The sequence below is a fragment of the Ahaetulla prasina genome, chromosome 1, assembly GCF_028640845.1.
Source record: "Ahaetulla prasina isolate Xishuangbanna chromosome 1, ASM2864084v1, whole genome shotgun sequence".
NCBI lineage: Eukaryota > Metazoa > Chordata > Lepidosauria > Squamata > Colubridae > Ahaetulla > Ahaetulla prasina.
Window position 1 is genome coordinate 284,750,327 of NC_080539.1, and position 72,089 is coordinate 284,822,415.

General features: G+C 39.9%; 3 protein-coding genes across 4 annotated transcripts in view; 1 reads left to right on the forward strand and 2 right to left on the reverse strand.

Moving 5' to 3' along the window:
- Positions 1-16,336: 16,336 nt before the first annotated feature.
- CCND1 (cyclin D1) lies at positions 16,337-39,444 on the forward strand. The gene is made up of 5 exons (XM_058161428.1): positions 16,337-16,858; positions 18,465-18,680; positions 19,532-19,691; positions 25,927-26,075; positions 36,068-39,444. The coding sequence occupies exons 1-5, from the start codon at positions 16,661-16,663 to the stop codon at positions 36,221-36,223; spliced, it is 879 nt and encodes a 292-aa protein (XP_058017411.1). The 5' UTR covers positions 16,337-16,660; the 3' UTR covers positions 36,224-39,444.
- LTO1 (LTO1 maturation factor of ABCE1) lies at positions 28,087-55,815 on the reverse strand. Of its 2 annotated transcripts, none has more exons than XM_058161447.1 (5): positions 55,658-55,815; positions 53,753-53,858; positions 53,488-53,558; positions 50,197-50,314; positions 28,087-33,152 (listed from the first exon to the last, which is right to left on the reverse strand). In XM_058161447.1, exons 1-5 carry the CDS (start codon positions 55,714-55,716, stop codon positions 33,126-33,128), a joined length of 381 nt encoding a protein of 126 aa, XP_058017430.1. In that variant the 5' UTR covers positions 55,717-55,815; the 3' UTR covers positions 28,087-33,125. The 2 variants fall into 2 exon arrangements, with proteins under 2 accessions (XP_058017430.1, XP_058017422.1); XM_058161439.1 differs by lacking the exon at positions 28,087-33,152 and adding an exon at positions 46,156-50,047.
- Positions 55,816-68,147: 12,332 nt separating this feature from the next.
- Positions 68,148-72,089, reverse strand: part of FGF19 (fibroblast growth factor 19) — an 8,283-nt gene continuing 4,341 nt past the window's right edge. Inside the window, exon 3 of the mRNA XM_058161850.1 lies at positions 68,148-69,323. Within this exon, the coding sequence (XP_058017833.1) occupies positions 68,994-69,323 (330 nt within the window). The 3' untranslated portion in view covers positions 68,148-68,993. The remainder of the gene's footprint in view (positions 69,324-72,089) is intronic.

The window sequence follows — 72,089 nt, forward strand, 5'->3', positions numbered from 1 at the left end:
GGACCAGGAGTGGAAGCCGACTCCCCTCAGCCTGGGTCATCTGGAGAAGGGGCAAGCCGGGCGGCGAGCACCTTGCCTTACACCTCTCACGCAGAAGCGCCTGCTTCGCAAGAGCATTGCCTTTTCCGGCATTTTCCTCCCCGATTCTCCAATGCAATTTGCAGACCTGCGCGCCCTCCTCCTCCTTGGTGGCTAAAGGGGAAGAAGAAAACTCTGGGCATGTTGAGAAGACACACACTCCTGTTGCCAGAAGAATGACAAAGTTGTTTTCCCCCCCTCCCCCTTAAACTGAACTGCACTGCTTTTCTGGCTTGTTGATAAATGATCCTGGGAGAAAGCAGCAGCCGGACACTGTGGAGGTGATGCTGATCTGTTTCGGGTGGTCAAAACGCCAAGCGGCTGTGGGGAGCTGAGACATTTCTCCTTCACGCCCCCCTCCCAGCTGCTCAGTGCAGTTCCATTTAAGAGAGCAATGGGGGGAACCAACTTCAACTGTGGATGGAGCCCCTATGGGCACGAAGACTGTTTGGGAGAAGGTGGCTGAGGAGGGAGGAGTGTAGGTGCAAGGAAGGCGCAAGGATGGGGGGAGGGACTGCAGGAGAAGCAGCCCTTCTCCCTTTCTTCCAGCAACAGGAGTGTGTGTCTTCTCAATATGCTCAGAATTTTTTTCTTCCCCTTTAGCCACCAAGAGCTCTGAGTTCTCTCAAGGTCTGCCTGGAAGCAACTCCAGCAGTTCTGATAGCTGCCTTTACAACTTGTGCAAGGACTGAAGATCCCCACTCCCTACAGCAGTAGACTTCTCCTTACCCTCCAAAGATTTCTGCCCCCATGGCTGCTGTGCAGCATAGGGCGAGGGTGGTCGGTGCAGACCACCTGCAGGCTGCAGGTGTGCTGAGTGGGCTTGCATCTTCAGGGAACTGGTGGCTTGCTGGGTGCTGTGGAGGTGATGCTGATCTGTTTCGGGTGGTCAAAACGCCAAGCGGCTGTGGGGAGCTGAGACATTTCTCCTTCACGCCCCCCTCCCAGCTGCTCAGTGCAGTTCCATTTAAGAGAGCAATGGGGGGAACCAACTTCAACTGTGGATGGAGCCCCTATGGGCACGAAGACTGTTTGGGAGAAGGTGGCTCAGGAGGGAGGAGTGTAGGTGCAAGGAAGGCGCAAGGATGGGGGGAGGGACTGCAGGAGAAGCAGCCCTTCTCCCTTTCTTCCAGCAACAGGAGTGTGTGTCTTCTCAATATGCTCAGAATTTTTTTCTTCCCCTTTAGCCACCAAGAGCTCTGAGTTCTCTCAAGGTCTGCCTGGAAGCAACTCCAGCAGTTCTGATGGCTGCCTTTACAACTTGTGCAAGGACTGAAGATCCCCATTCCCTACAGCAGTAGACTTCTCCTTAACCTCCAAAGATTTCTGCCCCCATGGCTGCTGTGCAGCATAGGGCGAGGGTGGTCGGTGCAGACCACCTGCAGGCTGCGGGTGTGCTGAGTGGGCTTGCATCTTCAGGGAACTGGTGGCTTGCTGGGTGCTGTGTAGGAGGTGTAAGGCAAGGCACTGCCACCTGAAAACTGTTACCGCGATCTCCGCTACCTGGAACTGCCCAAAAAGCGATGCTCTTTCTTTGCCTCTGCACACCCCATTTTTGGAATCGGGGAGGCAGCAGAGATCTCCAGGCAGCAGAGATTGCAGCAACAGTGTTTCTGGGTGGCAGCACCTTGCCTTATGCCCCCTGCGTAGCGCCTGCTTCGCCAACCAAGTTCCGGCCCCTGCGCTTCCATGGGCCGCTTCCGGAATCAGGCTCCGACCAAGGCAACAAAGGCACAAGGGGCTTGTAGGGAAGCCTAGTACCGTGTTTACGAGATGGCAGCATTCAGAAGGACTGAAGTGCTGCGTCTCTATGGGGCCTTGCTGCGAGAAAGCCAGGCTTTCAATGCCTACGATTATTGGTAGGAAGACGGGGGCATCTCGAGAGTGGAGTCTTCGGTGCCAAGTCCCTCTTCTGCCCCCATGAAAATCATCCCCCACCCCACTCACTCCAGTTAAATAGAGTGATAGGATTTGTTTTAAACTGATAAAAAGATCTGTGCTACTCATTATCAAAATCTGAATGGAAGCTGATTCTGATGCTGGTAGGCAGAGGCAGAATTCTTTTTTTCTTGTTTTCCTCCCCCAAAAATAAGGTGCATCTTATACTCCGGTGCGTCTTATACTCCGAAAAGTACGGTATATGCATGTACATATTTAATCTAGAAACTATAAGCCTAAATCAGATGCCTTTAAAAATACTGATGTTATCTTCTGTAACAGCTGAGTCACAGCACAATGCTTGGCTGATTGACTTTTCCTAGCTATCCAAACTATTTACAATACGTCATCAAGTTGGTTTTGTTCCTTTTTCTACTTATATAAATAAGTAGGTTCCACTTATTCTTCAACTTATGTGTTTTACTACTAGTTTCACTGATTTCTAGTTATTCCATCTTGTGAGTCCAATTTCACTTAGAATTATAATGATACTTTCTGAATATGTTGAGGGATGGAATAGAAAGGAAGGAAGAAGGGAGAATTTGTTGAATATGTGTAAATTAAACCCAAGAAACTTTAGTTGATCCCCCAAAAATGAAGTTGTGTCAGAAGTTAGTACTTTAGACCCTAAGGAAATTTCTGGGCCATAAACAAGACAGGAAAGTAAGAAAACATTTCCAGAGGAACATAGTAGTAAATAATTTCTGCATAGTTGTTAAGAGTTGAGGAAATCTTTATTACATAGCTAAGGGAATTCTGAAGCTGAAATCTTATGTACATTTCTTAGAAAGTTAAGACCACTGAACCAGGGGTGAAATGTTCCCGGATCGGACGGGATCGCGCGATCCGGTAGCGATGGCGGCTGCTGGTTCGGAGGACCAGTAGCAAAAATCCCTGGCCCCGCCCCCCGCCTCTGCTGAGCCGCACCATCTGCAGAGGTGTTTTTTTTTTAACTTTTAAAAGCCGGTTTTGCTTCAGCCGAAACAGGCCTTTAAAAGTAAAAAACAGCAGAACCTTACTTGTAATCTTACTTGTAGAAAACATGTTTTCTACAAGTAAGAGTAGAGATTCTAAGGCACTTACCTGATTACTGATGAACGCATGGCTCTTTTTCCAGCCCGAAAGCAGTTTCAGTTTCAGCCAGACAGAATCAATCGCTCAGCTAATCTATTTCCTCGGTGAACAACTGGCTGGCTTTACTGGTTGAGGAACTCTGGGATTTGAAGTCCACAATAAACTAAAATAAAATAAAATAATAAAATAAAATATTTGTGCAGCTTTCTGAGATTTGGTGTGTTTCTGTAGTGTTTCACTCCAACTACACAAAGACACAAAATCTCAGAAAGCTGTATGTGGCATATTGTGTGTGTGTGTGTGTGTTAGTTGTGTGTGTGTAAAGTGTGAAAGTTGGTTTTTGAGCTTTTTGTGGCTGTGTGAAGTGTGAAGTGCAGCTGCTTTTACATTGTGTGTGAGTCAGTTATGTTGTGTTGTGTGTGTAAAGTGTGAAAGTTGGTTTTTGAGCTTTTTGTGGCTATGTGAAGTACAGCTGCTTTTACATTGTGTGTGAGTCAGTTGTGTTGTGTGTGTGTAAAGTGTGAAAGTTGGTTTTTGATACCTCTTATTGTTTTTTTATACTTTGTTTATTATTTTTATTATTTATTGTTATTGGCCACGCCAAGCCATCTGACCACCAAGCCACGCCCACCAATTAAGCCACGCCCACAGAACTGGTAGGGAAAATTTTTAGATTTCACCCCTGCACTGAACACAGTGCAGTGTTAAGACTGCACTATTAACTGGAGGAACCAACTCTAGAAAAGGGAATGAACTGGCACATTTTCTTGGAATACCTAGGAAAGGAACATTTTTAAACAAATGTCCATTTTTAAAATACCAATTGGAAAAATGATCTCATGGGACAGGACTGTGTAAGTTGTAAGTCAATGAATCATCAGAACAACAATAACAAAAAAAGGGAATTATAACTCCCAACACAACCATACTGGAAATTAGGAATATAAAAATAGAACATTTTGCATATAAACATTCAACTATAACACAGAGGAAATTTCTCAGAGCCTGGGCCTTCGGCTGATGCTGTGCAACGCACGGTCCGTGGCCAATAAGGCCTCCCTAATTCATGATCTTATCCAGGGGGGTGCCGCGGACCTTATGGGCGTTACGGAGACCTGGTTGGGTGCAGAAGGGGGCGTGCCCCTTGTCGAGATGTGCCCACCGGGTTTCCGTGCATCCCATCAGCCGAGGGCCCAGGGTAGGGGTGGGGGGGTGGCGGTTGTGATTAGAGAGAGTCTGGAGCCGAGGGAGACCACTGTACCTCAGATTGCCGGGTGCGAATCCCTCTTTGTGAGATGGGGTCATAGGTGTCAGATGGGCTTGCTGGTCGCGTACCTGGCTCCTTGCTGCGTGACAGCTGCCCTGCCCGAGCTCCTGGAGGTGCTTGCTGGGGTGGCAGTTGAGACCCCCAGACTTTTAGTCATGGGGGACTTTAACTTGCCATCTTCCGGCTCGTCATCGACAGCAGCTCGGGAGTTCATGGCTTCCATGACGGCCTTGGACCTGACCCAAGTAGTTGATGGCCCTACTCACATTGGGGGAGGCACTTTGGATTTGATTTTTGTCTCTGGTCAGTGGTCGAGAGATCTGGACTTGAAGGAAATAGTCATTGAACCTTTGTCATGGTCAGATCACTCTCTCCTTCGCCTGGACTTTCTGACCGCCATTCAACACCGCAGGGAGGCGGGCCGATCGTTGGTTCCGTCCCAGGCGCCTGATGGACCGGAGAGGTTCCGGACGGAGCTTGGGCCACTTCCTGAGGGTCTGGCTCACGGCACGGCTGAGGAACTTGTTGCGGCCTGGGAACGGGCCGCAGCGGGGGCCTTAGACCGTGTCGTCCCTTTGCGGCTTCTGACCCGGCGCAGGTCCCAACCGGCTCCTTGGTTCTCCGAGGGCTGAGAGGATGAAGCGCGGAGAAGGCGCCTAGAGTTCCTGGAGGTCTAGCCGTTCGAGGCTGATCGGACACTAGTGAAGTCCTATAATAGGGCTTACCTAGTGGCATTGAGGGAAGCGAGGCGTAGCTCGCCTCCTCCCTCATTCCATCTTGTGAGTCCAATTTCACTTAGTATTATAATGATACTTTCTGAATATGTTGAGGGATGGAATGGAAAGGAAGGAAGAAGGGAGAATTTGTTGAATATGTGTAAATTAAACCCAAACAACTTTAGCTGATCCCCCAAAAATGAAGTTGTGTCAGAAGTTAGTACATTAGACCCTAAGGAAATTTCTGGGCCATAAACAAGACAGGAAAGTAAGAAAACATTTCCAGAGGAACATAGTAGTAAATAATTTCTGCATAGTTGTTAAGAGTTGAGGAAATCTTTATTTCATAGCTAAGGGAATTCTGAAGCTGAAATCTTATGTACATTTCTTAGAAAGTTAAGACCACTGAACCAGGGGTGAAATGTTCCCGGATCGGACGGGATTGCGCGATCCGGTAGCGATGGCGGCTGCTGGTTCGGAGGACCAGTAGCAAAAATCCCTGGCCCCGCCCCCCCGCCTCTGCTGAGCCGCACCATCTGCAGAGGTGTTTTTTTTTAACTTTTAAAAGCCGGTTTTGCTTCAGCCGAAACAGGCCTTTAAAAGTAAAAAACAGCAGAACCTTACTTGTAATCTTACTTGTAGAAAACATGTTTTCTACAAGTAAGAGTAGAGATTCTAAGGCACTTACCTGATTACTGATGAACGCATGGCTCTTTTTCCAGTCCGAAAGCAGTTTCAGTTTCAGCCAGACAGAATCAATTGCTCAGCTAATCTATTTCCTCAGTGAACAACTGGCTGGCTTTGCTGGTTGAGGAACTCTGGGATTTGAAGTCCACAATAAACTAAAATAAACTAAAATAATAAAATAAAATATTTGTGCAGCTTTCTGAGATTTGGTGTGTTTCTGTAGTGTTTCACTCTAACTACACAAAGACACAAAATCTCAGAAAGCTGTATATTGTGTGTGTGTGTGTGTGTGTGTTAGTTGTGTGTGTGTAAAGTGTGAAAGTTGGTTTTTGAGCTTTTTGTGGCTATGTGAAGTATGAAGTGCAGCTGCTTTTACATTGTGTGTGAGTCAGTTGTGTTGTGTGTGTGTAAAGTGTGAAAGTTGGTTTTTGGTACCTCTTATTGTTTTTTTATACTTTGTTTATTATTTTTATTATTTATTGTTATTGGCCACGCCAAGCCATCTGACCGCCAAGCCACGCCCACCAATTAAGCCACGCCCACAGAACTGGTAGGGAAAATTTTTAGATTTCACCCCTGCACTGAACATAGTGCAGTGTTAAGACTGCACTATTAACTGGAGGAACCAACTCTAGAAAAGGGAATGAACTGGCACATTTTCTTGGAATACCTAGGAAAGGAACATTTTTAAACAAATGTCCATTTTTAAAATACCAATTGGAAAAATGATCTCATGGGACAGGACTGTGTAAGTTGTAAGTCAATGAATCATCAGAACAACAATAACAAAAAAAAGGGAATTATAACTCCCAACACAACCATACTGGAAATTAGGAATATAAAAATAGAACATTTTGCATATAAACATTCAACTATAACACAGAGGAAATTTCACCCATCCATCCATCCATCCTTTGCCCTCTTCCAATTAGTTTGCTAACAAGAGTCAATTTACTTCGTAACACAGAATTTGTTATCATAGAACTGTGATGGCGAACCTATGGCACGCGTGCCGGAAATGGCACGGAGAGCCATTTTTCCGCAGCACGCGATGTTGTGACCCAGGTTCCTGGACCCGGACTCCTGGACTCGGATGATTCAGAAAGTGAGGGAGAAGACCTGGCCAGCCCTGCTTCTCTTGAGCCCTTTCCCTCCCTGGCACCCACTCAAAGGGAGGAGGAGGGGCCGGCACAGCCTGATTCCATGGAGCCTCCTGCTGATTTGTAGCGCCCAAGAACAGTTTTGGAGTGATGCAAGATTACGTAGACGTGATCGCCGTGCGCAGCAGCGGAAGAGTTGGGACAAAGCCAAGTCATAATTGTCATGCAGTGACATCTGCAGAGACTATAAATAGGAGGCGGGACTTCCTGGTTTTTTGTCTTGGACAAAGTAATGAGTTGGCGCGAGCTAATGAATTGGCGCGAGCTAACTGTTTCAATGGAGGGAAGAATATATTCGTGAGTAATTCTGGCCTTATCTATAATTTCCTCGTTATCTCCAGAAACTTGGCAGGCCCGTGGGTAGACGTGGCCAGGACATGTATCTATGTAAATAAAAGGAAAAAAGGAAGGCCTCTGACGGACTCTTTGCTGGGAGTATTGGGGGAAGGGAAACAGAACACGCGAGCTGTCGCCCAACTCACTTGCAGCTGTGCTTGTGCGCACGCCCCAGCTGGTGTTCGGGCCTCTGGTGTGCATGCGTGCAATTCAGGGGACCCAGATGGTCTTCAGAGCTCTGCAGCGCATGCGCACGTGTTTGCGCATGCACACGAGAGTATTGGTGTGCCATGCATGCATGCACAGTGTTTGCACATGTGCGTTGTGCACATGAAAACCACACATATGCCGACGGTGTGATTGCACACACAGCACATGGCGGGGTGCACGTGGAAAAGCTGTGTGCATGCACAGATGGTGTGGTTGCGTTTGCAGTGCACAGTGGGGGCACTTGTGAAAGCTGTGCATATGCGCAGATGGTGCAGTTGCCAATCTACTGCTGAGGCAGCCTGAAGTTAGCCTAAGGGAAGGTGCATGGTGGGAGAGTTTTCTCTCATCACATGACACAAGATCCGCTGTGTGGACATTCTAGAATGCATGGAGAAGGAACCTTCAAAGGTGGTAAAGTGCTGGGTTCCAATTGATACCAGACTGCTCCTATGAGATTCCTGACCATTATTTCTGTGGCTGGGAGAGAGACCAGACACTTTTAATTGTGCAACCCATTTTTTCCTAATATTGGGGAGGATAGTGGAGAAGGCAATACTGATCTCATGGTACACCAAAATAAAGATTTTGGAGGACTCATACAGTAGCTGTCTTCTCGATTATAAGTACTTATTTTCATTAAGTTACTTCTATTCTTCAAAAGGATGGAAATCATATTCAGCAGTGGTGAAATGTAAAATTTGTTACTACCGGTTCTGTGGGCATGGCTTGGTGGGAAGGGTAATGTGACTGGATGGGCGTGGCCAACTTTTTTTTTTTTAACTTTTAAAAAAGTAAAAAACTCGGCTGAAGAGGTTGTAGAAAAAATGCTTTTAAAAGGCTCTGACAATCCCAGCTAAGCCGCACGTTCATCAGAACCTTTTTTTTTTACTTTTAAAAGCATTTTTTCTGCTGAAGAAAAAAGTAAAAAAAGTAAAAAAGTAAAAGTAAAAAAAAGTAAACCTCTGATGATTGCGTAGCTCAGCTGGGCATGGAGGGGTCAGGGATTTTTGCTACCAGTTTTCCGAACCACCCGCCGCCATTGCTACTGGATCAGGTGATCCAGTCCAAATCGGGACCCTGATTGTCGTGTCCCACTCCTCCTCTGATGGCCGGGTCCGGAAAGTCTGTATCATGCGTGGCCACAAAGCCTCTGCAGCTTTGCCAAATTCCTGTCAGAGTTCTCAGGGCAGGCAGGAATCCAAGGTGTGACTTCAGCAACCAGATGAGACTTTGCCTGACTCAAGGAATGCCAAAAAGCAGATCCTTTATATAGGCCATGGGGTGTGGCTCCATGACTCAGCACTTATCCAAGCCTGCCCCTCCCTTCCTTTTGCTGACGTCGCCTCTCCATTCTCCGGAAGCGGAGATCTGTCCATTTTTCATCCTCCTGCTCAGCTGCCGACAATTCTAGCTCGTGGCTGGCTTTGTGCTCACACGCTGTAGGGAGGTTTGTTTGCTCAGTCTGTCCGGGCACGGTGCCAGGGCTGGGGGCTGGAGGCATGCCAGGCCATTCTTCTTCACTATCAGTCTCTGGCTCAGATAGCAGGAGATGGGAGGGGCCCGGCTGAGGAGAGGAGGGCGGGCAAGGCACAACACCGATATACAGGCAGTCTTCATTTAGTGATTGTCTTATTTAGCGACCATTTGCACTTACGACGATGACGAAACTGCCATTCTTGCATTTATGACCTTTGCAGGTCTACAGAGCAAAGAAATGCTGAAATAAGATCATAAGCACAGTCACGGTTTCATTTATAAAGTCACCTGCTTTGTTTCATGACCAAGATTGTGGTTCCAGTTGTGATCACTAAAGAAAGACTACCTATATTGGGTCCCCCCACCCCTTAATTTCACTCCTACGTACATTAAGAAATATTCCAATGGCTATAACTTTTTGAAAACCAGCCCTAGAGAATATGAAGTGGCTATTTCAGCAGCAGAATTTTCTGCTTGATGATTGGCTTGTGGATGGCAACTCTCCCAAAACAAAGCTGCTTTTCCCCACTCAGCCTTTGAAGAGGAGACATGTGGAGAGGCAGGTCACTTCTCCCAATGTGCAACATTCTCTTCAAGAGTCTGAATGCAAAAAAAAAATCAAAACCAAATGCTTAATTCACAAGTGGCAGGACAAAAACCAAGACAATTTTTAAAAGCTGAGAGAGTGAAAGCTAGACACAATTTTCCTTTGAACAAATCCTTTGGTAGTTCCTATTAGTCATGATTTAATTTAGGGTAGAATTCCTGCAGTCTGAAGAGTTCCAATGATTCCATCTGAAATCAACGTCTTTGAATTGATACAGCAGGCTACTTCCCTTTAGATCTCTTAATAATGAAATTAATCTTCATAACCCTCCCTGAAAAGAAATTAATTGTACTACATGCACCACCAATCTTTTCTGGAACTGTATAGATACAGACACACCAACACATAAATACGTATTCTTTGCCCAGGCCCCAGATTCAATCCTAAAGGAAGCCATCAAGATCTTCCAAATGAAGCCCACAGCATAGCTTGGAGCTTCATTTCATGTTTCCTAAATGAAAATGAAGCCTCCAAATGTGAAAGCAATTTGTAAGCCAAAGGGTTACCCCCAAGAAAGCTTTTGGAAGTAATATCAGAATTAAATAAAATACATGCTTCTCCCTAAGATGAGCCCTGGTGGCACAGTGGTTTGAATGCAGTACTGCAGGCTACTTCTGCTGACTGCTGGCTGCCTGCAATTTGGCAGTTTGAATCTCACCAGGCTCAAGGTTGACTCAGCCTTCCAGCCAGGAGTGAAATTCAGCAGGTTCTGACAGGCTCTGGAGAACCGGTAGTGGAAATTTTGAGAACCAGCAAATACCACCTCTGGCCCCACAGTGGGGTGGGAATGGGGATTTTGCAATATCCTTCCTCCAGGAGTAGAGAGGGAATGGGGATTTTGCAGTATCCTTCCCCTGGAATGGGGTGGGAATGGAGATTTTGCAACATTGTTACCCTGCCACGCCCACCAAGCCACACCCACAGAACCGGTAGTAAAAAAATAAAATGAATTCCACCACTGCTTCCAGACTTCTAAGGTTGGTAAAATGAGGACCCAGATTGTTGGGGGAAATATGCTGACACGTGAAAATTCACCAGTGTCAATCCTGAAAGCAAATCCTGATATGTTTTGGGAGGGCAGCACCATCACTGCCCTAGTTGGCTGTGGGTGCAGTTTACGACACAGATGACTGCTGACTGAAGGAGGATGGACAACACGTTAATGTGGCTGTAGCAAGAGAGCCCTTAGAAATGAACAAACTGAAACTGGACACCATTTGGTTCAAAGAAGCAGTGATAGAGAATGCCTCAGCAGCAAGCCAAGAACTATGATATGAGATTCCTAAACTGCTTGACATTTGCCCTAATTCCTATTTGTATTCTGACAATAATAATAATTCACCCACTTCCTACTCTGCACCATTAACAACTTCGTTACAGAAGCAAAGAACACAATCATGAGTATATTTACTCTGAAGCTAGGCCTCTGGGTTCAAACAATCCCAGTCCTCTATTTCTATTAAGTAATAGATTAATTTAAAATAGAGATGAGATGAATCCGATACTTTTTTTTTAAAAAAAAAATCAGAACACAAGGATTTCTTTTCTCCTCCTATGATTTTGTTCCCAGTCCAGTTCCTAAAACAATATTTTAAAAATAAATGAAATCCCATGCCCTGCCTTTTGTTTTGCCTGGAGGGAGCTAGGAAGCAGGAAGCCTCGCAAACAAACATATTCAATGATGAGAACAGTAAGCATCTGAAGTCTGTCTTTTTCTGTTCTTGTGGGCTCGCCTCTTAGAAACATTACGGTTAGTGATGGTGATAAGAGAAACCATGTGGGCTTGTTAACTTAGGCACAGGCAAGAATGATAGGAATTCACCGGGCTTCCATTAAATGATCAGAGGACAGAAGCCTCAATTAAAACGATATCATTCTAGATTTTTCCCCGTCTCGATTTTGAAACAATCCCTACAATCCCTGCTCACCTAGAAGGATTGGCATTTACTTTTAAAGTGCTTAGGATCCACCCCTCCCCCAGGAATTTGGCGTGGGAAAATAAGGAGACCAGGAGAATTAAACGAGCAGCGTCTTTTCTCATTAAAATACAGATGCCATTCAATTCCCCCCTTTAAAACACACACACACACAAAAGAAGCAAACAAAAGGCTATCATCTCTTAAAATCTCAAAACGCGTTTAGAAGTAGGTTTAACATTTTCCCTCGCCCTACCCCTTCCTAGCGTTTCAAGAGTCTGGGAAATTATCGAAAAGTGCTCAGGTCCCGGAAAAATCATAATTTGCATTATCCAGTTGCATTTTGATCTCCTTCTTTTATTCAGATACAATGTAGTCAATGGCCCTTACGTAAGGGGGAGCCTTTTGCGATTTTGCTTTTTAAGTAAGAATGCATAATCCCATGACGATTATTGCTTCCTTTCTCGAGACCGGGAGGCTGGGAGAGAGAAAAGATCTAACTCGGCTTAACCACACCTCTCCAGCACAGCAACAGATAACTTTCTGACGCCCCTTCCCTATTTCCAAGGGGTTGCATTGCATATATACTTTGTAGAAAGCGAGGCGCGCGGGGGAGGGGGGTGGAATGCTGATTACATCATGAGAAACTGCCTGCAAGATTCTTCTTCACGCAGAAGTTCCAACTTCCTGATGTCGCTATTATCCAATCCACGCAAAGACAGGGGAAGCAGATCGAATATCGAATTTCTCACAGGGAGAGGGGGGAAACGGGGAGGCCATGCACACACGCTCACGAAACGGGGGAGGGGGTTAAGAGAGAGAGAGAGAGAGAGAAGAAGCGAAAAAAATTAAGATTTCACGCGTTAAATACTTGGTTGGAGACAGGGACCGAGAGAAACTGGTGTGGCTTAGGCGCACGATGCTTTGAAAGGCTGAAGGCAGGGAGGAAATGCGCGCGCCGCGGTGTGGTAGGCAACCTCAGGAACATACACCGCCTGTAGAGCCCGTTTCGAGGTGCAAGGCAGCCGATGTGCTACATCGGTAGACAAGATCTAACCAACCAACCATTGCTGTTTCTGAATACCGTGTCCGCTTCCTTCACGTGTTGAGAAAGAGGGAGAGGTTATAAGGTTGCCCGATCCCTGTCTTGGGGATCTAGATTAATAACGTTCCTTTTGCAGTTGGATGCCTCTTGGCTAATGAGGCCACCTAAGCTCACCTAGGAGCAAGCCCCCTAAGTACAGACGCTTACTTTCCAGTAAGCATATAGGCTGAACTTTGCAAAATAGCTTCTCAAGCAAGCCTGCTGGAAGGCAGAGTAGGGAGGATCGCCCCCAGATCCCGGAGAATTAGTATCCAAGTCAATTCTCCCAACCTCTCCAGTTTTAGCCCTCCGAGGCGGGATCTTTACCCCTTTTTGTAGTTTTAAATCTGAAGTTGACCTGTCCCCCACCCCGTCTGGAGCTAATATTTACTGAAAGGGTCGGGTACAGTATTGAGAGAAAGGAAAAGCTGCCCCCCCCCTGCGCCAGCAGTGGTCGTGACCACGAGGTAGGCAATGCTGAAAAATGTCGCTGATCGGACGGAGAAGAGAAGCTAAAATCGTAATTTACGTCCGAGATCTGTGTGCGTGTTTTAAACTGGGGGGGGGGGTGAAAAATGAACTCGGCGCGTGCTTTAGCCGCTCCAGGTAAAGCCGAGCGTGAGCTCAGAAGGAGCTGCATACTTTTTATGGAAAGATTTTTAACAATGGCAAACATTGAGCAGCGGCGAGGGTGAGGGTGGGAGAGAAAAGTAAGGGGAGAACTCCTTCAAAGTTGCCCATCAGGTATGTAGCTCAAGGTGAGATTCCACCTACACATGTGGGAAGTGGTTTGTTTAATTTACTGTGTGGCATTCTTACGAACAAAAGAAGGTTGGTTCCCATTGCTGGGGATCGAGGCAAAAGTGCATGCCTTACAAGTAGCAGAGATTCCCTGGATCGGCATGGGGAAATGGAATTTGCTGGTTGTTCTTTTTCCCGAAATGGAAAAATAGCCCAAGAAAGAAAAGAAATAATCGGGGGGACGGGAAAAGATAGCACAGTAGGCATAACTCTATTTCGGAACACTCCCGCGATGGTTCTCTACATAAGGGACAATACGAATTGGTAAATTTCTGGAATAATTGCAAAACGATAGGTGGCCGCCGCATCACGCATGGACTAAGAACCCAAATGTTCCACTTCGGTCCCCTAACGAGCTTTAAAGCTGCACCCAGATAGACCTTGGCACCATTTACAAAAAGCACGGCAAATGTGTCTCGGTTAAAAAAAAAAAAAAGCCTGTCTCGTTTAAAAAAAACACCTCATGTTTCTCTTGATCTTTTAACAAAGAATAGGAGAAAGAGAAATTCAGCAGCGGAATGAGAGTTTCAGCGAAGTTTTCCATCTTCGCTTTTACGCTTTTCAGCAATTCCGACACTTTTGACCAAATCCCTTTCGTCTTGTCAGAGAGAAATCAAACAAGTTCCTAGTTCAGATCTGCCTGATCCGCCTGGTAACAGATCTATTCCCCTATTGGTTTATGCTAATTCCAGTTTCCTCTTGCATTGGAGCCCAGTTGGGGAGGGGGGGGGAGTTCCCTCCAGGAATTAGAGCCAATTTTGTTTTAAGTGGGCGATCTCGCCCCTGCAATATTGCCACACGCAGAAGAAGGCGATCTTTCTGGGCAGGCGTCTCAGCTGGAGGGCGATGGTATGAGGGGGGCTCCGGAAAAGCTGTAGCTGATACCACTCCGTCTCAAAAATCCAGGTCTCCTGCCACACCGATGCACATTTTTATGAATGAAGAAACAACATTGCTCTCACCGTGTTTCTTTTCCCAAAAAAAAAAAAAAAGCACTGGAAAGAGAGCCGATTTTACAAAGCAAATATTGTTTGGGAGAGGGAAAGTGCACGTAGCTGGTTATTGACTGACTATTATTTACTAAAAGTAAATTAAGAAATAAAAGTTGGAGACGCAAACGCTTGGATCGAGAGCAGAGGTAGCTAGCTTCCTTTCCCAACGCGAATGCTTCAATGGGGAGGGACAGAGGTCAGGAATTATGCAGAGATATCCTTTATGTTTATATGTCAAGGCGTCTAGCATTTGCGGGGCGTTTATTTAATATTTCTAAAGGCGAGGCTGCGCTTCCCTTAGAATGGTGAAACAAAAGTACACACACACACACACACAAAATAACGCGTATAGACATAGATCTAAAGGCATAAGTGCGCACAACCAGCTTGAAGGAAGGTCAGGCTGAGTTTGTGTTTTTGGGAGGAAGAAAGCTCCATCACAAAGTGGAACTTACTGCTGAGTAACAGAGTCCGAATCCACTTACCTCTTAAGAAAGTCATAAAACAGCCTTGCCTGAGAATTGTATTTGTGCCCTTTTATTTTGGGTGAAACCTCTTTGAGACTTGGCATACAAGTAGACACGAGGAGGGTAAAGCACCACATGGGCAAAGGTTATAATATACACAAAGGAGCAGCACAACCCAGCCCTCGAAGTATTAATTGCATTTGGAGGTTGAAGATTTGCGATTTCAAATGAATACTGGGTATACGGGGTCTTCAAGGCGGTTTTGCTAACAAAAATATTAAGCATGGCATGCTTGGGACTTTTAATTGATTGCTTAGAATTGCCACTCCCAGGGGTTATTGCACACCTTCTATTTCCTGAAGGTAATACAATTTTGTTAATTTGTGTGTTTGAAACCCGGGGACATGAACATTTTTAAATGCAAAGAGCTTTAGTTTGCTCCACCACCGGCGTGCGAACCCACTTGCCACGTGCTTTCTAAAAAATGTTTGCGGAATGCATCCGCCTGTATAATTCATGGTAGAAGTAAAACCAAACCGTCCTATTGAAAAGTATGAATGAGAACTTCTCCCTGCCTTTTTGCATGGGACTTAAACCCAGGGACAAAATGATTGCACTACTTCTTCCCTCTCTCGTGTCCAACCCATGCCCTGGAAGAAACTGTAGCCACCATCTTGCTTAAATACGCTTGGATTTTCACTGGGTAGTACTTGGGGGGGGGGGGCTGAATGCCCCCCCTCCTACTCTCACCTAGCCAGTTCCCTTCCTGGGTCCATAACGCTGCTGTTCTGGCCACCGCGGACGAGATGCCCTCCTGCAAGTGGCATACAGTAGTGATATCCTGTAGCTCGAGCCCAACCTCGTGCAAACTCGGTCCCCAACACCTCGGAGGGTCGCCCTTAAGAACAGGGTGGTCTCCTTCAACATTAAAAGATAGCAAGCAGAGAGATAAGGACGGACATTTTTAGGCGTGTATTTTGGATCATAGGAAGTCCTTAATCCATGGGGAGGCGTTTGACAACTACCGCCCTTTCATTCCGAACTCTTTTCTGAAAATGGCGGGGTTCTCATAAAAAAAAATGGGGAAAAATTAAAAATCAACAGTCGGCTATCTAGATCCTGGTGCTCTGGTGAAATCGGGGCGGCGGTGTGCCTTTTCTGGAAGAAGAAGGGAAAAAAAGCACCCGGAGCCCGTCTTCCAGCCCAATTCTGCCCCAACATGCCTGTGTGTGGCCTAGCCTCATTCATCATTCGCCTCGCGGAGCCCTCTCCATTTTTAAGAAATTCTGCCTGATGGGAAGGGGGGGGGAAGGAAAGACCATTTGGGCTTCCCCCACCACTTCGCTCCTTCCCCCTAAAAAAAGAGAGAGAGGGAGGGAGGGGGGAGAAAAGAAAGCGAGCCCTTGTCCTCATTTGCATTTGCATTAAAATTTAGCCCTGCGTCTGTTCAGCTAAGCAAAGGGGAAGGACTTGAAGCCTATGGGATGGCTTTACGGCTCGGCCCCCTGCTTTTGGCTTCGCTCCTTTTCCCCCTCTCTTTCGCATTCTCTCTTGGCGCTTTGATCTCTGCTTAACAACAGTAACGTCACACGGGGACTCATACAGGAGAGTTTTGTTGGAAGTTAGAAAGTTTTGCAGCCTCCAGAGGGCTGTAGCAGTAGCAGCAGCGGCGGCAACGGCAGCAGCAGCCACAGCAGCGAGCAGCATCTGAGGGACTCAGGGGGAGCGCCAGAACATACTGACTCAGCCCTTGGAGTCCGCAGAAGAAGAGGAAGAGGAAGAAGAAGAGGAAGAAGAAGAACGGCGGCGGCGGCGTTGGTGGAGGCGGCAGCGGCGGCGGCGGCAGAAGACATGGAACATCAGCTGCTCTGCTGTGAAGTCGAGACCATCCGGAGAGCCTATCAAGATGCCAATCTCCTCAATGACAGGGTCTTGCAGACTATGCTGAAAGCGGAGGAGACTTGTTCGCCCTCCGTCTCCTACTTCAAGTGCGTGCAAAAGGAGATCTTACCATATATGAGGAAAATAGTGGCCACTTGGATGTTGGAGGTAAACGCGCTTCGCAAAAGTTTCGGGCTTTCTAGAAATAAAGCGATCCTTGTGTCTTAGGCGTCCTTCCTTCATCTCTTTTTAAGCCCCGAGCCCCGCTTCCTGCACCCTAAAAACAACTTGCCGAGAGGTCTCCGTCGCCCCCTCCCAGCGATCGGGCTTGTCCTTCTTGGGCTGCATGGATTCGGGCGAGAGATCGCGGAACGCCGATCGCGCGCCTTGTCAGCCCGATTCAGACCTTTGGGAACCCCTGTAACAGGAATCCGGGCAAAAGCCGGGGTGCCCGAGTAAGTTTTGGAAGTTTCCGAAGTCGCCCTCCCCCAACGCACACACCCCTCTTGTAGGTCTATGGATTCCCAAGGCGGTATCATTAGAGCCCGCGAACCCAGAATGTCGCCCCCGGGTTCTTCGGTGGCCCCTCAAGCTGGCCATGCATTTGATGGGGATTTTATTTTAAATTAATATCCGTGGACACGTATGCAAGTACTCCTGGTGCCAGTATTATGCGCCATCTTTGTTCTTTTATTGCAAAGGCCAAGTGTTTATTAATAATTAGAAAGGGGAAAAGCTCGGCGGAGAAAAGTGGGGTCCCCGCGGGGCCACCGGGCTAAGGGATTAAGATCTTGGCTTGCAAATCTCGGGGAGCTGCTGGTTGAAACTTTCCTTTGTTCAGAGCATAGGGTGGTTTTAGTCTCTTCCTTTCCCTCCTCCCCCCCCTTTGGAAGACATGCTTTTGCTACAGAAACTTGTCGGCAAGGTCGCCCGGCAAAAAATAGTGTGGGTTTCGTGTTTTTCTCTTGAGACATGTTTCAAAGGGGTCCTACCAGAATCAGGACCGACTGGGCTATATTTTCAGTCCTTTCCCGAAGCTCTGGGTGCTTGCGAACTATTTTTAATTAATTTTTGAAACCCTGGGTGCAAGCAAATGTCGCACGTTGCTTCTCTAGGAAGGGAGGGAAGAGGAATGGGGGGTCTTGGAGTTTGACTTCGGGGAGGTCTTTTTGGAAGCCCCCCTTTTTCTATCACAACGGGGATCAGTAAAGGATCCCCTCCTGGTTGTTTTCAGCCAATTTGCGGGGCTCTGCTGATTTTTTAAATATTTTTAAATATTTTTTGAAAAGATGACGTCTGGGGAAAAAGCTTGCAGCTGCCTTTCGACGCCACCTTTGTGTCTCGAGGAAAGGGGGGGGGGGCGGAATCAGCCACACTCAAGCCAAATGGAACCAATAGGGGGCACCAAGGCATATGCCCCCCAACATTTTGAAGTCCAGATTGCTTTCTTGAGGTTGCCTGTTGGTAAATCTTGGGGTCTCAGACACCCTATTTTGGTCTTTTCGTCCAAATGTCTGCCCACATTTCGGAAAAGCACATTTTCTTCTCTTGCGACTTTCTCTTTCACTTTTTCTACACATTACAGATTTCATAGTTCTTTTTAAAAAAACTAAATAAAGGATACTGAATTATTTGTGAATTATTTTCTTTTCTTTTGCTTTCTGCCCCCCAAAATATATTTGTTATCAGAAAGAAAAGAGACCAGTTTAATTCAGGGAGTAAAAGCTTTCTAGCATGTCTCTCTTTTTCCCCCCATTTCCCCCCTTCCTTACAGGTTTGTGAGGAACAGAAATGTGAAGAAGAAGTTTTCCCCTTGGCAATGAATTATTTGGACCGATACCTCTCTTTTGAACCCATCAAGAAAAGCCGCTTGCAACTACTCGGAGCTACTTGTATGTTCGTGGCTTCAAAAATGAAGGAAACTATTCCTCTAACAGCAGAAAAACTGTGTATTTACACTGATAACTCCATTAGACCTAATGAATTACTGGTAATTTCCTGTTTTTTATTGCATTGGGGAAGCAACAAATTATAGGAAGGAACTGATTATTATTTTTTTAAAAAAAACTAATTCCATTCTTCCAGGTAATACTTTTTGTTTAAGATGATGTGGTTTCCCCATAAAATTATTTCAGATTTTAAATATGCAAACTATTAGATTTCCTGATAAAATAGAATATATAACAGTGTTCTGCCTATTTTTGAATGGAAGCTGAATTGCAATATTTTAATCACACTATAGAAAGACATGTGCCATTGAACTCAGCCACGTTTATTCTCAAGTGAATGTGCATCAGAATCAAACCATTTTCTTGGGGGAAGGGGGAAGCCAGTAGATGCATTTTGTCTTGGGATATTTGTCAACCCCTGGGCAGCTGCAGCCCACATGGTGCAGTAGATTAATTGAATGAAAATGTCCTAATATGTTAAATCCTTATTATTCACTCTAGGAAAAATACAGTAACAAGATAGGGGGATAAAATGAGTGGCTAGCGCCCTCTTGTGTTAATTTGAACAATTTGCCTAGTCAATGCACATTAGTTCAAAACAGCTGGGTGATGATAGTGCCTGGAAATGGTGGGGGAAGGGAACATAATTATGTAATTTTCATCTAGAAAGGCACCTACCTTGCCTGTTTATGTTCTTCTCTGTAGCACTTGCTGCTAAATTTGGCAAGGGTTCAATTTCTGTTAGACGAAGCAGAAGGCCTAAACTGAAGTGATGTAGAACAGGGTGAGAAGACCACAAAACAACTTGTGTGCCTAACTATTTATAAACAGAGAACTTCATAACCACATATTTTTTCTTGTTCCTTCTTCTCTTCTGTTCATACCAACCCAGCAAATGGAACTGCTTCTGGTGAATAAGCTGAAATGGAATCTGGCTGCCACGACTCCTCATGATTTTATTGAACATTTTCTAAATAAAATGCCTGTGGCTGAGGACAGCAAGCAGATCATCCGTAAACACGCCCAGACTTTTGTGGCTCTCTGTGCAACAGGTATGAGCCTTGCACTCTCCGAAGGCGTGTTATGTTTCTATGTGCCCCAGCAAATACACCCGCTTCCCTTTTCCACTGTCCAGAATTCTTACAGGGGCACACTATAAAATGGGTGGCAGTAGCTCAGCAAAGCTAATGCTTGCAAAGAACATGAGCTTGCTCCCAGAACCTGGATTACTTTGCTAAAGGTGAGTTGGCCTCTGCAAGCGGCATTTCTGGATGGCTTCAAGGCTGAAATTGGTGCTTTGAGATCTGTAGTGTCAGAGTAGGACGTTGCCAGCTCAGCTAGCAGGAATGGGTAAAATGGCTGCAAGGTCATTAGGCTCTTAGGACTTGAAAGCTGTTGCACTACTGTTTAAAAAGAATTCAGAGTTACAAACATATGTTAAGTTTTCCCTGGAACCTCAGATTTCATTCTTGTTCTTTCCCAGACTGTCTTTCCCAACTGAATTCTTCATAACTCTGTTTCTCCTTTCCAGGAGAAACAAGAAGAGGGTACTGTAAAAGGTTTCTGGCTAAGGGTTGAATCTGACCACGTGCTTGGCTGCAGCCATGTGCACTTAAAGCCTCAGGAGGAGCTAGAGACACTGACTAAGCTCCAGGATTTCACAGAGGCCTGGTGTTGGGTTTCAAGGGCAATCTGTGTGTCTGCGCATGCTTGCATTCTCAAACTCCAAACTTTGCCTGCTGTTGATTCATTTCCTTGATTGCTGCTGCCACACCCATTCAAACAAGCAGGAGCATGGGGTCAGAAATGTAGCCCTGCATTCCCGTTGTCCAGGTAGACTAGCTGCTGTTTTTTTTTAAAAAAAGTGGGATAGGCCAGAAAGGAGAAAATGCCAAAGCAGAGTAATTAGGAAGAACAAGACAATATGGACACATGTTCTTTCAAATGCTTGTAAGGTTGATTAGCAAGGATATCGTACAACCTATTCCAAACTGAATTGGGGTTTTCTTAGGCTGGCTGGGAGGTTGTAGTTACAACAAACCTACAGGATCCAGTTGAATGTTTTTAAGTCAACGCATGCCAGGATCGCTTAGATTGATTTGTATGTATATGACTCATCTGATCCCAGATGGGCACAAGAAAACAACGATATGTCTAAGATTGAAAACCTGAAAGGCATATAAATTCCAAGGGTCAAGTTGGTGCCAGAGGTAACACTCAGCAGTGTTTGTGATGTCACACCTGAAATGGAATTAATGGAAATATCCAAGAAAAATAGCAAACCATCAAAAAAAATGCTGTTTTAAATGGTTTCTCCACTGCAGTCTGGTTTAGAAAGCTGGCCACAGAAAATATGTAAATATTAGATATTTTTCAAGCTTACCTTTCTTCTAAACCTAGCTACCAAAGAGAGACGGCAATTTAGGATTTTCTGGAAAATGGAAAATTTGCCAAGCTCTTAAAATCCTTAGAACATTTTAGAATAGTTCTAACAAATACAGTCATCTAATTTTTTTAAGTAATAGCTTTTTTTTAAATCACCCTCCTTTGCCGCCATGATGTTCGTTTAATAGACTCTTTCTTTCAAATGCCTGCCCAGCCTTTTCTTTAGGGTATGGGGATGTTTAACCTGGATTGTGGCGCTGGCAGAAAGAGTCCCACAATGATGAAAACAAGAATAGTTCAAAGGTTGGAGGCTTGCAAAGGGCCAAGTACTTTGATCTGCTGTCAGCGTTGTTATGTTTCTCTTTAGAAGGCAGGTCTTGAGGCCTATCTTAAACATTGTTCTAAATGGCCATACGTAGAACCGGAAAATGAATTGATGAATGCAAACCTTGTCTAGAAACGTTTTACACAAGCTTAAAGGAAGTGTGGAGGTCAGCAAGGGAGCCCCCAACCCCAAGGAAGTCAGTGTGAATTTTGCCTAAGACAACATTAGTTAATAGAGTTTTATCTTGGCAAATTTATCCTTAGTAGTCATTCGATTAATTGGGGATAGCTAGACTAAGATGTGGATGTTTGTCTTTCTGTTGCACACTGAGGACTTTCTATGTCCGTGTTGCTCTTTTGCCGAGTTTTCATCTGGATGAATTACAAACTCTTGCAACTAAATGGAAGTTTCATTCAAAGTTCATTGTAGGAATTACCTATTTGCCCGATTAGTGATTCTTTAAAGCACAGATATGTAAGGTAGAGAGGCCCCCTGGAGAACGATCCAACACAACATCTCTCAAGTTTAATACTGGAAGAAAATGGTTTACACGAAATGGAGGTAGGGGAAGAGAAAAAGAGATTGAAGATTAGGGTGAGTGCGGCTTTGTGTTAGAAACAGAAGATTTTTCTAAAAGTAAAAATGATGATGAAAAGAATTTTGTCTCTTTCCATTGTATCCCTGGCCCAAATGGATTATTTTGCAGTGTTTTGTTTTCTTACAAGTTTTTACCAAAGATAATATTTTCTGCTCATATGAGCATTCAGTTGCAAAAAGTGGGGGCGGGCAGGCGGGGGGAGTCCTGAGTTGTTTCACTTAAAATGAATAAAGACTTGCAAATCAGAACAGGAATATAATAGAGTAAAAGAAATGCTGAGGCCATTGCTAAGCAGAAGCTCTTGTACATAAAAGCCAAATGATTAATAAGAATAAATATTGGGCATGACCGTTTTTCATTGTGTTCATCTGGTTGCCTAGGCATAATCAAGATCATTACTATTAATTATTACTATCGCTATTATTGATCCCCCCCCCAATAAAAGTCATTCTCTTTTGAAACCTTGCTTGCCCTAGTTGTTCCATTCTCAAGGCTTTTAAAAATTTGAAGTCTCAAGGTATGTGACCAGTTGGAACTTGTTGAATCTTGCAGCCGGTGATTTATGTTCAGAGTTTTGATTTGGCTCAATGAAAAGATTTTCATTCATAGCCCCCGGCTCTCCAGACAGATGGAATTGCTGCTCCATTGAAAAAGGAAAAGGGGGTGACTTGCCTTGTTAGGAATTTTTTTTTAAAGCGCCACAGTGCCTAGATGCCTGCTTTGTCTTCCCTTCAGGGTGGCTGGCATTCTTCTCCCTCCGCCACCCCTCCTTTTTTTTTTTTTTTTAACCACACTGAAGTTGTTTATTCTTTTTGGATGAAGTCTCAGATAGGCTGCTGGGGATGTGTGCTTCAATTGAGGGGGCCTCTTCCCCATTGTAGCTATGTCAGGTCTAATTCATCTCACCGAAGCCCCCTTGTTCTGGAGCGTTCAATAGTGCAAGATGAGGCGATGAAGGCTGACAATGATGCCACGCTCTTCACTTGCGGGCATCCAATTACAGCCAAGAGGGGCCCCCTGATTAATATGCTGAAATTAGTGGTCTCTGCCACAAATAATTCCTTGTTGGGTCGCAACAAAAAAAGTCTGTCCATGTGGCTTGTTATGGGAACATGGGGTGGTTATGGGGACAGACACAAACTGGTCATTTAAACTTCATTAACACTTTTCCCATCTCGGAAAGGAAGAGTGGGACCAGGAATTCATGTTCTCGTTTATGGCCATCTTGAAAGGGAGGTGTTTTTTTAATGGATTCCCAAAAGTCCCTGTGGGATCATCTTAATATATTCTATGATAGATCTGGCTTTTAAATATATTTTTTTAATTCAAAAGGGGAAAAATGCTACTAACAATCCTTCATAAATGGGGAAATAATGTTTGATGAATAAAATGTATTTGGTAATTTCTTCAATAAGCAGCCATTGTTCAAATGCTTGTAATAAATAACGTTGGAATTTAAACTCTTGCGAAGTCTACACAATGCACAGTAGCAGCAGTTCAGACCTCTCCAAAATAAGAGCCTCAACATTAAACAGTATTTAACAAATATTATATGTTGGCTATGTATATTGCCTGTATGTGAATTCTGGGACTTGTAAAGCATCGGAGTGGAAAAATTGCCTGAAGAAATCTTTGCATACCTTATAGGCTGCTGTGATGGAAGCCACAACTGGTTCAGAAGGCCACATTTAATGTTCCCAGACATGATGCAATGTCAGTATCACTACTTTGTGAGCTGCATTGGCCTCCAGATACAATTCAAGATGTTGGTTACCACAAAAATCACCCATCAAGGCATAGAGCCATGTTATTTTTGGAGCCATCCATCTGATTATTTCTGCTTGGCCTATAAAGATCTATCAGAATGACTAGGTGTGCTTTTGATCCCTCTATGAAACCGTGTCATCTGATGGGACCTACAGGATGGGCCACCTCTGGTGGTGAGCCCATCCTATGGAATGGCATCAACTTCCCCTTCCCATAAACAATTTGGATAGCCCCACCCCTGTGGAATAAATGGCTCTTTTCCTAAGGCCAGGATATTAAATGAACCTCTTTTGCAAAGGTTTAGAAAATATGGTTAGCCTTTGTATTATGTCTATTTTGTTTTGGTCATTTTTTGTTTGCTTTAATTTGAACTGATATTAATTACCCAGAGTAACAGTTGTAAATTGGGCAGGCAAACAAATTGATTAAATAAATTTAGTATGTAATTTGACACCTTCAGGATGTGTAATTGCGTGTTACGCTTGTAAATATTACTGCAATATGAATTGCCTTTGTTCTTCAGGTAAAAGACCAATATTAATTGTACATTGTCCCTCAGTCAAAATGTTAACTTGGAATTGTTGCTTTTGTTGAGTGGCCTAAAATTAATTCCTGCCATTGATGGAATAGATCTGAAAGTCAGCTGGGTTGGACCCCACTCTCTCCCTCCCTCCCTCTCTCTCCCCCTCCCTCCCTCTCTCTCACACACACATATATATGAATGAATGAAATGGAAAATCCTCAATTTACCTAATTAATAGGTAAATTGGAGGTAAAATGTTGAAAGAAGTCTCATTGTAGATTTGCCATTTTGGATCTGTCCTATTCAAAAGAAAAATAATTACTGTGATGCAATGTGATAAAATGCTTACATGAATCTTTAAATGACATGGTATTTAAAAAGTCATAAAAATTATATATCAAAACTATTCCAAACACAGCTCTTCAAATCATTTGGAGGATTCCCAGCAGCATAGAGCTGCATTGAAATAATTAAGGAACTGTCCAGATACAGGTTGCTAAGAATATTTCTTAAGCTGATGCTGATAGGATAGCATATATTAATTCGATATTAAAGCTTGTTCCAGTTCTTAGCCCTGGTCAGATGTGTGAATTAAATCCTCCTCCTTAGAAGGAATTTTAGCCTAAAAGTGCAAATGATTACTTTTGTTGTTGTAAGAAGGAATAACATTTTTGATGGCAGTTACAGGCCAATCAATCAGAGGAGTGGTTTTATACCAAGACCTACAGCAATGCAGCTTGGAAATTGGCCCAGGTTCTTGTCAGCAGGGTGTTACATCAGAATGTAACTGATTACCTGCCAATTTGTGGGACCCCCTTCACTTAGCTACACCATCCCTATTGCTAGCAGGCAGTTGCTGATAAAAGTGTGAAACAAAGCCTTTGCAAAAGGGAATGTTTAAACATATATATTTACTTACAGATTGGAGGGTATTGTAATTTGATGGGGTGTGTTTGCCTTTTTCTAAGATATGACTAAGATTGTGTGATGAGGATACCTCATCACATACCAACAGGATATGTTGGACTGCAAGAATAAATTTTACCAAGTCCTTTTATTCTGAGTAAATATATAATTGGTCTGGAAGACGATGTGTTGCATAGCACTCAAAGAAAAGCATGTTTGATTTGAAAACTGGAGAACATTTAGAAAAAGTGTGGACAACGTTATGATCTGCACACTGTCCTGGTTTCACAAGCAAACCATCATCAAAAAATAAATGATACTCAACTGTCAGAGGAGAGTTTTCAATAGAAAACGTTTTATTCAAGTTTCAATCCACCATTCAGGCTTGGTGCAATAAGGCCTAACCACAATCCCCATTCTATCTTGTTGGAGGCTGTCAAATATAGGTTGCAGAATTCCACACAAGCACTGGGTGGCAGCAACAGTTCATTTACTGCCATCTGTTACTCCTAACAGAGGTACCAAATGCTTTGTCGTTGATAGACACAGTTAATGTAAGGTTCCCTTAACTCTTGGCTTATTTACTTGGGGATATTTATAGGAGACCAGAAATAATCCAGGGATGTGTTCTAGGAATAACAGTATGCATAAATGCCTGTGAATATCGGAATAGGGTCTTCTGTGTTTTATCACATGCTGCACCTTTAAATTATCTTACCATTTCAGTGTTACCTTATATACAATTGTTTATACGGTAATATCTTTCTTTTTGTTTTCCAACAGATGTTAAATTTATTTCAAACCCACCTTCCATGATTGCAGCTGGTAGTGTGGTAGCAGCAGTGCAAGGTCTTCACCTTGGAAACACTAATTCTTTTCTCTCTTATCAATGCCTCACACCTTTCCTATCAAAAGTTATCAAATGTGATCCGGTAAGTGATTCTTGATCCTCAAGTGAATCTATTTTGCTGTTACTGAATTCTGATTTGTATTTAAATTGATAACTGTACCGCCACATAGTGTTTGTTCTATTTGTGAATTCAAGTCCTGAAAAGACTGAAAGGGTGCTTTATTTATTTATTTAATCATTCACTCATTTATTCATTTATTCAGTTTGTATAGCTGCTCATCTTAGCAATTGACTCCAAGGGACAAACAATTTTAAAATGAATTCTTAAAAATTTCCATTATAAATACAAAAATGAAATAAAGCAGCTAAGGAGAATGCTTCACGGCAAGTCCCCTTGTCTTCTGCTGTGTTTTTCAAATACATTAATAACCAGATACATTACCGTATGGTATGGGCTAAAAAACGCCACTAGTCTAAACTTAAGCAAAGGAAACTCTTAACTCAAGGCTACATTGGTTTGGTTTAAAACGCTACTAGTTTTGCACTGCAGAAGAATTTGGTTTAAAACGCCACTAATTGCACTGCAGAAGAAAGCAGCGCTTGAAATAGGAGGAACATAGTTACTGCAACGAGCAAACTTAATAGTATTTTTAATTCTATGTAATTACCATGAAAATTCTCTACTGCTAAATGGTTAAAAGAGAGAAGACCGCCATCCTAAGAGCATTCTAATTATATAATTGATTTACTACTTGAGACTACAGAAAATAATGCTGAATTACTTCTTCCTCAGCTTCCCTTTATTAAAATGCCCAAAAATATATGTCCCATAATTTTGTGAAAACCTGGATGGTTCTTTTCTTGCTTCCCCGAACCCAAAGCTTCCTGGAGATGCTCATCAGTAACTGGTGAGCAATAAACCTTTCATGAATGAATGGGCAGGAAAGGCGCCTACAAGAGAGACCTAAAGTCAATGATCCATGCTATAATTGTGTGTGAACTTAAGACAGAGTTTAGCTTTGTTTTGGAACAATGTGAAAACCCAGTAAATAGATGCTTGAAGTAAGTTCTTGTGAGGTCTCCAAATACCATCAATGTATCAAATGAAATCAGCCTTATGGTTTTGCATCCAAATCTTGAGCACACAGCCAAAACCATCCTATATCCTTAAAATATTGCTACTATTCAGCTAGTTTGGATAGCAGTTGCCCCTAAGTGTCTTTCTTACCAGAAGTAAGAGCATTTTTAAATAAAAATGCAGTATATATTATTGAAGACCAAATTTTGAAGATCCTTCTCACAGGACAGCTGGTAATGGCGTTGTATGGAGTGGAGGAGACCAACTAAGAAACCCTTACCTCTCTTTTCCAAAATCTGTCTACTCTGAGCAGGTTTTGAGGTGCCCATTGTGTGTTTCCCCCAACCTCCTCTCAGGGTCTTTCCCTGTGAATTATGGATAGAGAACAATCACAGACCCTTCTAAGCATATTAAGGACTCACAAGGAATAATATATTGAGGCATTTTGCTGGCCAATTTTGTTTATTATAGTATTTCTCAAACAATTCTCTTTCATGCGCACACATCCTTAATTTTTTGACATAGATTGAGGGCAAACTTTTATCAGGATTATGAACATTTGGTGGAAAAAAACCAGGAACCGCAACTCTCTTGAATTCATCACTTAAGTGCAGCAAGAGTGGCTAAATAGAGTTTGCCTAGGGCAAGCAGCATGTACAATTCAAAATGCCATTTTTGGGACAAGCTTCTGCTACCTTGTAGGCCTTCAACATGCTTCCCAGTTGGGACCAAATAGGTTTCACAAAGATGTGTTTAGTTTAATAGAAATTACATTCCACTGAGGGCAAGGCAATATATTTTGGGGACATATGTTTAAGATCCTTCAGACCAGTCTTTGTTAATAGTCACAGAACAATAATAGTTGTTCTGATATGCTCATAATTTTCTCTGTTTGAAGGCTGTCCTCCATAGCAGGAGTCTCCAACCTTGGCAACTTCAAGCCTGGTGGACTTCCCCAGCCAGCACAGCTGGCTGGGGAATTCTGGGAGTTGAAGTCCACCAGGCTTGAAGTTGCCAAGGTCGGAGACTCCTGCTCCATAGTATCCATTACAAGAATGAAAAATAATCAAGAATGGAAAATAAGCATGTTTTAATGCTATTATAGTACAAGAATAGATAATAGTGCTAAGAATCAGGGTCACTGCTAACGTACAAGGTACCTTATGCAGAATTCCACTTAGTGACACCCCAATTGATTTTTTTAATATTCAAAAAAATATTAAATGTAGGTAATGCCAAGGCATAGGTTCAGCTTCGGTGGTCAATTGTACATGTTCAGGATTAGTGAGCCTGTGTTATTGATAATGCTTCTCTCTTCCACCCTCCCCCCCTTTGCAACTGACATCCCACCCCATGTGACACTCTTATGCACAGTTTCCACACTGGATTATGGCAGTCCTGCCAAGAATGTTCTGTCTAAAAGCCTACATGGGTTCAAGATGTTAGGGTGCAATTTAACCAAAATTGATAAATTGATGAATGTTTATTCAGTTCCTTTTATCAAAGTCTTTGCAGGACTTCTGAATTAAGCAGTTATTTTTGATGATGTGGAGAGATAGTGCTTAGTATATAGAGGTCTTCATTTGCAACTCCATCAGCTATTCTCAAATTTCATATATTTTAATAGAATGGGGTTTTTTTTTGGAAAGACATCTTTAAAATGTTCATTTTTCAACTGTGAATTTGCTTTGGAAATCTTGGGCTGCCTGAAATGTTCAGATAAGAGAGCAGAATTGTTCTAACAACTCACAAGCAGTTTAGTTTAGTTCTTCCCTTTCCTGGAAAATTAGCAGAACTGATTTACTATATTGGTAATAGCACGGTTAGGCAACATGAAGTCTGCAGGGACCACTGTTACTTCTGGAGTTCTGAAATAATGCCTGCTAAAATCCTTTCCAAGGTGACTTTTTAAAGATGTTTTTCTAGTAAAACATAATGAGAAGCTAGCCTATTGAGAAGTGTTGTGGAGTTACGATGATGTTGTTACAAAGTGTCAGTGGGATGGTAGAGAGCATCTTGCAGGGATCTAATTTACTTTCTGAGCGGTGACTGTTTTGGGCTTGGCCATGCCTACCATATGGCAGCCATTTTGTGAACAGCCATGTCTTCAGTAGAAGCCATTTTGCCCCGACGCATGTTCTCAAAATTCCATCCGAGCTTTTCAGCCTCTTATCTTGAATTCAAAAGAGAATCATATTTAAGCATGCTGTTAGACCCTGTCGCATGACATGTTTCTGTCCAGGTGTAACAGTGCCTTTCCACATGACATGATCAAGGGCAAAGCTACCTTTTCAAAGAGGAGCTTTATTGCTGAGAACAAAGGGCCTCAGTCTATGGATTTCATTCGTCCTGAGGAAGGTGTTTTCCACTTCACCTGGAAAGGTGTGCTACTCACAGAAGAGCTGTTTCAATTTTAGGCTAGAAGGCCATATTATTCTTATAAAAAGAGAAAAAATAAATCCAGTGATGTTTTACTTCTTAACTAACCTCTTAGGCAGGCACATGAGAACTGCCTTTGAACCGCCTTCTCCAACCTGGTGCACACAGATGTGTTAGATTTCAAGCCCCACAATCCCTCCAGTTATCACAATGCTGTGCAAATCTGCTGATCTAGACCCAAGCATTTACAAAAAGCAACAGCAGTTTTCTCAATGTTCAGACATTTTTGGACCTAGCTCATGATTTAGAAGTCATTTGACGGGACTTTAGAGGAGCTGTGACTCACATCACTTCTTGTATTCACAGTAATTCACTATTTTTTTTCCTTTTTTACCAAAACAGTGACAGGATGATCTCTTTTGTTTCTTGATGATTTTGTTGCGATTCCTGTAGGATGAATTAGGAATGATGGAATATGAGTCAATGTAGTCTCTAAAACATGTATGTGTGTGGGGGCGAGTATTTATTTCTGGCATAACATTTGGCCAATCTTTATTTTGGACTTTAACCAGTATAATACAATTATCATATAGTTGTGCCATAAAAAGTCTGAGTAAGAACTTCAGAATGCAAAACGTGCTGCATTCCTCAAGTAATTCCATTTGAACAATATGAAATATATTTCCAGCTATTATCTAGGATAGATGGCTAAGGATTTGAGGGTTTGTAATTAAACATTTCTTTTAATTACAAAAAAGCACTATGTAATAGCATCTGATTGGAATTCCTTCATGATTCATATTTATATTGTTAGGACTCCAGTTTCCCCATTTTGCTTTTATCTGAGGTAATTAGAAGTCTGATAACCATAATAAGGTCTCCCATCTATTTGGCTTCTCACCTCATTATTAGACCATTTTCACACCTTCAGATAAATGTCAGGCAAAAGTCAGTTTGATCAGGTTTCTGTGTTGTGTATTAATAAATTGGAGTTTTTCAGCCCTCCTTAAACATAGAACATTTTGTTTGTATTCCAAATAGACAATAAATGTTAAAGCTGCCTCCCTTTTTGATGTTTTCTGTTTTTACCTAAGCATGTTCATCTTTTAAACTAGTGAAAGTAGCAAATTAATTTTATGCCAACTCAGGACTGTCTTAAAAAAGTTTTAAGCCTACAATTGTTTTAAGTTACTGTATGAAATTGCTGCTTGAAATCTCTCCTTTCATGCCACAGTACGGAGGAAGAAGCATGAAAGTACAGCCACTCTTTTTGTGCCCCATCCTCATGTTCTTTATCAGATGTGATGGTCATGAAGGTTGGAGAGTGAAGTTGAAGTCTATTTTATAATTATTTTACTGGATTTTTTTGAGACTTTGGGCAGCTTAAGACAAATTAAAAACAAAACTAATTGATAATACAAACATATAATAAAATAATGTAAAAATAATGAGTACACAGAATTGATAGAAGAGCCCTCTGATAAATTATGATTCCAAAGCCTAGTGAAAGAGAATTATTGTTGCACTACAGCATTTATACAATTTAACAGGTAAAATATTTTAACAGTTAGAAATTCATTAAAATGTGATCTTTCAAAAAACTCTTTTCGGTTAGACTAGTATACTCTCATATATTGCTTTATTAGCAGAAGCAGATATTAACAATTTTAATTATAGCAGTAGCACTTAGACTTATATACTGCTCCATAGTGCTTTATAGCCCTCTCTAAGTGGTTTACAGAGTCAGCATTTTGCCCAACAATCTGGGTCCTCATTTTACTGACCTCAGAAGGATGGAAGGCTAAGTCAACTTTGAGCTGATGAGAATTGAACTGCTGAATTGCTGGTTGCTGGCAGTCAGCAGAATTAGCTTGCAGTACTGCATTCTAACCACTGTGTCGCCATGGCATTTGTGGTGGCACAGTGGTTATTATATTGGTTATTACATTGTTGCCTTAATATAGCTCTGGTTCATCCTAATATAATATATCAAAGAAGATTCCATAGACATAGCTTCTGAAGTTGCCACTGCCAGCCAATAATTTATATTCTGTCATCTGCTTTTATTTCCCCAGATACCCAATGTTTTTTCCAGATGTGTGCATTACATAAAACTTTTAAAGTGCTGTATCCCAGATATGGCCCTCTACCACCCTTGTCCTTCATGTTTTCTGATACGTAGAAAAATTCAGAGGGCATCTTGTGTTTTATTTTATGATGGCTTGGAAGAAAATAAGTTGCAGTGTTAACTTGCTAGTTCCAAGATTCCTTATTGGGTTAAATCCAGATTTTAAGCCATAAGTAAAAGGAACAAAGTTTGAACTAACGATCTTTCTCTCATTCCCAACTCAAACTCCAAAGGCAGATTGGAATTTATCTACATCACAGGTAGTCCTTGCTTAAAAATGGTAATTGGGACCAGAATTTCTCTAGCTAAGCAAAATGGTTATAAACTGTGGTGACTGAATCACTTAGCCACAGCTGTCCCCAGTTACTGTTTTAAGTGAGACCCACACTAGTTGTTAAGCAAGAACCTCACGTAATTGCAACTTTCAATGTTCCCATAGACTGCTTGTGGGAAGTTGGCATGGAACCTCACAAATAGCAATCATGTCACTGTAGGATGCTCTGACATCACAATCATGAGATGGATGCCGAGCACCCAAGTTGTAATCACGGCTTGCAACAGCCAGAAATTAATTGTTCACCTCCCCCACTCCTTTGCAAGTTCAGATGGTCCTGACAAGGATTATTAAATGAGGGCCACCTCTATAGACTGATATTTTCTTCTTTCCTAGCTCAAGGAATGGTAGGAATGCTTCCTGAAGTGCAGTGGCATAGAAATGAAATTTCAGTTGACTACTAAGAGCAGAACCAAAAAGGGACAGTTTACTGTGTACTGAACTGTGAAACACACCAAGAAAGTGATAAGGCCTTGGACACCCTATTATTTTACTTATAGTTGGCAGCTGGTCTTTAGGTTTGGGAATTTTTTCTTCAATGTCAATCATATGGATATATATTCATCTTAGACAGTCTACTGAATTCCAACAGAGAACTTAGGAAGATAACATTTCACACTTGATTAGTCAGGAATAGAACCATGAGAGAAATATGTATCCTGTTTTCCCCCGAATGGAATTGCTGAATATGGCGTATAGTTACGGTTGAGGCAACCACGGAACTTTCCCAGACTTTGTGAAAGCGAAACGAAGTGTGGAGAGGGGGAAGGGAGGAGAGAAGAAAAATATGGTGGAAGTCTTCCCTTTACACTTCCTTTGGAGATGAAATTTATGGGTATTTAATAGAGAACATGTATGATCATATAATGGACATCCCATCTTCATGTCTTTACTGGGCAAAGCCAACAGCAGAGAAATAATGTATGGCACAATGACTTAAAGATACAGGATGTTTCTTTTTGCTAGTTAAAATACTGAGTCTCCGTCAAGAGGAAATATTACACTAGAGTCTAAATCAGTAAAGGTCAAGGGTTATTTGTTTTCAGTGAGCTGTAACTGATGGTCTGATCTGCTTAGAGGTAGGATTAACCTCCCTCTCTCTCAGAAGAGCCTTGCAGGGAATTGTAAGCTTGGATTTTTAATCTTATTTTATCCCAATGCTATGTGGTAGAGAAAGTTCTTGTGGCAGTAGAATCAGTGAAAAGCTGGTAGATCACCCAAGAAGCCTCTGAAGGCAGAACTGAAACAGAAAAGAAAGAAAACAGCAGGCAGGTCACCATCTCAGGAAAGCAACATTCATTTTCAGTCATGCACATCCTAACACTTTTGACGGCAATTTATCATGGAAGACTGGTTTCGCCACAAGGGCTAGTGCATGTCATAGGTTAAATCAGAAAAGGCAATCCCAAAAGAAAACTTCAAAGTTCTTAATGCACAGTGTTAAACATGTTGAGACAATGTTTGTTAGAGACAGGAGTAAACAGGGAGGTAGGGAAGTTGAGCAAACTACTGTGGGGATTGTTTATTTTGTGCATTTTAAGGTAACTATTATCACAGTGGTTGTAACTGAGAAAGTGTTACACCAGAACACTAGTATACCTGTTGGTGGCTGTTTGCTATGCTTAATTTCTAATTGATAATGCATATTTCTATCAAAGAAATTCCAGATCTGCTATAGAAACAAGGAATCAACTTATGCCATCAAATGTATGCACGGAAATACATAGATGATTCTATGAGGAAGATACTTGGGGGGACTTGTTTTGTCCTTTCAGGATTTCTAGGAACCTTAATATACCTTACAGAAACCCACTTGATTACCTCCAATTTCATTTTTCTATAAATGGGTATCTCTGGTCATCTTGTTATACAAATCTGTTTGAAATCTTGAGAGTAAGTTGTAGGCAACCTCACCAAATGGCTGCCGGAGTGGATATTACTGCCTAAGGTGACAGAATATCTTGCCGCTGCTTCTCTATTATTCCTTTTTCTGTTTCATCTATTTTCTAGACAGTCAGGCATTTGAAGTGACCTGTTTTTTTTTAATGATTTTTTAAATGTTTTTTTTAATGATTTTTTTAATGGCAGATTGAAGAACCTCAGTGGAGATGTTCTATAGGCCCATTGGTGCTGCTGAATTTCGGTTTGGTTCCCCAGGTCTATAGCATCCATGATCTTCAATAGTCGTAATTCTTCCCCATGCTTTTGTGGCATATCAAACATTGTAATCCAATATACCTAAAATATATTGGATCAGGACACAGCTTTGAAGTCACAATGCAAGTAGTCGTTATTCAGCAACTATGGTCTCTAGACTGGAAACTTGATTGTTAAGTAGAATGTTTGCTAAGTGAAACCATGGCTGTGCTTATAATCTTACTTCAATTTTCCTTTGCTTTACACACCTATGGAGGTTGTAGATGTGAAAATTGGTTGCAAAATTACTTTACATCACTGTTGTAATTGAGGTCACTAAATAAAGCAATCACTAAATGAGGACTGCCTATAGTACATGTATAAAATGCAATGGGGCACCAGACAGTATCTTCAGAATTGAGAACCTTATTTTTCAAATAAAATTACAACTTAGCACTCCATTATTAATGCCTATACTTGCATAATAGCTTGATCTAATAGTTTTTTGAACATTCGGACTCTTTGTTTTCCTACAGTTGAAAATTAATTGTGGAGCAACAACCATTAAAAAAGTAAATGCCATTTAATTTCTAACATAGAAACATAACTAGCCACTGTTGTGCAAATTATTTTTGGTTGGAAACTGGAACTAAATGCCAGAAAGTGACAAAAAAATCACAGACACATGACTGCAGGATGCTGCAAATGGTTGCAAAGAAGCTGGTTGCCAAGCACCAAAATCCATTCATGTTAGCAAAATGGGGTGTAGCTGTCGTAACTTCAAAAACTGGTTGTAGGGAGCTTTGGGGAAGTCAGTTGTAACTTTGAACGGTCGCCAAGTGATTGGTTATAAATCAAGGACTACCTTTACCTGCTGGTATCTTCACAATGCCTATTGTCCCATTAATTTTGATTCCAATTTTATTCACACACACTTGAAATAATTTTCTTATTGCTTATAGTTTTGCTGTATTAAAACAGGTAGCAGAATGATGAATTTGGATCTGCAGGAGGCTAGCGTATGATTAGAAATAATTTTCTAAAAGCTTCTAATTTATCAATTGCAGGAAAAATCCTTTTTCTTTTTTAGAAATTACGTTATAAGTATGTCTGATATAAAATATGTTGTATATTTTTACTTTGAGATAGAATGGTTTAGATAATTATCTCAGTATTTTACATTGGTTCCTCCTGTGCCCCATCCCAACCACCACCTTTTTTGTTTTTTAAGGTAAATTTCTGGAAGCCTGAAACCTGTCCATGCTGCTCTCTTAATGTTTTTATGAGGACCCAGATTGTTGGGGGCAATAAGTTGACTTTGTATATAAATATACAAATAGAATGAAGACTATTGCTAACATAGTGGAAGCCGCCCTGAGTCTTCGGAGAAGGGCGGGATATAAATACAAATAAAATAAAAATTAAAAATAAATAAAAATATTTACACCAGAAAAAAGCACTACCAATATAGCTCTTTTTCAAAGATAGGAAGTAACCATTTTGCAATGAAGACAAGCATTGTTCCTTTATTTAGAATGGTGGCAAGCAACTGCTAGAGTTGCTTGCAAGGTCTGCTGATTAAATAGATTTCTTAACTTTTATGTCTTCGGCTTTGAGTCAATGTCTCCTAATCATACATATGGCCGAACTCTTCCTATAGTCAAACATCATGGATGGACAGACAGACAGACAGATACTGTGCATGTACTTTTACATACCATCTTCAACTAATAGGTCCAAAGTTTTTGAAAGATAGTATCAATAACTATTGAAAAGTTTCTTGAGTGAAATTGGCCTTTGAGTTAGGAGAATGGAGGCTGGGATCCTTTGATGCCAGAATGAGATTTGCAATGGAATGAATTCCTTTCCTCATTAACACAAGAGAGCAAGGAAAAATGCCATTGTGTAGATGGAAGCCATGGTATTTAACCCTTTGTTTGGAAGAATATGATAATTCCCCATATTTCTAAAGAAAATTTTATTGTCCTTCCCCTGCCCCTTTCTCTTAAATATCTACAGGATTGTTTACGAGCCTGCCAAGAACAGATTGAATCTCTCCTTGAATCTAGTCTTCGCCAGGCACAACAACACAACATATCTTCAGAAACAAAGACTGTTGAAGAGGAAGCTGATCTTTCCTGCACACCCACTGATGTTAGAGATGTGAATATTTAAGGAGGACTTCAGTGATTGGATTTACTTGGCTGTTCCAGCAAATGACAAAAGGGCATCTGAGAAGGAATTGGTATCAAGATCTCCCCAGAAAACCTTTTCTCCAGAACTTTTTATACCAGAAGGGAAAATGTTATTCATTCTTTTTTCCTTGCTATTCCTTCCTTCCCTTTATCAGTTTAGCAGGCAACCCACCCTCCCTAATTCCCCAACTGTCTTAAAAAAAAGAAAAATAAAGTAGTATCTGCATGATCTCTAGGAACTTTGCTGCATACATAGGTGTATGTATGCATGCATATATGTTACAGACTAGGCATTACAAGCAACACACATCGCCAGGGGAGTATTAAATTTGTTTCTTGCATATTAAAAAGCCAACCATTTTTAAAGTAGAAGAGGGTGTTTTTAGATAGATTTTATGTGTTGGGTTTGTGTGTGCGTTTTCCATTTTTAAAAAGCATAGCTTTAATGCAGTTCTAGGCTTTTCTCTATCTTGCTTGCTTATGCATTTAGTCACTTTATAAGTCATCTGCAAATGTTTATTTTATTCTCTTAGGTTTAGCCTCTTCACCTTATAAATGGTTAATGTAATCTTTACATTAGTATATGTTAGCATACATCATTATTATATGTTAATCTTCTCTGCCTGTGGATTGCCTGTGCATAAGCCTTCTAGAGTTCCACCTTAGCATGGCCCGAGAAAGGCATTAACATATGTTCCAACAATAAAGAGAAATTGCAATAGTGACATAATATATTTTTGTAACCTTCCTATTTTTTATAGTTACCTGTGTATACATAAAACATACTAGTTTTAACCCAAAAGATACACAGCCTACTTATGTCCAGGTTGAATCCACAGCTTATCTCTTAAAAAAAAGTTGTAAAACCATTCCATTTCAAAGCACTTTCAGTTCATTAGGTATAGGAAATACTTCCTTTTTTTGTGTGTGGGAATTTTTTCTTCAAATGGAATGGTTTGGAAATTATATATATAAATATATATATAAATATATATATATATATAAAGTGCTTGTGTGCAAACTTGGAATTGCAAAGCAAGTGCATTTAACTATGGTGTTGAGGAAAGGTGTGTTTTTTGGTCTTTTTTTTTTTTCACCTGAACGTTGTATTCCAGTCAGAGAAATTGCATTCACAAAATTGCCAGGATATCTTCCTAACCTTTTTGATAGAAAAGATATTTAGATGATTTTTTTTGTGCCAATTCATTTTGTTAATATAAATTTAGGGGCCTAAAAGGTTTACCTATAGAACGCATATTTTGAGAGTGGTCTCTAGATGTTGTACAACTGAAGGCTTTTAAACACTAAAATGTATAATTTATAGTTGAGGCTAAAAAGAATATTTATTGCAGAGGATGTTCAGAAAGGCCAGTATAATTTGTAAAATAAATCGCCCCCTTGATTCTAACAAAATAAAAAAATTCTTTTTACCCTCAATATTACAGTTTAAGTTCATATTCCTGAGGATTTAAGACATTTTAAGATAGTTTCACATTTGGCCTAGATATTTTCAAAATAGCATTAACCACGAGAAAGGACCATAGTTAAAACTGTACAATTGGTGTACTTGAAAAAAAAAGATCTTAATCCAGTGTATTCCCCCTTCCTTTTTTAAAATTTAGCTACAAATAGAAAATTTGCACATCTTGGCTATGTATCTATTATTGTAGAAGGTAGCTGAAGGGACGTGGACATAGCTGTTGAAGTTGATGCTTGAGGAGAATGTGATGGCAAAATGTATGTGAGAAACTGCCGCTAAGGTGTTGATTGTAAAAAAAAGAAAAAGAAAAAAAAAAGAAAAGTTTTAAAAAGGAGAAAAAAAAGGAGCATACGCTCCCACATTTTCTGTTGAGCTGCTATGGATAAATTCCCAGCATGAATTGAAAAAAAAAATTAACATTGCTTTTCTGTATCTTTGTCATTGTGTTTTGCTGCTATTTTGTGGTCATTTTTTGTTTATACAATGTCATTATACTGCCATGTTATAGGTTTTAAATTTTCTCATAGAAAATTATATTATTGACATCATTTTTTTGGTAGATTTTTTTTATGTGATCAATTTTACTTAATGTGATTACTGCTCTATTCCAAAAAAGGTTCCTGTTTCACAATACCTCATACTTCAGTTAACCGTGTTTAGATCAGGTTTAATGTTTGTTCACAATGCCTCATAGTTTACTGCAAACAGAAATGCATTGGACATTATTCTGAATGGGTCTCGGCGATTTGCAACTAATTTGTGCTTATTTTAAAACAGCAAACATTTCAGAAGATTGAGTAATGTCAGGTTCTTTTGTTAATGCGTTTTTATAAAGTGGATTCTTTTTCTGATCTGGGGTTTATTATCATAGTAGTTTTAAGCTGTGTTATTAGCCACATTTGCTATATGAAAGGTGCATTATAATATAACTCTTATATGCCTTTTGATGTTTTCCACCAGAAAGGATTCATCATGCGGTATGATAGGTTATCTTCTGGAATTAAGTATTTTGTGTGTTTAATCTGTTATGATATATTAGGGTTTTTTGTTGATGATGTTAATTATAGCATAATGCTAATTTAAAACAAAAACAGAAAGCAACACCTCTATATCTCAAGTAAGCCAGCTAACCAAGTTGTACGGTGAAGAATAATCTAGTTGCCTGTATGCTGCTAAACCAAAACAGAATTAGAACTTCATTTTGAGGGCAATTGCAGTTAAGATCCTACCTAAAGACAACAGCCGTGTAATGCTACTAGCAGTCGCAGGACCCAGGAGGACTGGATAGATTCTGTCCACATTTCAGGAACATTTCTTACTGCTTACCTCATAGACACTTCTGTTTGTGGCATCTCTGTGTCTCTGAACCAACCAAGAAAATTGATGAGTTAATGGTTGTTAGTTTTATGACGTGTTTCACTGAGAAATGGCAGCGTGTACTGCAGATTTTTAAAGTATTGTACGTACTAAAAGGCCAAATGCTGACAAGCAGGTTCACGTGCCAACAGAGATGCTTTATTTGTCACATTGATATAACAATCTATAGAAAGCCAAGCAATTCAGAATTGTACTTTTTATATATATATAACTATATATATGTATATTGTACTTATTGTCACCATTGGTCTGAAATGCACAGTCACCAACAGACCTGTAATGTAAGTTTCCAGCAAACGAGAAAAACCTCCCCTAAAAGACTAGAAATAAATTCGTAAAACCCACTGCTGGTTTTCTGTTTTGTTGTTCACTATTAACAATCGTCAATGGCTTTGCCATGTTCCTTAGATTATTATTTATATTTAGTGTTCAGCATCCAATGTATACAATCTGATGTTTCTTTGGGATGACATTTGGGATATTGAATAAAAGTTATAGAAAGAATTTACAGTTGATTTAAATACAGATCTATTGAGAATATTGGCGCACAATGCTTCCCAACCAGTACAAAAAGCTCCTACATTAACTTTAATTTCATATAGTAGCCAATGTTGCTACTGGATAAATATTACTATTCCCTACGTCATTTAGAATGCGTAACAGCAAAAAATATACTAAAAATTGAAGTTCCATGTAATGGAACTGAAGTTAAAATGCTATTTCTTCTCTTGTGCTCCAACAGAGCTTCCTTTCTGAACAGACCCACATTTTCTTTTTGTTTGTGCTTTTGGATTCAATTTAAACAGTTTCCTATGGAAGAAGAGACAAACCACATATAAGCTTTTTTATCTCCATAAATGTACTTTTGCCCCATGGTCAAAAAGGACAGGTGGTCTAATAGCAGAGCACCCAGGAGATCAGGTGGGGAGAATGCTCTTACAAAGGCTACTGATGAGCATAGATCTAAGTCTAGATCTATCTGTCCATACAGGTTATAATTGGTCTACTTTCTGATCCAGTACTTAACATTCTTACATAAGAGTTGCAGACAAATCTAATTTCAACAGCCAACATAGTTTTGAAGTTATCCAATATAAATACAGCAGAATGTGTCCTTTCTTAATGAAGAAGCCAAATAATTCCTTTAAAACTTGTGATTCCAAAAGGACCAAAACATGAAACAAAGTCAGATGAATTAATTTTTGGCCATAAACTGGGATTGTTATGAATAGACAGATTAAGAAGCATATTGGTAACCTATGTTTATATGATGAGTCACTAGAAATCAAGTTTGAGGAATAGTATATTTTGTTATCCCTACAAAGGCCTTTAAAGTTTAGGGTGCACTTTGTTCATAATTATGTAGTCCACATGTTGTTTAGAGGTTAATAGTTCTAAACCAATGGAGGTCATTAGTTATAGACGTTGTATTGATCTTTAAATCAGTTTCAGATAAAAGCAAGAACATTGAAATAAATAGTCATGCTAATTTGTATTACTAAGCAACTTCAACTTCTCTGTTAGATAAAAATATAAGGTTCATGAGCTTTTGGCTCTGCAAATCAAGCCATTTTACTCTAAACCACAAATTATAGCTTAACTATGGTATGCAATCAAGTGATTAAAAAAACTGGTTTAAAACAAACCTTAATTCAGTCTGATATATAAACAACATTAGACTCTTGTTCTTACTCTCTTAAATTTATTAAACTCATCCGGAGCATCTTTTTTCAGAAAACTTTGTGAAAGAAAAACTTAACAATGAACAGGGCTGAGCCTGGATCAAGTAGAATGCCAGTAGCACTCAGATGCAGCACTTTCTCTGTTCAAGGATAACAAGATCTGTTCAGTTTTGGAACCACAAACTACAGCATGAGCCAGCAGTGTACTGCAGCTGCCAAAAAAGCCAACAGAGTTTTAGGCTACATAAACAGGGATAGAATCAAGATCACGTGAAGTGTTAATACCACTTTATAATGCCTTGGTAAGGCCACACTTGGAATACTGCATCCAGTTTTGGTTGCCACAATGTAAAAAAGATGTTAAGATTCTAGAAAGAGTGCAGAGAAGAGCAACAAAAATTAGAGGACTGGATGCTAAAAAATAATGGTTGCTGGAATTGAGTATGCTTAGTTTAATGAAAAGAAGGACTGGAGTGACATGATAGCAGTGTTCTAATATCTCAGGGGTTGCCACAAAGAGGGAGACAAGCTATTCTCCAAAGCACCTGAGGGCAGGACAAGAAGCAATAGGTGGAAACTAAACCAGGAGAAAAGCAACCTAGAACTAAGAAATTTCTTGACAGAACAATCAGTGGAACAACTTACCTCCAGAAGTTGTGAATGCTCCAACACTGGGAGTTTTTAAGAAGAGATTGGATAACCATTTGTTTGAAATGGTATATAGAGTTTCCTGCCTAAGTAGGAAGTTGGACTAGAAGACCTCCAAGGTCTCTTCCAACTCTTGTTATTCTATTTCTAATATGGGATTGCTGTATTGAAGTATCTATACCACACTTTCCCTGCCTCTACCAGCTGCAGACCTGGTATCCGTAACGGAGACTTTACTTCACCTGCTCACTGACTCAGGCTAACATTTGTAGAGAAAGGCAGGAGGAAGCAGTTACCACAGATGCAAGAATAGAAACATCACTGTTACTGACTAAAAATGGGGACCAGGAAATGTTTCTAGACTCATGCACTGTAGTACCTCTGGTCTGGGATAGTTTACAGCCTAGTTAATTTTTAAAAGTCCAGCTATCTATATCTGCCCTAAAAATACAGCTTGAAATTGTGGATAAAATAATGGAAACCAAATGATACTCCATATTTTCAGTCTGTATTTGATCTGTGACTAAAATAATGGAAACCAAATGATATTCCATATTTGCAATCAGTATTTGATTGTACATTTCACTGCCAATATTTTGTCTGACCAATCTGAAACCAAATCATTTGCATTTAAATCAAATGTAAAGAACTAACACAAATATTTGTATAAATCTGTTCAGCCTTTCCTTGATTCAATTTAAAACACTCCCACATATTCAGAAGGAAGTTACGAAGACTTTCTACATGTGCACCCTTACATGCATAAGCCTAATGCTCACTGCAAAACTGACCCATGAATGGCAGAATACAGTCTATCCCAAACTTGGGTAGCTCAGCTTCAACTTCAAAATACCCATTTGGAACTTGAATTGAAACACATGGAGAATGATTAGAACAGCATCAACATTTTTAATAAAGTCAGAACACATTCAGACTTGAAACTGTTGTTTCAAATTACACACCTCCACTTACCATCAGCAAAACAGCACTATTAACATATAATTATTATCATTAGGAATGGATCATTTTCCATATGATGAAGGTATCTTTTATGTACACTGAGAGCTGTATGCATCAAGACAAATTCCTTGTGTGACCAATCACACTTGGCCAATAAAAAAATCTATTCTACTTTATATTTCTTTCCTTAGCAGTTTTTATAACTAGGAAAATCTTGAAACTGCACTCAAGACTTATTTATTCCATGTCACAGAAACTGTCCAAGGAATTCCAACTAGCGCACCCAAGGAAAAAGCTCATCTTCCTAGATCAAGCCTTTATTTTTATAGGTCCATCCTAATGGATTGGGTTACAGTTTCAAAGTTTCTAGCCAGCACAACAATGGTCAGTCTAAGAATTATGAGTTATAGTTCAACAGACATTAGTAAGAAAGCTTTACCTACGTTGGACACCTAATGGAAAGACAATAGTCATTAAAGAAGACTTGATGTCTGAAAAAAAAATAGAGAGCCCAACAGAAAACAAAATGGATAGGTTCTATAACCAATGACACAAACTTGCTTGTAATTCAAAGAGTTACTGACAGACAATCCTGGTGAAATGATGCTCCTCAAGGTTTTGGAAACAACTGAATGACTGAACAATCATTCTAACAATCACAATAGGCAGAAAACTGGGGAAAAGTGCTTTAGTAACAATTACATCCAATGACCAATGAAGGTCAACAGAAATCTTCCTAAGCATCGGACAGGCAATTTTCTCCACATTTCCTATAGGCTGCGAGGATAGTAATAACACCAGAACACCAGAGGGATTTTAACATTACTCCCAATTCCCATTCCAGCATTTTTCTTCGCTTCTTTTCCAACAAGACATATGTAAATATTTTGCATTTAAATGCTACATTCTGTTGCAAGCTGCTTCAGAATCATGAAATGAAATCAGGGTTTTAAAAAATGGCATTATCAAATTGAACACATGACTCTATAGTTTAATAATCATTCACTATTTCTATTTTGATTTTACTGTGTGGAGTTGCATTTGTAGAAACAATCAGGTTGATAGGAAGACAGATAAGAGATAGATGTATGCATATAAAATAGCATATTAAGTCTTTTTTTTTTAAGTGTGTCTAAATCTAAATTTGTTGTCCTTTTTTAAAAAAGAAAAAAAGAAATAGCTTGTTAGAGAACAATGTGGGCATGTGTTTTTAAGCTACTGTTCATGCAGTCTGGTCAGGACTGTGTGACACAGTATACAGTGTTTTGTCATCCAAGGAATGTCTTTGATCAAGCATTTATGCAAGAAGGGGGAAGAAACCATGAAACCCTAATCCGTTCCCACAGTCCAGTAAACGTGAGCTGGACAAACACTGGACAATAGGAGTAAAGCTTGCTGTTGGAACAATAGCACCAACTAAAAAAATTAAAGACCTGCTGATTCACATTCAAAAAAGATTCCGTGCAATATTGATTAGTCCCCAGCTCCTGAATTATAAACTTCATTTATCTTCCACATATTTCTAAAAAGCATACGTGTTTTAAATACAAGGAAAAGCCAGATAGTTTTCCCGTTTTGTAGAACTATTAAGAGTAAATTCCTAAGCAACATACATTGCATTTATTCATATTCTTAAAAACGGGAAGACCCGATGCAACTATCATTGTTTCATTTGGTGTTACTTGATTGAGAATCATTATGAAATAAATCAAAATTCTGTTTCACTGGAGGGAGGAGTCAGGACAAAGATTCTAGCTATTGTTTCCCAGAGACATTAAAACAGGTTTATATTTAAGGCACATGGAACAGATGAAACAAGGGATTATTTTTTTTATCCTGTATTTTTTTAATAAATAATTCAAGGCAGCAAACATGCCTAATACTCTTTCCTCCTCCTATTTTTCCTATTGTAACTCTGTGAGTTGGGCTGAGAGAGTGATTGGCCCAAAATCACCCAAGCCACTTTCATGCCTAACACAGAACTAGAACTCACAATTTCCTAGATTCTAGACTTGCCTTAATGGAAAAAAAGTTATATACCCCAAATAAAAAAAACAAATACATAGGAAATTGTATCTTTCATAGATATGTTCAGTCTCACAAACTCTTCACGAGAACGGCACCAAACACGGACACAGATTATCTACTAAATCAATTGTATTGGATTTACAAAGGGCTTTTCACCAAGGTACTCATGAGATTTAAGAGTAGACCTAGAAGTCATGGGGTTTGAGAAGAAAATTTGTTATTAAGCTAATTTAATTACAAAGACTGGGTGGGGGAATAGTCAATTTTTGCAAAAAGAAGGATAAGGGCATTGCTGGGATTAATGGTTTTTTAAATTTACAGTATTCATAAATTATTTGCAATTGAGATAAATGAGATGGCTGGGTTTGCTGAATATTGCTATTTAATGAATGAATGAATTCAATTTTGACACCCACCAAATATGGACAAACTCTGGACAGTTCATAATATAAATAAATATATCAAGATAAATGCAAGACACAAAGAGAAATGAACAAAAGGGCAAATCTGGAACACCAATATGAAAATGTACAACAAATGCATCTAAACAAGGAATTCCATCCAAGCCTAGACCCTAGGGCATTCTCTAAGTTGTTCTGGACTGCCATCAGGATGAGAGAGCCGTTTGAATTTAGGTGTGCTTCCTAAGTCCCCAAAAATTGATTGATCAAGAAAGAGTTTGGGATTATAATTGATAGCTCTATGAAAACTATCTAGATTGCAATTGTTAAGAGAAAGGTAAATTCAGGAGGAAAAGAAAAGAACATTGTCAGAAGCATCATGCCTATACAGATACAGGGTCTGAATCTGACCACTCCTGACTCCTACTGGGTCATGTATAGTTAAGGTCCCCCTGATTAAGCAATTTAGGATGCAGAAAAGGACAACATGAATCATATACAATAGTAGTGAAAATGATTTCTATGCTGGATGCAATAAAAATGCATAAAGAAAAGATAAAAAATACTAGAAAGAACATTGTACAGTATTAACTTGCATAAATCCCACAATGTTCCCTGGGTATCTTATATTCCTTTCACGTCGATAACCATACTGATAATGGGACTTCTGCTCCAATATGTATGGAAACTGCAGTCCAACAGATCATAAGGATATAGATCGGAACAAGCTAACTGTATCAACAGATTGCTTTACCAATAGTCCCTCTTTTGAGGCCTAACCTGCCATCACTTCTATCAGTAACCTCTCCTTTGCAGCCTTGGGATCTATATGAGAAGGTAATTTGGAAACTTACATTATTGAAATAAAATTGCACGTTTATGAACTTATGAATTAGAATTAAGTGATATGACCACTCTGTCAATCCTTTGATAGCACTCAGTCAACTTACAGGTCCACGCTGATATTGTAATCCTGACATTAAAGCCTTTGGTAGCAAGCTAGAAAATCTTAAGCCTCCTTCCTTATCTCCTTACTCCTGCCTTGTGAAGCCTGTTTATGGAATGCTTTCTTCAGGACAATAGAGGCTAAATGAAAACATTACTTTTTGAATGGCTTTTCTACAGTTTGAAAAAAGTCTGAATGCCTACTGTTCAATGAATTGTTTTATGTTTTTCACATACTATCTATATATTCACTGCATTTGACTATTTTCACTGTCTTTTGTAAATATTTTGATAATCTGTTTCAAAGGCTTCAGGTGTTGGGCAGAGAAGGAACACAATAAATTCAATGCAAAAACAAGATGTGCTACACCAAGTCAAGCAAAGCATCACGTTTAGGTTTTAAAAAAAGATTTTATTCTAAATCTCAATAAATACTCAAACATTTCCCCCAAATACATTCAAACAGCTAAATGTACTGCATAGTAGATAGGAAAACAAAAGGCAATAATACACTACTTAGGATCAAAGCAGAAGGGTCATTTTTGTCTGTGTCAAACATCATTGCAAATTTTTAAACAAGGTAGTAATTTCTTATACATGTTAATGATCTGGGTTGCGTTACTCCCTGTACAGTCTTTGATATAATTAAATCTTTACCTTAAAAGTGCCGCCTGGAAAAAGACATTATGCACTTGGCATAGTGTATATTTAATTTGGTAGCACGAAGAACAATGGAGTAGATATAAAAGCATTTATGGATCTTAGGTTTCAGAAACCTTTCAAACTGAGATTAATCTCTGTTCTTTAAATCAAGTTCATATAAGGCAACCAACAATGCCTTTCCTAAGCAATTTTTGCAGGTGGATTTGTTACTAATTTTTCTTCTTTTCACCAAAATGAGGTTCTTACATTGAATGTAAGTTTTTAAAAACTTTTTTTTAAAAGTTTTAGCTTTTAAAAAAATAATAATTAGGTTTTGGCATTTAATAGTGGGTAATTTGATGTAAAACCCTAAATCACTAACTTTGGAAACCCACATCGATTATGTGGTATAATTTGAGTAGTAATAGTGTTGATGTATAAAGTCATATTCTAAAAATTGACATCTACAAAATGACATTTGTTTTAGTGTCACAAATTTTTCTTACCCTAGTATTTAAACAAAGAACTATTAGAACACCATAGTATTTGAACAAATAATTATTTGCAAAGAATATTCTATCTTTTGCTTCCTCCTTGTATTATCCAAAAGTGTTTCTGGAAAATTAAAAAGAACTGTTGAAAAGCATATTTTGATTGCAAATCAACCATATTATCAACTGCTTTTCCAGACTCCACTTACACAGATATATGATTAAGGGTTTTCACAGGATTCATTTTCTTTTATGCTTCCATATTAGTATTTTAATTTTCTTTTTCCCTGAAGTAAAAACATTATCAATAAACGGGTTAAAACAGAGCACTTTCACAGATGGCCACTTTAAGTAACAGACTGAATTACAGTAAGAATCACTTTGAAGAAAATAATATTGTAGTACAAATATCAGAATGCAACACATAATAGGCAGTGAATTTGGCCAACCTTATGATCAATACAACAGATAATACTAACAGTACAATTGTGAATATAACTTCAGTTATGGGTTAAGTGTCTATTGAATATATAAATGAAGAACATTCAGCTGTTTCAGCTGTCTCAGTTATTGCACTTCCATTTTCTAAAACAAAAACTTTCTTCTTAAAGGCAATTTAGTTAAAACTGTTTACCATTTCTAACAAAAACATTGGATTTTTAAATTTGAAAGCTGATATTATTATTTTTCCCACTAGGTGGCTCTAATCAGTGGTTTCTAAAATCTCAATAATTTAAAGTTATCTTATTCATGCAGGTACAACATGAAGGAATCTAGTAGGATTTTAACACAATTCAATTTTATCCTGATCTTTCTCAGTCCAAAGCAGCAAATACAACCAGCACAGCAATGAAGTGCAAAGAATGGGGAATCTTGTATCTCCCCACCCCCACCCCAATGATTTAGTTACTAAAAGTGTTGTTCACAAGCAAAGATAAATACACAAAACTTTTTATTTAAAAAAGCAAGTACAGCATATTGAAGATATGGGCTTAGATCTTTGGACTTTAAAGCAAGAAGAAAAATGCTGGTACTTCAAAACAAAATTTTAACCCTGCTCTCCTTCAGCTGCCTTTGTTTTCAATGCCAGGCAAAAGAGCTTTTAGCTTAGGACTTGGTAAATATATGCTGCATTAGAACTCATACTTCTAGATTACTACACTGATTGTATTATTGTATTTTAATTATTATTCCCGTATGGTGTCTCTAGGCGCTGTAAACCATCCAAGGAAGACCTTGGCCTGAGATTTATTTTATTTATTTATTTATTTATTTATTTTTTATTTATTTGCATTTATATCCCGCCCTTCTCCAAAGACTCAGGGCGGCTTACAGTGTGTAAGGCAATAGTCTCATTCTATTTGTATATTTACAAAGTCAACTTATTGCCCCCCCAACAATCTGGGTCCTCATTTTACCTACCTTATAAAGGATGGAAGGCTGAGTCAACCTTGCGCCTGGTGGGACTAGAACCGGCAGTAATTGCAAGCAGCTGTGTTAATAACAGACTGTCTTAGCAGTCTGAGCCACCAGAGGGCCCTGTGGCATGCATTCTTTAAAAATGAATAAATACATAAATATGCTGTTCCTTGTGCAATTTCAAATGATGGCATAAAAGGAAAGAACTCATACAATGACCTGTATTTGGACTGGCAAGTTTGCCACTTATTTTCTCTAAATTGTCAAAGGGTAGGAAAATAATAAGAGGGAAACAGGACATAAAAGAACATGTTCACAAGCCAAATGTCTATTAAAAATCAGCTTAACTATTAAAATTATTCATAAAATGTGCAGCAAGAAAGTGCCAGATTGGCTTTTGAAGGCACTTTCTGCAAGCTACAAAAATCTCTACTGGTCCTCAACTGTGTTTCTTCCAAAAAAAGTTTATTTTCAGAATACCTTAGCACTTTCATAATAATGATGGTGATTATTACTGTTCCTAAAATGAAAGCTACTGACAGAAAAATCAGTTTATCTTGGAATCTCCAAAATTAATTTATAAATAAAGCACACATCCCATCTGAGATACACTTGTAAAACTACAGATACACTGATAACATGTTTCAAATTTGTGGTTTCTGCACTAATATAGTGAAATATGTATTTTACTCACTTCCTACAGAATGCCAATTTTAGGAAGACACTCTTCAGTGTTTACAAAATCTACTTAAAATCCTTAAGATGCTTTACGGGTAATCCTCATCTTACAACCAGTCATTTGGTGACTGTCTGTAGTTAAAACAGCACTGAAAAAAGTTATATACAACCACTGCAGCACCCCCACAGTCATGTGATCCAAATTAGGGTGCTTGGCAACCAGCATGTACTTACAACAGCAGGTCACGATTGCCATTTTCAATCTTTCCAATCGACTTCCCATAAGCAAAGTCAATGGGGAGAGATGGATTCATTTAACTACTGATTTACTTATTGACTGCAGCAAAAGAGATCATAAAATTAGGTATTTATCATTTAAAAAACACATCTCTTAGTGACAAAAGTTCCAGTCCCAATTGTGATCGTAAGTCGAGGACTACTTGCAGTCACTTTTTCAATATAAACGGTGGCAATAGGTTATTAATTGGTATAATGATTAAGGCTTCAGGTTAAAAACCAGAAGACCATGAGATCTAGTCTCACCTTGGGCACGAAGCCAGCTGGATGACCTTGAGCCAGCCACTTTTCTTAGTCTTAGGAAGTAGGCAAGGGCATATGACTTCTGAAAAATTCTTGCCAAGAAAACTGCAGGGACTTTTCCAGCCTGTCTCTAAGAATCAGACACAATTGAAGGGGTGGGGGATTAACACTATTTAGCTGATGTTCCATAGACCAATTTTTTTCTCTAATAATGTGTAATATTAATTTTTGGAACAGTATGTTAACCAACAGGCTGAAGCCACCGTTGAGCTTGAATGTGCAAACTGAAACAATGATACTGATACAATTCAAGTACAATAAAATCAAGTTATTAGCTTTATCTTTGTAGTTTTCTGCTCAGTGGATAGAAAAGAAAAGATGATCACTCTGTGTGAGATGTAACCATTTTTTATATCCAACAGCAATTTTCTTTTTTTGTTGGTTTCAAAATGAAAATGAAATTCTCTCAGAACCAAGTCTTATATCAGATGGAATGTGCAATAATGAGCAAATCTAAAAAGAAAAGAAATTTAGAAATGTTAATATTTTAATTAAATATTAAATATCACCCTCCTCTGTTTCTGTAATGTTCCATTCCAATAATGTTATTCATTTTGAACATGATTACAGTTTGTATTCCAACAATGAAATTGGGCACATACTTGTTTAAACCGTCCCCTAATTTTCTCCAAGTCATCTTGAAGTTTGTCATAAACTGGATCTTCCAAAGGAAAGTTTTGAATCATCTCTATTAACTGCTCCAGGACTTTTATCTTTTTACTGAAATAAAATTGATTTAATAATGTCACACACTGTTATTTTCAAAGTCCATCTACATACCACCCTGTTTTAATATATTTTACTATGTCCGTTCATTCTAACATCACACTCACAAGATGGGTAACTCAAAAAACCAAGCCTATTGATCACCATCATTAATAAAATAATAATTATTATAATAGAGGCTCAAATAATGCACTGACATTACAGCATTTAGAATCAATTATGTCTATGAAGTCAAATTATATAGCTTGGTATAAAAACACTCACTATAAAAACACTAAACACTATTTAGAATTATGGATCAATTCCAACTGTTTCCTTCTTTACATCCATTAATAGAGCAGCAGGTGGTATGTGTTTATAATTCAGAACATTGCTCCCTGTCAACACTGTATCAAATCTATCATTTCAGTCCTTCTCCAAATCCACATCTTCTAGGCAGCATTGTCACCAGGTAATGGAAGTCACTGTAGAAAATGTTCCTACCCTATTTTCCCCAAAATAAGACGTCCCCTGATAATAAGCGCTTATTTCAGGGTTCAAAAAAATATAAGACAGGGTCTTATTTTGGGGGAAAAGCGGTATATTTGTTTTGTAGCATTTCATCATATAAGAATGAACGATTTTGAAACAATCTGCCTATGAATGGAGTTTCATTCTCTTCTTTTAAGATGATAACTTTATAAAGCTCTTAGACTTTGAGAAAAATGAGATAAAACTTAAACCACCCATACACAAAACTGAAAATGACAAATTCCAAATAATAAAGCATAGATATTCTTCTACATTTGATCTCCTCTCTCAGATCTTTAGTAGATTATTGCTATTAAAAATCACCTCTTTAATAGAAAAAGGAAATGGAAACTGCATTCGCATGATCTAAACAATTCACCAGTTCCGAGGCACTTCCAGAATGCTACAATAAAACAGCACAGGCTGCAGTGACTGGGCTGCAATCTAGTTGTATGATCTAAGACGAGTTTGAAATGGTGAATCCTGAGAAAATAAACAGGCCTCTCTCTACTATCAACTCAGCCACTTATTTCCTGCATCCAGATTCCTCCTAGGTTATGAAGGCAAGTAAGGAAAGTGATTTGCATTTGGGTCTATGCAGTAACGTCAATCTTCTTGATGAAGGGGAGGGTGTTTGTCCCCAGTCTTGAAAGAGGCAACGGTGTGCCCCCTTCTCAAGAGGCCATCCATGGACCAATGGTTTTCAATAACTATTCATCAGTCTCCAACCTTCCCTCCTTGGGGAAGATTGTTCAAAAGGTAGACAGTCTGCAGCTAAGGAATGGATTATCTGAAAGAAATGGATTAACTATTCTAGACATATTTCAGTCGTTTCAAATTGGGATTTAGTACTGAGACAGCTTTGGTCACACTTATGGTCCTTGATCTCTTGGTGACTTTTGATACCACCAACCACAGTATCCTTCTGAGCCAGCTTCATGGGTTGGGGGCATTGGGGGCACCATTTTACAGTGAATCTCTTCCTTTCTCTGGGGCTAGTCCAGTCGGTGTTACTTGGTGGTGAGAGATTGTTCTCTGGGCCTTTCATTTGTGGAGTATCTCAGGTGCTATTTTCTCTCCCCTCTTTTTCAACATTTACATGAGACCTGTGGTTGAGGTCACCAGCCAGTTTGGGTTGGATATCATCAATACTTTTGATGGTATCTCTTATATATTTTGATTCTGAGGCAGCCAAGTTGAGGTTCTGTTCCAGCGTCTGGAGGCAATAGGTGTTTTCACTTTCCAGGTCTGGGAATATTCACTTTGATTTTGGATGGGGTTGCTCTTCTCCTTTCAAGGATTGTGCACAATTTGGGAGGTTCTCCTGGACTCACAGTTCTGCTCAGTGAGATGTGACAGCTGTGACCAAAAAGGCTTTTACCCAGGTTCATCTACAGTTCCAATTACACCCTTTCCTGGCACATGGGGCCCTTCAGAGAGATGGTCATGCAACTGTCACCTCACAGCTTGATTACTGTGATGTGTTCTAAGCAGGGCTAGCTTGAAAACCACCTGGTCCACAATGCAGTAGCACAGACAGTGGTAGGCATGCCTTAGTATGTCCATGTAACACATCTTTACAAACTGCGCTGGTTGCCAGTTTGCGATTCAAGATACAGGATGCTACTTATAAAATACTACATGGCATAGGATCAGGTTATTTGAGGCATCTCCTGCCTCCTATAGTATTTAACCAACTGGTTCAACCTGGCAGGTTGAATGGTCCAGCTTCAATCAATTAAACAGTGCTACTTATCAGGACTTTGTTCTTTGTTATGCTTGTATTTTTTGCACTTTTCCATTTTTTAAATGTTTTAACAATTGTAAACCGCCCAGAGTCACTAGAGTTGGGCATATACATTTAATAAATTTATGTGTTATTATTACACAGCTAAATCAAAATGAAACATGTAATAACTTTATACAACTACATCCAGTAAAACTGACAACAATATCAGTTCCATAAAACACAATAGGTTGTTGCACTTGAAAACATCTGAAAACTGAAAGCTATTATGTTTCTGCTTAAGTTTGCTGATACACCGCTGAAGTCAAATCCAATTAATTTAATCCTGGTACAATTGCTGATACACTCTTTCAATACAATTAATGTAATTCCATCACCGCACACACACACACAATCTAATTTCACCAGGTATTCCAGTGTATATTTTAGGCAGTCACCAATTTCCTCATCATTTGCACTTATGATATTGTCTTCCTTACCATACAAGGCTTTTTTTTAAAAGCAGAAAAAGTAGATCTTTTTCTGGAAATTAATGAAATCCATGAGAAAAGCATTTAAATATAAAATGTCCTTCTAGCAACAATAATATATTGAACAGAGATCTGTTGAAAATGCTGCCACTGATAGAAAGGGAAAAAGGGTGGGGGTGTTTTTGACTGATTTTCTCATTTCTCTGTTGCTACCAATTCTACATATTTTACAATGACAGCAACTGCTCAAAGCACCAGAACAAATTTCCAGCAGAGAGGGAGAAATAACAAAAATCATTCTCCCAAATCAGCATTCCTCCCATGATAATTCCTCACTGGATCAAATAACTTCCTTGACAGTAAGAAGCTATTCCATATTCAGGATGCAAAATTTGATCCAACCCAGTGGGTAACAACTGTTCCCCTCCCCCCAAATTTACCTGCATTTTTCATCTGATGTTTTCTGAAGCAACTGTTGCCACGTCAGTGCAAAACCAAGGTATGACCCTATCTGTAAATTTGAGAAGTGATTATTTTATTTTGTTTAAAATCACTAACATTATTGCTCATAGTTACAGAGCTATAGTTACAGAGCTATAAAAACTACAAAGTTCACTTAGAGTTTAATGTACATTTCAGCGTATATACACAGAATAGAATACTGTTTTTTAAATCAAAAAACTAATTTTAGTTTTTAAAACATACTTCCGAGCCAATTCTGGCACCCTGCTGTATTCCATATTGCCTTCCTTCAACAACACCAGCATGGACTCCTTCAGCATAACCATCTTGATAGCCTTCACCATGAAATCTGTTAAAAGATTTTGAAAGAGCAAACCATATAAGCCATATAAATACATATAAATGTATCCTTTCATTTAACTGTCATGCATGTTTATTCCACATAATCCAGTACATTCCAATTAATTTCAAAAGGATTTAAGAAATTGTTATATAATATGCTGTTTGAACGTAAATTCATTTAGCTTGTAATCCTATATAAACTATGGCATACATACTTGCTTGGATGCAAGCCTTACTGAATTCTGTAAGGTTTATTTTTGATTCATCATTTTTATCCGTAGTCTGTCTTTAATATTATTCTTACAAAAAAGTCAAGGCAGCAAACATATCCAACAACCTTCCTCCTCCTATTTTCCCCACAATAACTCTCTGAATTGAGTCAGGTTCAGAGTACTGACTGATTCAAGGTTACCCAGCTAGCTTTCGTAGCTAAGGTGGGACTAGAATTCATGATCTCCTAGCTTCTAGTTTGGTGCCTTAAGCATACTTAAAACGGCAGGCTTGATTTTATTATGTTCTGTTAAAATGTAATTACATTTGTACATTCATAAGAATTTAAAATTGGGACTTTCATAAATTACAGTAGGAAATAATCTTCTCTTCTCTTGAGGTTCGTCTTTCAATAAATTGTACAAGAATGAATTCCATTAATGTAAAGCATTTATCGCATTTCATTTATAATCTAGAGTAAAAAAAGAATCGCTTTAGCAATTTTCAATACTCTAAAACATTTACAGCAACACTGACGTTCTATGGCACTATACTTCTAAAGCAGTTGTATGAAAACCTCACCAATATGATTGGTCTCTGTAATAAAATGAAGTGTCAGTTTCAATCTAAATTTGTTAAGCTACAAGGCTAATAAATTGTAAGAGTGATGTGAGCCAGCACTGTCATCTTATGAGTATTTATTTTCCTTTTTCTAAGCATGTAACTTAATTATGGTTTTTGCCATTCAATGGAACTGAACCAAATCGCATCACAGTCACAATGTTACTGAACCTGTAATATTATAAGATTATATCTTGCAATAATTCTTTCACTGTAGACCAGGGGTGTCCAAACTTGGCCCTTTGGAGAGTGGTGGACTTCAACTCCCAGAATTCTCCAACTAGCAACTTGCTTAAATTTATAGCTCATGCTGGCTGGGGAATTCTGGGAGTTGAAGTCCACCACTCTCCAAAGGGCCAAGTTTGGACACCCCTGCTGTAGACTATTTTATGCCTACTTAAAAAAAAGTAGACAAACTATGTTCCACTAATTGTTCTGTCAGGAAATTTCTCCTTAGTTCTAGGTTGCTTTTCTCCTGGTATAATCTCCACCCATTTTGCTTCTTGTCCTATCCTCAGGTGCTTTGGAGAAGAGCTTGTCTCCCTCTTCTTTGTGGCAGCCCCTGAGATATTGGAACACTGCTATCATATCTCCCCTAGTCCTTCTTTTCATTAAACTAGACATACCCAGTTCCTGCAAACGTTTGTGTATGTTTAAGCCTCCAGTCCCCTCATCATCTTTGCTGCTCTTCTCTGCACTCTTTCTAGAGCGACCCTTCACCAAACCGAATCGTACCGGAGGAGCCACTTGGCAGGAAAACTTCAGCGTAGTCTCAGCAACGAATTTCTCCCGCCTTCTGCGGGAGAGACCTTAAAGCAGAGGAAGGAGCTGAGGGGAGGATGCCGCTACACGGCCCCGTTTGGCCTTCCCCGCGGTTAGAGACGGCGCCTTTCCCATCCCGTTCAGTGCCAAAAAGAAAGTGGAGAAAATCCTTCGTCCGGAAACGGCGGCGCCAACGTGACGCACAGGCCCTACCTCGTTTCTGCCATGACGATAGCATCGAAGGTGTCGCTCCCCCCCTCAACGGCCGCCATGGCTTTCGCCGACTCCCCAACCGCCGCGCCGCTCGTCTCTTTCCACCGACGGCAAGCCGCAAGGACCAAACCAACGCGGCCTCTTTGCGCATGCTCCGAAAGGGAGTCGACTCGCACGTCACAAGCCGGGGAGGTTGGGCGGGTCTCTCGGCTCGCCTCCGTTCTTCCCACGTTAGCCGCTAGAGGGAGCAAACGTCCTTCGGAAAAACAGACGGGAGTTTGTTTTGGAAAGCGCATCTGTTTTGTTTTGTAAAGTGCAGACTTCCACGGGCTCTTTCCCAGGTGGTGCTTATTGCGGCGCGGATTTGGTTGCTGGATGCATTTTTCCCCCGAATTCTGCTTGACAAGAGATGGTACGGTATTGCCATGATCATGGGTGACTCCGTTTTGAATGCTTTTGTCCTTAAATTGTTCTTACTAGGGCCAAATTAGAGGATCGGTAACTACATTGGTCTAATAGCAGTAAAAAAAAATGTCTTCCGTGGCTTGCTCTCCTTTCCTTCTTTACTGTTTGAGCAAATGCATTGTTGTAAAGCAGTTCCAATAATTAAATAAGCCATTTGGGTGGGTTTTTAAAAAATATTTTCTTTCAACAGGATTACAGTGTAATTTACAAAAATTGAAATAATACAGTAAACTTGAAAGTGATTGCCCAATTATGTGCCATCAAATCATATAGCTTTTCTCCATGGCCATTGACCATTTTAGCCGGTTGCAACTGAATAATGCAGCAGCTGGGTCCTTATTGAGATCTTACAGCTGGTCATCCTCTTCTTTTTTTCCCTTCCACCTTTTCCAACCTTCTCCAGAAAATGTTACCTTTGTAGTTTGGCTGGAATGTTTTTACTGCTGTCATCACCGCCACAAAGGATCACTTAGATTCCTTGAAGGTGCTCATAGCTTTTCTCTGTCTAAATTAAAATGGAGCTAGGATCAGCATCTCTAATTATCTTAAGTTTTTTTCCCAAAGAGGGAGGTGTTCCTATTCCCCATCAGTATTGTTTTTGGTGCTCTCAGGTTTGCTTTAGAGCAGGGATGTCCAAACTTGGTCCCTTTAAGACTTGTGGACTTCAATTCCCAGAGTTCCTCAGCCAGCTTTGCTGGCTGAGGGACTCTGGGAGTTGAAGTCCACAAGTCTTAAAGGGACCAAGTTTGGACACCCCTGCTTTAGAGGGAAGCAAATGGCTTTTATTTATTATTTATTTATTTATTTATTTAGATTTTTATACCGCCCTTCTCCCGAAGGACTCAGGGCGGTGTACAGCCGGAATAAAATACAGAATATATACAATTAAAAGAAATTAAAAGAAACTATTAATAAACGGCCGATAATTTAAAAAATTTAAAAATTTAAAATCACTAAAACCCCAATTTAAAATCAACTATTTATGCCAGTCCTGCTTGAGTGAATAAATATGTTTTTAGCTCACGACGAAAGGTCCGAAGATCAGGCACTTGACGTAAGCCAGGGGGGAGTTCGTTCAAGAGCGTCGGTGCTCCCACAGAGAAGGCCCTACCCCTGGGGGCCGCCAGCCGACATTGTTTGGCGGACGGCACCCTGAGAAGGCCCTCTCTGTGTGAGCGTACGGGTCGATGGGAGGCATAAGGTAACAGCAGGCGTTTTACAGGCCGTGATTGGAAAAGAGTAACTATTTCCAAATACAACTTGGTCCCAGGCCATAAATTCATTATCTGGAACCTCATTGTCAATTTCCCCCTCTGCAATCTACCTTATATTTGTTTGGGAAATAGCAAAACAAAAAGTTATGGACAACATTAAGAGTCCTTGAACAAATACAGGTAGTCCTCAACTTAAGACTACAATTGAGCCCAAAAGTCTATTAAATGAGACATTTGTTAAGTGAGTTTTGGCCCGTTTTACGACCTTTCTTGCCACCGTTGTTAAGTGAATCACTGCAAATAAGTTAGTAACCCAACTGTTAAATGAATCTGGATTCCCCATTGACTTTGCCTGTCGGAAGATCGCAAAAGGGACTCACATGACTCTGGGATACAGTAACAGTCCTTAAATATGAACCAGTTGCCAAGCATCTGAATTTTGATCACGTGATCAACGTGGGGATGCTGCAAAGGTTGTAAGGGTGAAAAAATGGTCATGTCACTTTTTTCAGTGCCATTGTAACTTTGAACGGTCACTAAATGAATTGCTGGAAGTCGAGGACTATCTGTATAAGCCTAATAAACAGAGACAGTGGGAATCTGTGCCATATCCATTTTTACAATCCTCCAACTTTCAAAAGCCTTCAAACTCACAAAGATTCTGAGATTCATATTTGTTGTTCCCCAAAGACTTACACTGGTTTACATTAATTTATATGTATCTATATTAATAACAATTAGTATATCTGTGGTCAAATGACACATAAAACCTATGTTAAGGAAAGAAATATGATTGTCTTTGGATTACCTAATGAGTTCCATGTCTAAACTGGAATTTGAATCTGAGTCTCTGCATCTAAATCCAACCCTTCATTATTACACCATCCTGGCTTCAGCTTTCCTTCCTTCCTTTCTTCCCTCCCTCCCTCTTTTTTTCTTTATTTCTTTCTCTCTCTCTCTCTCTCTCTTTCTTTCTTTCTTCTCAAAGATTCTCTAAACACCCAAAATGCCTTGATCAGATACACAGATAATCTCATCTCTTGAAACAAGAAAGAATAATCTTTTTAACGTTATCAGTCAGGCCTTCCTTCTGTAAACATCCACTTCAGCTACTTGTAATTGTTTATAGGAAAACGAAAGAATGTATAACTTTCACCTGGAAAGCTAAATAAGGTGTGTGCTACTGTATTGCTTTTGCTCATTGAATACAAACACTAAAGTTCAATGTAGTAATCTATAGTCAAAAAATTAAAAAAACCCAATCTGACAGCACATTTTCAGACCAGCGAATATTATTAAAAGGCATAAACTTTTGTGAACTAAAGTTAACTTGATGCGATATGTGAAGCTTACTGCAGCTCCTGAAAGCATAATATATATTAAAACATGCAATATGCACTGTTTGGCATTCAAATTGGGGAAAATGTTAGTTAATATTTTCATATCTGAATTTACAAACTGCATTAAAGTTTGCCTCTGAAAATTGTTCTGCCTCTCTCTCTCTCTCTCTCTCTCTCTCTGTCTCTCTCTGTCTCTCTCTCTCTGTCTCTCTCTCTCTCTGTCTCTCTCTCTGTCTCTCTCTCTCTCTCTCTCTCTCTATATATATATATATATATATATATATATATATATATATAGTGGGGAGGGGGTACCATTCTTATCAGCAGAAGCAATATGTATCCTTGATCTTTTGTGATCTATGATTATTCCTGGTGTACAGTTCTGATGTTTTAAAATTTGTGTGGAGAACAGATCATATGTTAGGTCAAATTATGCAAAAATATTGAACATTCAAAAGGATTCAAAACTTTTAAACATTAATGTGTGTTTGGGGGGTGTTTTGGGTGTGTGTGTTTGTTTTGCTGTTATAAGACCCGCCTATAGGACCTTTATTTTCAAAAATAAAAAGCAATTTTAAATAATTGAAAGAGTGCCCTGTACCATTTAAGTTTGAAATAAAGTTGAACAACTCTAGTTTATAGCTTATATGCAGTGTCTGGGAACTTTGGAGGAAGGGGGCATCAGTGGACCTCCCCCCAAAAAGAACTGAATACAAAAGAAAAAGACTTGGTGGCACAATTCTCATTTTAAAAGCCCTAGCAATTTCTTAATGCTACCTGCAAAATTTGAGATAATGAACTGAATGTTTATTCTTACTTGCATTGTGGATTTCATAAGATTATCACCATGCTCTTGGAGGCTGAATTTTAGCTGCAGAAACATGGTCTGCCTCTTCTTTTACAGTTTGTATGTTTAGCTTGGACTTTATGTTTAGTTGTCTGAAGTTAATCACTACACAGTGAACTGTCTGTTGAACAAACATGCTTAAGAATTGTGCCTTAAGCACTTAACATTCATTCCAGTAGTAAAGTCAGATGGTGACTGTCAACAGAATTGAACACAAATTCTCTGTAGTGCCTTCCTTTGCAATTGCTATAGCACTTCATAGTGCTATACAGATCTCTCTAAGCGGTTTACAGAGTCAACCTATTGCCCCCAACAATCTGGGTCCTGATTTTACCAACCTCGGAAGGATGAAAGGCTGAGTCAACTTTGACTCAGGTGGGATTTGAACTGCCAAATTGCAGGCAGACAGCAGAAGTAACCTGCAGTACTGCACTGCGCCACCAAGGCTCTTAGGATATCATTCTCTTGGAAATAAGGTTGGTCCCCATTTTTGCTGCTTTTTTGGAAAGCCCCAAAGACATGGTTCTGTCAACAGGCCTGGGGATCCCAAGTTGGTACAGAGCTGATCCTGGCTTGTACAATTGAGCTTGTACAATTGGATTTGTTACTGTCAAGGCGGGTGGGTGGGTTTTATAGTGTTGATTTTTAATGTCATAAGCCTTCTACCGTAGAAACACCATGTGTGAGTTAGGCAGCCATATATAGATCTATGTAATAAGTAAAACATATAAATTGTGATCACTTAGAAGCAAATTGGATAAATAAATAAATAGCAAGGAACTGCAATTATACTGTAGAATCCTACTTAACATTTACATGTTAACATTTATATGCCACTAAGGAAAAATAAGCTGCCAGTTCAGGGTAAGCTATCATTAATAAACAGATAGTACCCAGTTGTATATTTCTTTGTTTATTTTTTTTAAAAGGGTGTTTAAACCTGGCCTGCAGGGGCGGCCTGGAAATTTCAAAGAACTAGTCCGTGGTGCCTCTGGCGCCCCTGTGCCTTGTTTTTGCCCTCCATGGTCTCTTGCCGCACTCTGCTGGCCACAAATGGACCACACAGGGGCCCTGCACAGCCATTTTTGGCCTCCAGCAGCACTCTGCTAGGCAAAAACAGGTCGCATGGGGGGGCCTCTGCACGGCCTGTTTTTGGCCTGCAGGGTGCTGCAAGTGGCCATGGAGGGCAAAAATGAGGCACAGTAGGGGCTGCGTGAAGACCAACCCCCCCCCCCGGTGCCCTCTTTTGGCCGGCAGGGTGCTGCAGGAGGCATCCATCCCATCTCCCCCCACCCAAAGCCAGCCCGCTGAGGAGAACTACAATGCTGATCCGGCCCTCAAAGAAATCCAGTTTGACACCCTTGATTTAAAACATTTATGCCGCTACCTATTTTATGCCGCTACCTATTTTATGCCAAAATCTAGGTGGTTCCCAATACAGATAATCCTCGACATACAACAGTTCATTTAGTGACCGTTAAAAGTTACAATGGCACTGAAAAAAGTGACTTACGATCAATTCTTCCCAGTTATAACTCTTATAGTATTGTCACTTGATTAGAATTTTGATGCATGGCAACTGACTCACATTTATGACATGTGATCACCTTTGGTGACCTCCTTGCAAGCAAAGTCAATGGGGAAGCCAGATTCACTTCACAATTGTGTTACTAACTTAATAACTGCAATGATTCGTTTTACAACTGTGGCACGAAAGGTTGTAAAATGGGGAAATTCACTTAATGAATGTTTTACTCAGCAACAAACTTTTGGCCTCAATTGTGGTCGTAAATCAAGGACTACCTGCAGTACTAATAATCTGGATCCGAGCTCTTGATCCACATCTTTTAGCATCTGGATACCCAAGCAAGACAAAGCAGCTATTCATTTAAAAGCTTATTGATTCTGGGGTTGTACCAATGTTGGCTTTTCAGGGGGCTGCACTTCCTATGGATAGCAAGCCCTTCATTTTTGGAGTCCTGAGCTCTCTCAGAAAAAGAGGATCTGGACATGGAGTCCATGGCCTGAAAGGTCTTTGCCCAGCTCCATCCAGTACACAATTTATGGCCTTCTTTCCATAGAAGACATACTACACTGACAATAATCACCCGTATGCCTGGATTACTGTAATTTGCTTTACATAAAGATACTCTTGATAACCACCCAGAAACTCCAGCTGGGGTAAAATAGCATGGCCCTGGTGCTTACTGTACAACTTTATTATTGCCATGTAACACCACTCCTGTGGGAATCATATTGGCTAGCCATAGCTTTCTGAATGCAATTCTAAGATGCTGGTTATCATCTATAAAGCCATTTATGGCTCAGGGATTTGGTATCTATAAGACTGCTTAGCCCACCCATTCTGAGTAAACAGAATGCCTGTGGAGGATCCCCACCTACTGAGAGGTAGGATGGGAGAAGGGGGAGGCATATTTTGTGGGAGCTGTTCTGGAATGGCTTGTGCTCTGAAACAAGAGTGCTCTCCATTTTTGCAGCCTTCCTGAAAGTTGTAAAAAATCTTGGCTCAGAAACCTGCTTGTTCTGCACCTACTAGATCCATGATGGCGAACCTATGGCACGCATGCCACAGGTGGCACAGAGTCATTTCTGCAGGCACACGAGCCGTTGCCCTAGGTCAGCTCCACTGCACATGCGCGCATGCCTCCCATCAGGCAGCTAATTTTTGTGTCTGCCGTGCATGGGGGAGGCATGTGCACCTGCCCCTCCCGCCCCTCCCAAGAGTCTCCACGCAACCCGTTTTGGATGCCAGGTAAGTACAAGGCTTGTGTGGGGGCTCTAGGAGGGCAAAAAACGGGCCTACCGGAAGTCCGGAAACGAGCCGTTTCTGGCCTTTGGAGGCTTAGGGAGGCCTGCTAGGGCCAAAATGGGGCACAGGGGGGTAGCGCGTGCATGCATGGGGGGGGCAGTGGATGGGGTTCATTTGCACCTGCGCGGGGGGGCAACGCTGGGGAGTCACCTGAGCCTGCACAGGGGGGCAGGGCATGCATGGGGACATTGCATTATGGGTGTGGGCATGCGTGTGCGTGCTATCACGCGAGCACGCACACTTTTGACACCCAAGGAAAAAAAGGTACCAGATCCACACACAAGGTTATTATAAGGGTATTATGTATTTGACAGTTTTGTATTTTATTTTGTATCAGTTATGTTACTGTGTTCTGTATTCTTAAAATTCGAGTAATTTTAGAGTTGGGGGCTTTATAAATCTGATAAATAAAACAGAAGCATGAGAGAGAGAACGAGGGAGGGATGGGGTGGGAGAGAGGGACAGGGAGAGAGAAGAAATGCTTAGTTGTTGTCTCATGTTTAATAGTTTCCATTTATACCCTTCCTTCCGTTGTGACCACCAGACAAAAAAGGAAATGTGAATCACTAAGCTATTTTTAATAGGCAACAATAATTAAAATAAGCATAATTAATATAAGCATAATTAAAATAAGCATTAACAGACTTAAAAGACTGAGCTGAAGAGAGAAGTCTTATCTCCTTTGATAATGGTGAAAAATATTAAGACTAAGCAGAAAGAGTCTATATGTAGTTGAACTGTGGAGTCCTTGGTGTTCTCTAAGCTTGGTTGTTTGCCAGCAGACATTTCATTACCCAAGTAGGTAACATTATCAGTGCCTTTGCACACAGACATTTCATTGATGATGTTACTTAGTACTTGGTACTTGGGTAATGAAATGTCTGCAAGCCAACAATCAAGCTCAGAGAGGCAAGCAAAAAGGGAAAGACAATATATTTCATTGCTTGGGAACTTCACAGAAAGTTAGAGAAAAGCAATTCAAAAACTAAAATGCTAGGTGAGGGCACGGAATGATAGCATCCTTAGCTTAACTTGCTAGGAGAATATATTCAGCGTTACAGGTAGTCCTCGACTTACGACCACAATTGAGCCCAAAATTTCAGTGGCTAAGCGAGGTATTTCTTAAGCGAGTTTTGCCCTGTTTGAAGATTGTTTGCCCTGTTGCTTGTCACCATTGTTAGGTGAATCACTGCAGTTGTTAAATTAGTAATACGGTTGTTAAGTGTTTCTGATTTTCCCATTGACTTCGCTTTTCAGAAGGTTGCAAAAGGGGGGGGGGGTCACATGACTGTGAGACATTGCAATTGTTATAAATATGCCAAGCATCTGATTTTTGATCATAGGACCATGGGGATGCTGCATAAGTGTGGAAAAATGATCATAAGTCATTTTTCTCAGTGACGTCGTAACTTTGAATGGTCGCTAACTGAACTGTTGTAAGTCCAGGAGTATCTGTATATTGCAGGTTTCATTTTTAAACTATCTACTAAAACTGTAAATCTGATTCATTTCTATAAGCCAAGTAAGTGTAATATTTAAGGTAAAGGTTCCCCTTGCATACACGTGCTAGTCGTTCCTGACTCTAGGGATGGTGCTCATCTCCATTTCAAAGCCAAAGAGCCAGTGCTGTCCGAAGACGTCTCCGTGGTCATGTGACCGGCATGACTAAATGCCAAAGGTGGACGGAATGCTGTTACCTTCCCACCAAAGTGGTCCCTATTTTTCTACTTGCATTTTTTACATGCTTTCGAACTGCTAGGTTGGCAGAAGCTGGGACAAGTAACGGAAGCTCACCCTGTTATGCGGCACTAGGGATTCGAACCGCTGAACTGCCAAACTTTCGATCGACAAGCTCAGCGTCTTAGCCACTGAGCTACTGCATCCCTAGTGCAATATTTAGTTTGGCATTTATTTATTTAAGAAAATTTATAAGGTTTCCCCCACTCACTCTCAGTGACTCTGTGTGGCTTACAAAAATAAAGTTAGGCTCTTCTGTGTCTGGTAATCATATGTGGAATGAAAAGGGGGAGAAATGCTTTTGGGGGGGACAAGGCAAATTGGCAATTGAATTCCGTTCAGTTTTCTCTTAATATAAAATTTAACAATTAGCAGTTAAAATAATTACTCTGTAGTTCAAGGCAATGCATTCCTTGCTTAAGGGAAAGAAATACCCTAGGACTTGGTTATTTGTGTTTATGAAGGTAAGAATGGATCTTGCAATGCAGAAAATTCCCTTCAGCTTTATCTTATCTTGAAGTCTTTGCTGAATACATCAAAGGAAATTGAATGTTACCTCATCGGCATTGCTGGAGGACAGGAAAACCTTCCTTCTAGAACAGAATTTTTAAGACGTGTTACTCAACTGCATCATTGACTAACTAATCCATTGTGGTTCGTTTGAATTGTGAGGTCATACAATAGCAATAGCATTTAATCTTAGATCCCATCTCATAGTGTTTTACAGCATTCTCTGCCCCAACAATCTGGGTCCTCATTTTACCAACCTAGAATGGAAGCCTGAGTCAATCTTGAGCCTTGTCAGGATTGAAATCCAGGCTGTCGGCAGAGTTTGCCCACAATACCGCACTTTAACCCCTGCACTAGACAGGTAAGTTACCGTATTTTTTGGACTATAAGACGCTCTGAAGTATAAGACGTGCCTAGCTTTTGGGAAGGAAAACAAGGGGGGGAAAATCTGCCTCTGCCTCCCAGAATTTACCTCCTTGCAGCAAACAGCCTGATCAGCTTCAGTACAGCCTGATTTAGCACAAGCAGCTGATTAGCAGTTGGATCAGCCTCCTGGAATACCGCCTACCAGCTGTTCCAGGCTGCGGGGATCATCGCTGCCTATCACTGTGTGGCCAATTTTCAGCCTCTGCACACCCTGTTTTCAGCCTCCGAGTATCCTGTTTTTGGTCTGTTCCAAGCGGTGGGGATCACTGCCGCCACCCACTATCCCCGCCATCTGGAATGGGCCAAAAATGGGATGTACAGAGGCCGAAAACAAGACGCACAGAGGCTGAAAATGGGCATGGAGGTGGCAGTAGCAGCAATGGGTGGTGGTGGTGGGAGGTGGTGATCCCTGCAGCCTGGAATAGCTGATAGGCGGTATTCCGGGAGGCCGATCCAACTGCCAATCAGCTGCTTGTGCTAAATCAGGCTGTGCTGAAACTGACCAGGCTGTTTGCTGTTTGCTGCAGGGAGGTAAATTGTTTGGGAGGCAGAGGTCGAAGGGTGATGGCCGGTGGGTGGGGCTTCAGCAACATTCGCTGTATAAGATGCACAGACATTTTCACCTACTTTTTTGGTAGGGGGAAGTGCATCTTATACACCAAAAAATATGGTAAAAGGTTAGAAGAGTCTGGTTTGGTGGATGGACAGCTGTATAAATTGGATAAATAAACAATGCCATGTTAATCTATGGTGGCAATCTTCCACACAAGCCTGCTCTAGAAAGAAATATTATGGAATCTTTGCCTTTCAAATTCTAAAAAAATAGTTATTGTAAAGAGACAAATATACTGAAAGTTGTAACAATTGTGCTTGAAATTATCCAGAAAATATAAAACATCTGAGACCCCAGAGAAAGGAGAGGGAAGATTCAATCATTACATTACAGGCACACCATTTGCAGACAAGGTCTCCGTGTGCTGGATAGTTCTTTAGAACCTGACCTACAAGTGCATAAATCAAAATACAAAATTATAAGCATCTTTGATTGATTTGCAAAATATGTGATTTCCAATCACAAAAGCCAACTTTTACTGGTGAAATATTTTTAAAGGGTTAAATCATGTATTATTAGTTAGACGAAGTCAGGTGACACGTTTTATATTTTATTTCTATTAAAACGTTACACACTACAGCTAATTTTTTTACACATAATTCTTAAAGGTTTGTTTTGTTGTTTTGTTTTTACCATTTTATGATTACAAAAATCCACTACATATTTATCCAGTGTTTAGAAAGGCAAAATTGGAATACATAAATATACATTTAAGTATAAATACAGTAAGAAAATAAACGGATGTATGTGTTTAATAAATTAATCATAAATAGAGCATTGACAATGAAGTGCTAGTTGAAGAAAATGTTTTCTTCTGATTTCTGTACAACCTTATTATATACAAGAACTTTTTAAAAAGAGTAATGGCCCAAACTTTATTTCAAATTTCCAAATGTAAATATTGAAATCTTAACTTGTAAAATTCATACAGAAAAAAGGGATATGAAGTCCTGCTAAATGCCTATGGAGATTCCCAGTCATCCAGGGCCATGGCTGTCCCAATGATCTTGTTCAATAGACACAGTTCGAAAGGCAACTGGACTTTTCTTGGGTTTTTTTTCTTTGAAAACATTTTACTTCTCATTGAAGCTTCTTCAGTTCTAAAGAAGCTTCTTGGATGAGAAGCAAAATGTTGTGGTTCCCCCAGCAGCCTGCGGAGCTGGCAACGGAGTTGGACAGCGATGAGGCTGAGGAAGAAAATGGGCCAGTCCTGGAGGCTGGGGCAGGCCCAGATGAGGGCTTTGTGTCAGAGGCAGAGGTGTGGCCAGGGCCATCCGGGAGTGATGTGCAGACTCTGGAGCCTCCAGAGGCTGACAGTAGTGAGGCAGAGGAACAGGAGGAGCCTGTTCCTAATGCATGCATGAGAAGAGCTGCCAGAAGGCAAGAGCAGCTAAAGCAAAGAGGACAACTTGGGAGTAGGACCAAGAGATGATTGGCCTCTCCCATAAGGCTTAAAAGACCAGCAACAGCGTTTGGGCTCTTTGTCGGAAAACAACATTGATAGCCTTGCTCCTTGTCTTGCTGCATTTATTTCTTGTTGGAGTCTTCTGCTTTTGAACTTTTGCCAAGAAAAGCCTTTGGCAGTTTGCCTAATTAGACCAAGGTTGGTGATAAGACTGAAGACTTGTGTTCTGAAGAATTTGTTTTGATTTAGTTTGGACAACGCTGAGAATGAGTTAATTTTCAGCTGTTCTAATAAAGTCTGTTTGTTTTTGAACCCTAACCCTAACCCTACTACTATCTAGTTGGGCCTGGGTCGCAACACAAAACATTTTCAAAGAAAAAACCCCCAAGAAACTTCAGTTGCTGTTTGAACACCACCTTTGGGAACTGCCGCTAGCTTTACATTGCATCACTTTCAGTAGGAATTTAAAACAGCCTGTACTACATCCAAAGCATGTCCTATATGAAATGGCAGCTTTTATCTATTTGGCCTGCCTTTTTCCACCTGGAGCTACTGAGATGAATCAGGCAATGTCTGAGAACTCTGGGAATTTCAGCCACAGCATATCAGGAAAGTAATGTGTTGGGAGAAAACGTACACATCTATATTTGTTGAGAATTAATGTTACTTTCATTGGGGGAAAAATAGTTTTGTGGCAGAAAGTCTGGACAAAGTTATCCAATCTGTAAGTGAATGATTAAAACTGAATATATTTTTTAACATTTTTGGCATGTCTAAAGAAGCACACATTTTAGTTTTACAACACTGTTCTGTAAGCAAAATAGACATTTGTTGTCAATCTACAGACAAATCAGAATGATTTACCTGCATCACCTTTTTCCTTGTTTTCCCAGATTGCAGCCTAACCAATTTTGTTTTTCCCCCCCCAAAAAATTAGCTCTTCACATAGTTGCAGTTGTTCCTGAACAAACTCACATCCCTGGAAAGTCTTTATACCATTTAGCAACAAATATTGTCTTGCTAATAGCGTTATTATTTAATCTCTCCTATTAGTTGAAGTTTATATTACTTTAATTATGATAATTACCTCCTGTGTTTAAAAACACAGAAGTCTGCAAAACATAGTGAGATCTAACATGTATCAAAAATGTATAGTTCCTTTTTGTTTACTTAGTTGTGGCTAATTTATTTCTAACACTATTCTGTTTAAATACATTGAACAGGGATGACCCATTCTTTGATTGAACAGCAGTTATTGGGACTCAGAGGTAATTGGAAGCAATGAAGCAGTAACAATTTTATGGGTTTATCTTTCCAAAGATCTTCCAAAGTAAAAGAAATTCTGCAGGCTTTGAATGTTTCTCATTCCTAAATAAAACATTTAGAAGGAACTTTTCTAACTATTTTACAGATGAGAGAAAAGAAAGGTGAATGAGTATACCATATTTTTCAGAATATGAGAAGCACCAGAGTATAAGTCGCACCTTAGTTTTTGGGGAGGAAAATAAGAAAAAAGCTGATTGGCAGGTAGATATGTCCTTGGTTGTGAGCTCTGTGCCTTGCTTTTTTTTTTTTTTTTGCTTTTTTTTTCTGCCTCTGAAAGCCTCCGAAACAACTTCAGAAAAAAGCCTCTGAAGCTCTGTTTGGGGGCTTCTTTTCTGAAGCTTTGTTTCTGTTGCTTTTTTCAGCCTCTGAAACCTCCCTTTGAGAAGCTGGGTGGGGCTACATTCGGAGTATATAAGACGCACTCAGATTTTCACCCTCCTTTTTTGGGGGAAAAGGTGCATCTAATATTCTGAAAAATACGGTAGTTTTCTTGGAATTAGTATTGCTTTACGAAGGTGGCATCATATGTACACATTTGTCATGCTTAAGTTATCACTTCAACAAATATAATCCTAACCTCTTGATAACATCTCTATAAAATCTAATTAACGAAACAGAAATTACTAACCAAAACTAGGACTTTGTACTAAGGATACTTCAGAAGTGATACCAAAGGGATCCATGCTGTCAGTTTCAACTGGTTGATGAAAAATGCCAGATTCCAAATTTTGCCTGGTATCACTATATTCTCCAAAATCTGTAGTTTCCACTGGCACAGTGTTCATCATAGGTAGGAAATGAGACAATGGAAGAAAGTCTTTTCCTTTGTATTGTTGTCTTTGTCTGGCATTACTTAAAGACACCAAGATTCCATATTTCTTTGACTTGTAGATGTTGTAGCCATCTGGACGTATCTCCTCTTCAAATGAACAATTCTCTGTGGTATATATAAGCTGAAAAGAAAAAAAAGTAAACATTACTGCATGAGAATAGAATAGAATAGAATAGAATAGAATAGAATAGAATAGAATAGAATAGAATAGAATAGAATTTTATTGGTCAAGTCTGATTGGACACAAGGAATTTGTCTTGGTGCCTATGCTTTCAGTGTACATAAGAGAAAAGATACCTTCATCAAGGTACAACACTTATAACACTTAATGATAGTCATAGGATACAAATTTAACACTTAATGATACAACACTTAATGATAGTCATAGGCTACAATTAAGCAATCAGGAAACAATCAATTACAGTATAAATCGTAAGGATACAAGCAACAAAGTTACAGTCATAAGTGGAAGGAGATGGGTGATGGGAACAATGAGAAGATTAATAGTAGTGCAGATGTAGTATTTAGTTTGACAGTGTGGAGGAAATTATTTGTTTAGCAGAGTGATGGCGTTTGGGGAAAAATTGTTCTTGTGTCTAGTTGTTCTGGTGTTCTATAAGTCTCTTAAATAGCAGATGAGCAACATTGTCCAAATAATCAGTGGAATTATCTATTTGGCTACAAGATAATTAAATATCATATTCCTTAGAGTGATTAAATTGGATTTCTTATTTCACAGAGCTAAAATAATCTTAAGGGAATCTCAAGAAGAAACAGAGGAAGTATTTATAAATTAGGTTATAAGAGACATTTATAACTAAGTATAGTCTGTAACAAGTTACTAAAGGAATGGCGATCAATTTTACAGGTTCGTTTTGATTTATCCAATTTTATTTGATTGGAAGGAAAGAAATATTCTCAATTCCTGATTGCTCATCAAGCAATTTGTTGCTTGTGCGTTGCTTTCACTATGTATAAAAAAAGAAAGGGATTATCATAGTTCAAACTGAATGCTTTTGTGGGTACTAATATATGCTGTGGAAAACAACAAAGAAAGTTTCATAGTAAATGAGACTGGGGCATGATAAAAATGTTGTCATGCAAGACTTAATTATGGGTTAAAGTACTGAATGAGTTTCTTTTTTTAACCACCTAATGGGGCAAATAAGCAGTGTCAATCTGACTTACTTATGTCCTTTCAGTATCTCAGTTTGGCATCTGCTTAGATCAGGTAACTTCGAGATATTTTGAGCTTCAGTTTTCAATAGTTTTAGCAGCATGGGAAATGGTAAACAATTGTTAGAATTGTAGCCAAAACAACCTGGTGCATACCAGTTTGTCTACCCTTGTCCTAGATTACAAGGAAGATTTCTATATTCTATAAAAACACAGATGCAAAAATTTGAATTATGCGAATAATGGAATGAAGACTGTTAGGCTATTCCAGGGATATTAACGTAATGCTCTAGTGTGAAATTAAAGCTGGAAGTCTTAGCTACAGCCTTCAAACTCGACCAAAGTCATTACCAAAATTAATTTGTAATGTAACAGAAATAGAAAACTATTAATTACAATGATTGGAATTAGTTGTATCAATTACATTTCATCTGCATTAGCTATAAATGAAATAATATAAATACTTTTGGCAAAATAGCCCCGGCGTACTCAGATTAGCTGCAAACCTTGGCCCACTAAAATTGCCAATTGTATTCGATGATGCCAAAGCAACCTTTGCACAATAGTTACTTAAGAACAGTGCCATCCAGCCATTTTTACAGTTGGTAATGGGTCTATTTCTCAATACATACTCCAGGACAACCTTACAGAAATACAAGTAGTCCTCAATTTACAAAGTTTGTTTAGTGACGGTTCAAAGTTACCATGGCACAGAAAAAGTGACATGCCCATTTCACACTTACGACTGTTGCCGCATCCCCCTGGTCATGTGATCAAAATTCAAATGCTTAGGAACCGACTCATATTTATGACGGTTGGAATGTCCCAGGATCATGTGATCACGTTTTTTTGACCTTCTGATGGGCAAAGTTAAAGGGGAAGCCAGATTCCCTTAACAACCATGTTCTTAACACCTGCAGAGATTCACTTAACACCTGTGGCAGGAAACATCATAAAATTAATTAACTGTCTCACAACAGAAATTGTAGGTTCAATTATGACGGGAAGTCAAGGGCTACCTTTATAAGTTGTTGAGGGAGAAGGTTTGCCTTTTAAAAAATATATGTTTTATGCAGTGGTGAAATCCAATTTTTTTTTTACTACCGGTTCGGTGGGTGTGGCTTGGTGGGCGTGACAGAGGAAGGATACTGCAAAATGTCCATGCTCTCCCCACTCCAGGGGAAGGATATTGCAAAATGTCTATCCCCACCCCACTCCAGGGGAAGGATACTGCAAAATCTCCATTCTGGGGGCCAGCCAGAGGTGGCATTTGCCGGTTCTCCGAACTGCTCAAAATTTCCGCTACCGGTTCTCTGGAACCTGTCAGAACCTGCTGGATTTCACCCCTAGTTTTATGTATGTATTTTCATTTGGTGGGAACCACAATGCCTTCCCACGAGGAAATTCATCACGTAACAGACTTCAAAAATCTGAACGATCACTAGAATGTCGGAAAGATCTTTAGAAAACTCTCTTTCCTGCCATTGCCTGCTCATCCATTCTTTTCCAACCCATACCTGGTAGCCCTAATTGAACTTCAGTTCCCCAAATTACTGGACCTTCTGCTGGAAACTAAAACCCAGGACATCTGGATAGCACCAAAACTGGGGAAAGCTGGAATAAAACTTATTTGGTGATGTAAATGGAACAAATGCATTGTATATTCAGAGCAACAGTAGCAAATGTGTTCATAATTCAGAAATGTTAACGC

Coding starts and splice junctions, on each gene's coding strand:
- CCND1 (XM_058161428.1), top strand. CDS start 16,661: ATGGAACATCAGCTGCTCTGCTGTGAAGTCGAGACCATCCGGAGAGCC. Junction 16,859..18,464: donor TGGCCACTTGGATGTTGGAG/GTAAACGCGCTT, acceptor CCTTCCTTACAG/GTTTGTGAGGAACAGAAATG. Junction 26,076..36,067: donor AAGTTATCAAATGTGATCCG/GTAAGTGATTCT, acceptor AAATATCTACAG/GATTGTTTACGAGCCTGCCA.
- LTO1 (XM_058161439.1), bottom strand. CDS start 55,716: ATGGCGGCCGTTGAGGGGGGGAGCGACACCTTCGATGCTATCGTCATG. Junction 53,559..53,752: donor GTGCCAGAATTGGCTCGGAA/GTATGTTTTAAA, acceptor TCAAATTTACAG/ATAGGGTCATACCTTGGTTT. Junction 50,048..50,196: donor TTAGGGGACGGTTTAAACAA/GTATGTGCCCAA, acceptor TTTTCTTTTTAG/ATTTGCTCATTATTGCACAT.